The sequence below is a fragment of the Nelumbo nucifera genome, chromosome 3 (genome assembly GCF_055504915.1).
Source record: "Nelumbo nucifera cultivar China Antique chromosome 3, China Antique-T2T, whole genome shotgun sequence".
Taxonomy (NCBI): Eukaryota; Viridiplantae; Streptophyta; class Magnoliopsida; order Proteales; family Nelumbonaceae; genus Nelumbo; species Nelumbo nucifera.
In genome coordinates this window covers 87,233,952-87,306,040 of record NC_142651.1, presented here as the reverse complement: position 1 = coordinate 87,306,040, position 72,089 = coordinate 87,233,952, and the positions used below count along the sequence as shown (strand labels likewise).

The 72,089-nt window shown below is 39.8% G+C and overlaps 1 protein-coding gene and 1 pseudogene across 1 annotated transcript; one reads left to right on the top strand and one right to left on the bottom strand.

The window, feature by feature from the left end:
- Window positions 1-33,540: 33,540 nt before the first annotated feature.
- Window positions 33,541-43,078, bottom strand: LOC148801572 (uncharacterized; annotated as a pseudogene).
- A 15,213-nt stretch (window positions 43,079-58,291) lies between these two features.
- LOC104613490 (E3 ubiquitin-protein ligase DA2L-like) lies at window positions 58,292-69,670 on the top strand. The gene is made up of 8 exons (XM_010281317.3): window positions 58,292-59,393; window positions 59,577-59,628; window positions 59,713-59,758; window positions 59,847-59,928; window positions 60,040-60,199; window positions 60,331-60,433; window positions 67,734-67,800; window positions 68,896-69,670. The coding sequence occupies exons 1-8, from the start codon at window positions 59,202-59,204 to the stop codon at window positions 69,469-69,471; spliced, it is 1,278 nt and encodes a 425-aa protein (XP_010279619.1). The 5' UTR covers window positions 58,292-59,201; the 3' UTR covers window positions 69,472-69,670.
- The last annotated feature ends 2,419 nt before the right edge of the window (window positions 69,671-72,089 follow it).

The window sequence follows — 72,089 nt, the reverse complement described above, 5'->3', positions numbered from 1 at the left end:
TGCCATTAGGCCCATGATTTTTTATTCCAAAAATACCCTTAACACTTTTTTATACAAAACACAAAATTAGCCAAATATAGCTAATAGAGTGGTTGCCCGTGTCTTATTAAGGGCAGAAATGGTATTTTTATTTCTATTTTCTTTTGATTAAATTTATTTAAATGAACATTAGTGTCAACACTGTCATTTTCCACTATCATCTAATGGAATATTGATTAAATCCGTTGTAAATTTAAGTGGTGTTTTAGTAAAATGCAAACTATAGTGTAGATTTTAGTAAATCCATGAAACTATAAGGGTATTTTAGTAAATGTCCCTTTCTATTATTTATCTTTCATTTAATAAATCCCGTGCATCGCACGGGTCCCCGCTAGTACTCTTAAAAACCCAACGGATTCTTATCAGAATCAGATCGATTGGATTTCTTAACGAATTGGTTCGGATATACCCTTTAACGAATTTGATCCAATCTGTTTGCAGCCCTAAATATAGAAGAAAGAGATGAATTTCATTATTTTTGTTTTATATGGTAGCATGAAACTAAATAATTAGATATTTGGTGACAAATAGGGGTGTCAACTGGACTAGATTTAGTCCAATCCGATCCAGTCCAATGTGAGTCCATTACAAATGGATCAGGTCTTATCCAATCCAATGAATATTTTGGACCATTTTGGACCAATCCAATTCAATGTCTAGACCATCCAATTTATTCAAATTTATTTTAATTTAGATTAATTCTAACCTAAACCTAGTCCATTGACACGTATATTCTTATCTTCTATCAATGAACCAAATATTGGCTCAATCCAACCCAATACAATATAAATTCATTATGGATGGACCAGGTCCAATCTAATCCAATAAATACTTTGGATCATTGAGTCTAGACTGTCCAATTTAGTATGTCTTGTTGGTCTGTCCAATTTGTCCAAATTGATTTTTGATTTGGATGGGGTCCAATAAAAAACTGGTCCACTCACACCCTAATCACAAATATGAAAGGGGAATAAGTATAATGATTACTTATATCTTATGTGATAGCGTTTTATAAATTTGTAAGGATAGTTTTGAAAAACAGAAAGTCAATCATGAACAAAAGTCAAAGCGTTAAACTGTTCCTTTATAATATAGGTGTATATATATATATGGACTTTTTGTAAGAAAATTAAAAATGTTTAGTTAATTAATTAACCAAATCAATTTCTTTTTAAAACAAATTGCAAAACAAGTTAGCTGTACAAAAAGTGGATTTTTATCAAATTGCCCTTAAATAAATCATGCTCAAGGCCCCACCCAAGTACCAAACTCCTGTTTCTCTCGCATGCGTCCTCCCCCCTCCCTATTTAAATATAGTTGTTAAATGGCCCTATTTGGCTCAAGAAACTTTTAGGGCCATTTACACAGTGCTTTTTTTTTGGGAAATTGTTCAAAATTCATCATGAGTTTTCAGCATTTCTTTTAAATTCATCACAACTTTTTAAAATGTCTAAAATTCATCATGTTAATAAGACTAACGGGTGTTAATATATTACCATTTTAACCTTAACTATAAAATATATACAAAATAAATTAACAGGTGTTAATATATTATAATTTTAATATTTAGACATAAAAAAAAGAAAAAAATTCAAAAATTATTTTCAAATTATAGAAACTATAGAAATTGAAAAACAAAATCAGAAAATAAAAATTGTAGAAAAAGCACCAAAAATTATAGAAAAACACAGAAATTACAAATAAATAACAAAAAATACAGGAAAATTTATAGATTGTAGAAAATAGAAAATATATAAAAAAAAAACAGAAATTATAAAAAACATTGGAAATTATAAAAAATACTAAAAATGCAAAAAAAAACAAGAAAATTGAAAACTGAAAAAGACCATTTTTTCCTCTAACTCACCATTCAAGGGTAATTTGGTCATGAAAATTGTTATTTATGCTGACATGGACACCTCTGTTAAGAAGAATTAATGGTGCATTAACTGAAGGTGAGTTTTAGAAAATAAAAACTTACTAATATGGTGAGTTTTAGACATTTTGAAAAGTTGTGATAAATTTAAGGGAAATGTTAAAAACTCATGGTGAGTTTTAGACAATTTCCCTTTTTTTTTTTTTTGCTTCCTGGGGCTACACAACGGGGGTAGCCCATCCCCCTCCCTTATGTATCCCTCAACCCTGGTGGAAGGGAGATTTGATCCCCAGTCTCTACTCCAACGAGTTAGAGATCCTAGCAACCGAGCCACCATCAATTGGTTACACATAGTGCATATTAAATTTTAAGGTTAATTACTTATATATACTTTGTACATTTAGGGAACTACTTAAATGTTCCCCAAACTTTCAAAACCTACTTTTATATATACCTTGTTGATCAACCCCACATAACATATACAGGACCACGCCAATTGATCCTTTAGAACTATTATACTTTAAATATTTTCATAATACCAATATTTCCCCATAGGATCAAAACCCAAACATATGATGAATATGATGACCATAGTGAGAGAGACCCAGAAACAAATGTAATTTATGGAACCATACTATCCTTGCTTGGCCTCTTTTCCAAGTGACTTGAACAACCATAACTTTTTAAAAATTCATCTATATCTGTTGATGCTCGGTTTGGCCGAGGGCAACAAAGTAACTTTACTCCCAAGCTTCGAAGGAGGGCCGAAAGTTTTGAGGGTCCAGAGGAGATGACCTGAGGCCGAGGACTGGAAGTCGAGGTGAATCGTTCCTTCGGATGCTGTAGAAGCCGAGGGCTGATACTGAGAAGGGTGTCTGAGGGAGGATGAGACGTTGTTCCCACTATAGTGAATATGCAAGGGAGAAGGTGTCAGAGACCTCGGGTGACTACCCGAGGCGAGGACTTCGATGATCAAGTTAGTATGTGCACTACGTAAGTGATGAGTCTAGAACCGAGGGGTCCAGATGAGGTCTCAGGTAGCGCTAGGTCCTTAGAGAAGAGAGCACTAGAGATCCAAAAGTTTCGAATCCTTTACCTTGTGAGGGGTGCCTTGAATTTATAGCCGGAGCTGCTTAGGGGTAGTTGGGCTCGGATGGTCCAGATGTGAGCCGTTCGAGGGCCTGGCGAGATGTTCTGCCAGTGCTATGTGGCGCCTTGCGACTGGGTCCGCCTAGTCCGTGTCAGGTAACCCTAAGCATCCTCATGGTAAGCCTATGCGGGCGTCCTCCATTTGACACGTGTTAGCCTTGTACAGGCCAGCCAAATGCGCCTACATCACTTGCCCCCCACTCCCGAGGATGAGGTGGGGGTTCGAAAGGGGCCTCAGCTTGGCTGAAGGGAATGTCGATATTGGTAGGTGCCATCGGGCTTGTTCAGCAGAGTGTACCTTGTAGTGGTGTCGCCTTCATCTCGCTTTTTCTTTAGCTTAATTTCAATTCGCGAAAGATGAGTGAAGTTGTGGATGCCTCGGCTTTGACTAGGGAGCCCGAGGTGGAGGGGGCCCGACTGAGCCGAGCTTGTGCCTTGTACTCACGCGATGACAATATAGGGGTCTCGTGCTCAATACGGGATTCACTGGCTGACGCGTCGGGGTCGTGCCCGATACGGGTTTGGCACGAGGAGAGCCTTTCGTAGGGGGGATGGGCGCTTTGGTGAACTGGTCTACATGTCAATCGGGTCTGTGCATCCGAACTGGTGGGTTGCAGTGAACGGGCCTGTCGGTTCTCCCGGCTTTTGTCTTCCCGAGGCTGAGCGCCAATTCACTAGGCATTGTTTCGCTTCCCCGAGGCTAGGCACGCGCTAGTTTACTAGGTGTCGTTTCATTTCCCCGAGGATGGGCGCCAAGTGTCATACCACGGATGGTCAGCGAAGGTGAAGGCTTCACAACCGTTGGATCTAACAGGATCTGAGCCATTGATTTTTCTATAAATAGGGGCCTTAGTGGTGATTTTTCTTCGTCATTTGTCTCTATCCGCCCTTGCTATCAAGTAAACACTGCTCCCAGACCTTCAACTCTTTGACACACCTCGTCTTCACTCTTCTTCCCTTTGTCCTTTTAGGTAACTATTTTTGTTTCCATTCCAGTCATGTCTGTCTCAGATTCTAGCCCTGAACGCTATGAACTTCCGAATGGTTTGGGAGGGAGCCCTCCTCAGACTCCTTCCTCCCTTTCTCCTTAGGTCAGTTGGCCATCATTCCCTTTCAGCGAGAGGTGATGGTGATGAGGGATAGGGTAGCCTTCGGGGGTTCCGAGGGCAGCCGCTGAGGCAATGACCCTCCTTGTGAAAGCGCAACATCCATTACGCTGAGGAAGGCCGAGGGGTCACCCCCAAACTGAGGGGGAGTAGATCTTAGAGCCCATCCTGGGGACGATTGTCAAGAGCGCTACTCGAAGGGTGACGATGGCTGATCTTCCGCGGTTGGAGTTTAACAGTACTCTGGGCGTGGACTAGGTAAAGGCCCTAGCTAGGAGGTTTCACATACCTCAATCTTACCAGCTTAGGGTTCCTAACCTCGGTGATCGGCCGTGGACCCCTAAAGAGGGGGAAATTTGTATATACCAACATTTTTTAGAGTTTGTTCTTAGGTTCCCTCTCCACCCTTTCATTTTCGAGCTATTGGAGTGATATGGCATAACTATTAGTCAGCTCATCCCTAACTCCATTAGGACACTTGTAGCTATGCTGGTGTGGGCTCAGCTTTGGGATGTAGAGTTGAACCTGAAGATGTTTCGTGCCATGTTTGTGCCAAGGAAGCACTCTGAGGCCAGTATGTACTACTTATAGCCACGAAGGGGGAGGCCTGTTGATAACCCCACATCTGTCCACAACTAGAAGGGCAAATTTTTCTTCATCTCCTACCTTGAAGGTTGGTGATGAGACTAAAAAGTACCCTATTTTTATTCCCTAATATTCACTCTTTTACACTTATTTAGCACTTAAATGGACTCATTACTCTTGTATTTCGATTCAGGGCAAGAAAAAAGGCAATTGGGAGAAAACAGGGCAATTCGGATGATTTTGCACAATTTCGGCAACAGTCAGTAATCTAGACATAACTCTCAATTCCGGACTCCAAATTGGACAATTCAAGAGGCATTAGAAAGATGAAAGAAAGGCCCACAACTCTTATGTTTTGGGGTTTGACAGATTCGGTCTGAATCGAATACGAAACCGGGCCCGAAATCAGAGCAAGTTCGTAGCCAGGTCCATTTCACAGCTGAAGCCCAACTCGCAGAAGAGTTTTGTAGCAGCCCAAGTTTTTAAAACAGCCCAACTCGAATTCAAGAGCCAAGATCCCAATTTCGAATGTAATCTCCTAAGAGAGAGTCTTATCAGATCTAAAGTTTTGAATGTAATCCTATAAAGATAAGAAGATTGGATTAGATCACTAGATAAGATATAGGATATGATATCAGGACTTTCTAAGCTAAGGTTAATCTCCTAGAAGGAGTTGGAAAACAACCTTCTCCCTCAGCTATATAAAGGGGGGGACCAGCTCTAGCATCACTCAATCGAAGGATCCAAGAGATCATCAAGCAACTCAAGCTACCAAGAGAGCAGTTCGACCACTGAAAAGCAGAGCATGGAGAGTTTGAAGATCATGAGTAGCTAAGTTTTTTTTTCCTGGTTCAAGGGGGGAGGTTCGATTGTGCCATTGTGAGGTTTTGTATTTAATTTAAGATCTTGCTTTTTAATTCAAGTATTCATTGGTTTTTGTGCATATTTTCATTGGATGTTAATGTTAATTAGTTTGACAAATTAATTAATGTTGATTTTCCTACTGCTATCCATGGTTTGGTGATCCGTAATTGTCACGAATAGTGGTACAAGTAGCAATTAGGTTAATATCTTTCTGGGTCAATTGTTCATGACAGCCTTTGACCAATGTATTGACATGTTTTAACCTAAGGGAAATCGATGGAACAAGATTTGATAATTACAACTATCTCAATTGTTGTTATCTTGGTTTAACTATTTTCACAAAGCTTAATGCTATCACTGGTTAATATGGAACGCTATCGTACCCAGTTAAGTAGTGATAAGTGTTGATCGAATGCTGGGTTTGGTAAGCTGAATTAGGAAAACACAAGGTTTATTATGGCTATCCTAATAAATCTAATGTTAAATGCTTGAATTACAAGACTACCAGAGTCTACCTATGATCGATGGCCAATTGACTAACCCGAACCCTTGAACCAGAATTTGGTAAGACTGATTTCTCTTATTTGTTTAGTTTGCTATTACTCTCTTTTAATTTCAGTTATTTAATTTTCCCACTCAGTGATAATATTCATTCAGCTGAGAAATTACTGTTAGCTCCCTGTGGGATTCGACCTAGTACCACTTTTTACTACAAATATTTTATTGTGGGACTAGTACTAATTTTGAGGGCTTCGACAACCCGTCAGTTGGTCGTTCAGGTCGAGGTGGGGAGAGGCTTGTACGATGGTGGAAAAGTTTTCCCCTCCACTTTGGGACAAGGAGGCCGCTGCTATGGCACACCTGAATGTGTCGGGGATGGTCAAGGCCAAGCCCTTGGTGGAGGAGGAGCTACCCCTGGTATTTGTTGGGCTCAGCCCTGCCCTCCTTGGTAGGAGAGGTTTCTTAGCTTTCTTTACATGTTCTCCTCGTCCTCGTCTAGTGTACTAATTCATATTCTTTCTTTTTTGAGGTATAAATGGATGCCAAGAAGCTCCTGCTCGAAAGTACCCATGCCAAGCAGAGGGCCCAGGCGGAGAAGAAGGCAGGAGGGCAGATGCCGAGGAGGCCTGCCGAGAATGAGCATGCAAGGGGCGAGTGGGCACCAGTCCCCCCCAAGGGGGTTACTCAACAACAAGTCCCCACCTAGGGGGCCACCCAGCAAGTCCCTACCAAAGGGAATAGGCCAGTCAAGGGGGCCAAGAAGCTGGTCGAGGTGAGTAAGAAGAGGCCTACCAAAGAGGCCTTGAGAGAGCAACCGCCCAAGAAGGTGGCCCATGTCAAGAGTTCAGATGGGGACACCATGAAGAAGCCTCCCCCTAAGGGGCACCCAACGGGGCCCTCATCCGCCCCCTCGTTAGCATAGGAGCTCGCCGAAGGAGTTGAGGGGTCTACCAAGGTCTTCCGGCCCCAGTGGTCGATTCACAAGGGGCATTCAATAACTGAGGAAGGGGTCAGCCAGGCCATAGTGAGCGAAGCGATCCTCTCGAGGGATCACTTCCGGATGATGCAGAGCAAGTCGTGGGCCGTCTATGACAAGGGGCTGTACCACTTGGCCGAGGTTTTTGATCTCATGCTTCATCTTGTGGTTATTTCTTTGTTGTAGTCTTTACTGATAACTTCTATTGCAGGCCTGCCTTCACTTCGTTGATCAGGGAGACCGAATGAGCCTTACTTTGTCACACTTGGACAAGCTCGAGAAGGAGAAGGAAAAGCTCTAGGTTGTTGTCACCACTGCCGAGGACAAGTGGGATACCTTTAGGAAGGTCCGCAAGGATGAACAAATGCTCCGAACGAAGATGGAGGCCAACCAAAAGGAAACACCGGCCCACCTCGTCAAAGAGCAAGAGGAGAGGGTTCGCCTCGAGAGCATCGTCATGGAGGCAGAGCGGCGGGCGACCCAGGCCGAGAAGAGGGCAGTCGAGGTGGAGAAGAGGGCTACAGAGGCTATGGTAGGGATAGAGGAGCGGGCAGCAAAGGCGACGGCCGAGGCAATGGAGGCTTTTAAGAAGTCCACCGAGTACCAGTAGGCCCTTGTGGAGTATGCATCCACATCTTACTTGGATGGAATTGAGGACACCAAGAAGACCCTCCTGCAAGTGATGCTCGACTTTGACGCCAAGGGGCTGCGGGTGATTCTCGACTCCCTTGATGAGACTCAGGCTGCTGATGGCGCTGATGGTTCTGCCCTTCTTCCGGTTGGCGGCAAGGCTTGACATGGTTCTTTCTATGTTTTTTCTTTCTTGTTTTTTGAGATGTAAATGGGCTCGGCCTTTGAGGTCATAAAATTTTTTCTGTAAATGCTTTACACTGAAGTGAAATGAAAAGTACAAGCATATTTTGTACAATGTGTTCTCCCCTTTCTCTCTTTTGCTCCCTTTGCTCCTTTTTTTTTTTTTTACCGAGAGGTCTCTGCCCCTCCTAACGAAGAGATCACAGTTCAAAAAATTCCTCGTAATGGCTCACTTTAGGTACATGCTTGCTTTAGATTGTTGAGGGGTCAAGGCCAAGGCAAAGGTATGCGACCAAGGTGTGACTTGCCTGGCTCATTTTTCACCCAAGTGTTCACTTAGGCTGGGCCGAGGTGGTCTGCCGAAGTATGGGAGGGAAGCCGAGGCCGACATGCAACTCACCTAGCTAGTATCTTTCCCAAGTGGTTACTTTGGTGAGGCCAAGGTGGTGCTCCAGGGAGGTCAGGGTCTTGAGCTGAGGCAAACCACTGAGTTGGTCGGGGTTGCCATTCATTTAATTGCGCTAAGTGTGTACAACCAGGAGGCCATCCACTACCGAGGCGGGTAGCAAGGCAAGTGATGCCTCAGCTGTCCTGATGTGTTTTAGTTTGGTGAGGTGTTAAGTTAGGGTGTCCGTCGCTAGCTATGTGCCCTGGTGATGGTCTGGCTCGAGTGCATGGTCCTCGGAAGAGGCTGCGTGCTTCGGCTAGTTGTGAAGCCGAGAGATCCTAGGCACTTAGTGAGGGCATGCACTAAACATTGAGCCAAAGAAGAACTTTGCATTTCATTCATCAAAATTTGCATTTACTGGTAATACATCTAGAGGTTCTCCAAGGTCAACACCCGAGGGCGGGTCTTCTATCTAAATGTTCCAAACAAAAGGTGTCGGGGTGGACGACTTGCTTGATTCTGTAGGGGCCTTCCTGGTTGGGGCCCAACTTTCCTACTCCGGGTTTGGGGACCATGACCATCCTATGGATGAGGTCTCCCTCTCAGTAGTGTCTTTCTTTCACTTTTGAGTTGTAGTAGTAGGCCACTCGTTGCTGGTAGGCAGCTATTCTAATCTGTGCCTATCCCTGGGCTTCTTCCTACAAGTCTAAGTTTGCTCTAAGTGCTAAATTATTCTCGGCTTCATTTGACGCTTTGGTTCGGAGCGTCGACTTGCTGATCTTTGCTGGGATAATTGCTTCTATACCGTAGGTCAAGCCGAATGGGGTATCTCCTATGGTCGTCCAAGGTGTGGTTCAGTATTCCCAAAGGACACTACTTAGCTCATCATTCCATAGGCCTTTGGCTCAGTCTAGTGTGGTCTTCAGTCCATCTAAGATGGTTTTGTTGGTGACCTCAACTAGGCCATTTGTTTGGGGGTAGCCCACCGAGGTGTACTGTTGCTTGATGCCGAGGGAGGCACACCACTCCTAGCATGTGGGGGAGACCGAAGCGGCAGATAATGTTTTTCCAAATGAAGCTTTGAACTACTCAAGTTGTGACGGTAACTAGGGATTTGGCTTCTACCCACTTGGTGAAGTAGTCCATAGCATAAACGAGGTATTTCCTGCCCCCTGTTGCCTAAGGAAAGGGGCCGAGGAGGTCCGCCCCCCATTTGACAAAGGGCCATGGACTGTTGAGAGATGAGATGGTGGTGGCTGGCTGATGGCATAAGTTGGCATGCCTCTGGCATTAGTCACACTTTCGTACCAGCTTGGCTACGTCTTTGTGAAAGGTCGGCCAAAAGTACCCCTGCCTTGGTGTTTTTTGAGCTAGGGCTCGGCCACGGAAGTGGTTACCACAGATGCCTTCGTGAATTTCTCGATGCACATACTCACCCTCCTCCTGAGGAAGGCATCGAGGTAAGGCAAGGTGAAGGATCTTCTATACAACTTTCCCTCCAAAAAGGTGTAGTGGGCTGCCTAACGTCGAAGTCTCCAAGCTTCGTTGCTATCATTGGGTAGTCGTTCTGTCAGTAGGAAGTTGATAATGGGCTCCATCCATGACGGTTCAACCTCTATTGGAAGTACTTGGACTTCCTCTATAGAGGGTTGAGATAGCTTCTCCATGCAGATAGTGCAGCCCTCGGCCGCACTCGGAGGTGCTTGCCAACTTAGAAAGGGCATCGGCTCTTGCGTTCTCGACTCACATGACATGTTGCTAGGAGAAGTGCTGGAAGTGGTGGGCTTATTCTTGAACTTTGGCAAGGTACTTGGATATGCTTTGGTCTCTGGCCTCGTACTCGTTATTGACTTGATTCACCACCAATTGTGAATCGCTGAAGGCTTCGACGTGTAAGGAACCGAGGTCCCTAGCAAGCTGCAAGCTAGCGAGGAGGGCCTCGTACTCGTTTTCGTTATTGGATGTTAGGAAGTCAAACCTTAGTGCATACTCTATGACTGTGTTGTCTAGGGTGAGGAGGATGAGGCCTGCTCCGCTTCCTTTTGCGTTGAACTAACCGTTAATAAAGAGTGTCCACTTGGGGTAAGTCCCCTCAGCCGGTTTCTCCACCTCAGGATATCTGGTTTTGACATCGCAGAGGACCTTGCTGGTGTAGTATATTGGCTTCTATGTTCCATCTTCTTCTATTAGGACTAAGCAGACTGTCTCGTCCCCGACCAGTAAGTATATATATAGGGCCTCTCCTGGGGCTGGCCGAGCGAGGAGGGGAGGTGAGGTGAGGTAGGCGTTGAGCTTGCCAAAGGTGCATTGGCATTCCTCCATCCACTGAAATTCCTTTAACTTTTTGATGGCACGGAAGAAGGAAAGGCAGCAGTCAGCCGACTTCGACAAGAAGCATTTCAGAGCAGCTTTTTGGCCAATGAGACTTTGAGTCTCCTTCACCGACCGAGGGGGTTCCATGTCCAGTTTGGCTTGTATCTTGTCAGGGTTGGCCTCAATACCTCTTTGAGTAACGATGAAGCCTAAGAATTTTCTTGAGGTGACGCCGAAGGGACACTTGTTGGGATTAAGCTTAATGTTAAACTTCTATAAGGTGTCAAAGGTCTCGGCCAGGTCCGAGGTGTGCATCTCATCTTTCAGGCTCTTTACCACTATATCATCCATGTAGGCTTCAATGTTCCTCCCCATCTGATTCTTAAACACCTTGTTGATGAGGCATTGGTAGGTAGCCCCTACATTCTTAAGGCCGAAGGGCATCACTTTGTAGCAGAAAGTGTCATGTTCGGTGATGAATGAGGTCTTCTCCTCGTCCTCTTGGTGCATTTTTATTTGATTGTATCTGAAGAAGGCAACCATAAAGTTGAGTAGCTTGTACCCTGCAGTGGCGTCGACAAGGTGGTCTATCCTCAGCAAAGGAAAACTGTCCTTAGGGTCTGTGAAGTCAATACAGGTCCACCATTTCCAATTAACTTTCTTTACCAAAACCACATTCAACTACCAATTAGGGTAGTATACCTCTCGGATGAAGCCGGCGTCGAGTAGTTTGCCAACCTCCTCTCCTATGAACTTCCAACGCTCTAGTGCAAAGTTCATCTTCTTTTTCCAAGCTAGCCTAGAGCTCGGGTCCACACTTAGCCTTTAAGTAATGACAGAGAGGTCAATTTCGGGCATGTCAATGGCGGACCAAGCAAAGACATCGGCATTAGTTTTGAGGAAACTTACCAGCTCTGATAGGTTCTCTAGGGGAAGGTTGGACCTGACACGGACTGTCTTCCTGGGCTTGGCCTCGTCTAGGGGAACCGAGACGAGGTCCTCGGCTTGTTAGTCTCAGCTTGTTGGTCTTGGCTTGTTGGTTTATCTCTAAGGTCAAAGCCCTCTAGTGGTAGCGTTTCCTTGTTCTTGCCCTTCAATGCTGCCACATAGGACTGCAGGGTTGCTTGTTAGTCCCCACAAACAACTCTAATGCTGTGCTTGATGGGGAAATTGAGGGTGAGGTGATACGAGGAGGTGGCTGCCCTGAGCACAAGAAGGGACGACCTCCCCATGATTGCATTGTAGGCTCGATCCCTACCGTGACAAGTAGGGTAATTTTTTCCTCTGGTCTAACCATGTTACTAGAGAAGCCCACCAGTTGGACGTTAGCTAGTTGGAAGCGCTCTGGCGCTATCTTCATCTTCTGAATAGCTTCGTAGAAGAGAATGTCAGTCGAGGAGCCAGTGTCGACAAGGATCCTCTTGACTACAAAGTTTGCAATGATGGTTGAAATCACCAAAGCATCATCATGGGGGACTGTAACTCTCTTCAAGTCCTCATCCATAAAGGAGAGGGTTTCTTGCTACTTTGCTTTTTTGGGGGCAGGCTTGTGGATATTCAACTACCTGGCATAGGCCTTATGGGCCGAGGCCGAGGCTCCACCTGAGGTCGTGCCCCCAGCGATGATGTCGATGACGCTGGTTATCTGCTGGTGCTGCTATTGTTGATGGGAAGATGAGGCACTGAGCTCACCACCCACGAACTACTTAAGGTGCCCTCATTGAATGAGGAACTCTATTTTGTTCTTCGGATCATAATAGTCCTCTATGTTGTGGCCGGTGTCGCGGTGGTACTTGCAATATTTTTTGGGATTTCCCCTCTGGGGGTTCCTCTTCATCTTCTCGGGCCACTTTATCAACTTCTCCTCTCCGATCTACATCAATAACTGTGTCTGGGTGGAGTTGAGTGGCGTGTATTGGTTGTAACCCAGGGCCGAGGCCGGTGGCTTCTTGTGGTCCTTGTTGTTGTTGTTGTTGTGGTGGTGGTGGTTGTATCCACAATTCCTCTTCTTCTCGGGGGGAATCGTTGTGGCGCTCGGCCTCTCTTTCGTGGTGGTCCCCGGCCGAAGCCTCTTCAACCGTAATGTATTTTTGGGCCTTCTTGAGGAATTCTAGCTTTGTCTTCGACGAAGTCTTGGTGACCGAACACTTCAAGGCCGAACTAGGGTGGAGACTATTGATAGCAGCATGCATGGAGGCCATGGGGTCGAGGTCATAGACCTCGAGCTCTTCCTTTTTCAAGTGGTCGATGTAGGACCACAAACTCTCTCCCTGCTTATGCTTGATAGATATTAGCGAGACGATGCTCTTTTGGCATCGTCTGTTGTTGATGAAGTGAGCGAGGAATAGGTTGGCGAACTGCTCCCATGAGTTGATCACTGAGGCAGGAGGCTGGAGAACCAATGACGGGCGGCTCCCCTGAAGATGGCTTGGAAAGTTCGGCACGTCAAGGCGTCAGAATACTCATAGAGTATCATGAGCGCTTTGAAACTCTCCAGGTGGTCGTTAGAGCCTTGAAGAGTTGACGGGGAGAGGCTTGGAGATGATATTCGGGGTGAAAGCATCCATCCACCCCATCAGATAGCTCTGGTCGACCAAGGCGTTAGCTCGGCTTTCTCAAACTTGATGGAGCTCATCTTTGATGGCCCCAAGCTCAGCTCACAGTTCTGTAATCCGAGGGTCAACGGGGCTTGCTGTCTGTCTATGTCCTCACGGGCACGGTGGGGTCGGCACAAACTCCGAAATGATCTGAGGTGGGACCATGTGCCTCCCGTCTGGCGCGGCAGTCATTCAAGACGTCACGGATGTCTGAGGCCGACACTGTGTTGGCCCTCAGCCCTTGAGAGGGTGTTTTGACAACCAAGGTGCCCGCCCTCATCCTGGGAGTTCTCTCTCCGGGAGGTCTCTTGTTCCTATGTGGTGGGCTGGTGGGTTAGTTGCTGCCAGACGCGACGGGCTCAGCCCGTTGGGGGTCGGCTAGGGCCTTGGTGTACTCTCGCCGGCCCTGGTGACCTAACATCCCGGTGGGGCAGTTGCCTCGGGGGGGACCTCCAAACTGGGGGTAGGTTTGTTCCACACGCTGCGTGAGGTATTCTAGACGGTTGAGGACTGCATAAACTATTCATTCATGACTAGGTTCTAGGGGTTCCTAGCTCTTCGTACCATTGTGTTTGAAGCTTTAGGAGATCCTAAGTTTGTAGTGTTTTGGGGGATCGTCTTAGCAACATATCCCACAGACAGAGCCAATTGTTGATGCTCGGTTTAGCTGAGGGTAACAAAGTAATTTCACTCCCAAGTTTCGAAGGAGGGTCGAAAGCTCTGAGGGTCCGGAGGAGATGAGTCGAAGCCAAGAACAGGAGGCCAAGGCGAATTGTTCCTTCAGATGCTGTAGAAGCCAAGGGATGGTACTGAGAAGGGTGTCCAAGGGAGGATGAGATGTTGTTCCCAATGTACTGAATCTGCGAGGGAGAAGGTGTTAGAGGCCTCAGGTGACTAACCGAGGCAAGGACTCCAATGGTCAAGTCAGTATGTGCACTAGGCAAGTGTGAGTTTCGAACCGAGGTGTCCATACGAGGTTTTAGGTAGTGCTAGGTCCTTAGAGGAGAGAGAACTAGAGATCCAAAAGTTTCGAATCCTTTACCTTGTGGGAGGTGCATTGCATTTATAGCTGGAGCTGTTAAGGGGTAATTGGGCTCGGATGGTCCAGATGTGAGCCGTACAAGGGCCTAGCGAGATGTTCTGTCAGTGCCACGCGGTGCCCTACGACTGGATCTGCCTAGTCCGTGTCAGGTAACCCTAAGCATCCTCATGGTAAGCCTATACGGGCTTCCTCCATTTGACATGTGTCAGCCTTGTATAGGCCAGCCAAATGCGCCTACATCAATATCCAAAGAAAGCTGAATTGAGCCTTGAGTCTTGACTCACTTCAAGTTCTTAGTTTGATGAAACCATTTTTCCAATTTATATGTGTGTTGTTGTTTAAATCGGTAAACAACTTTGGAGTTGGAGACCACATCTCTGCCCCACAATGCACCACAGCATATCCCCGCCATGTGTTGGGAACATCTCCCGATGATGTACCTGAATTGATAATGTCATCATTGGGAGATACTCTTAAAACACGGCGAGAATGTGCTGTGGAGCGTTGTGGGGCGGGAAGTTATGGGGCGGAGATGTTAACTCGTTGGAGTTGGGAGGAGGAAAAATATATCACAAAAAGATTATCCCACACTTTTCAATTATTTCTATTTTTCTCTTTTTTTTTTTGTAAAGGGTTTCGATTCTTCATAAAACTAGAAGACTAAAGAGGTTGCAAAATAGATAAATGGGAATGGGATGGCGGTAGTAAATTTCCACAATCAATGGTTGGTGCCTTTGATGATAATGGTAATATTGACTACACCACCAATGGATGGCACGTGGTATGTCTATGGGTATTCTCATCATCTCCGCCTCATCTAGGGGCATGGGCAACCATAGGGAGTGCCTCGTCGACCAATTTGCTTCCAACCACAACGGGGGTGCGGGATGAGCGTAGGGAGTGCTACAACCCTTCGCAATAGAATGAGTCTGGCCGACGCCTTGTACTGGTGTTTCAAAGTGTTTAATGATGTGCTTTCGGACACACTAAGTTTTTATTGTTATTGTCGGGGAAGCACAAAGAAAAATTTTTATCTTTGTCTGGATCTGTTTCATTATTTTTTTATTTTCATTTTATTACTTGATCCATTATCTCAGTTTAATTCTTATTTCTCTTTGATTCTACAAGACGGAATAGCAAAAGGTGGGGGTACCGAAGCTGTTAAACAGTCTTTGTATGCCCTTAGCTTCAATCAGAATGATGTACTTTTGACGTTTATTGTAAATGAATAAAGTGCATATTTGATTCATGTTCTTGTTGTTTATTTCTGTGTTATACCATTAAACTTGACACTTAATGAGACTTGTGTTAGTTTAGAATGTTCACAGCCGGTGGGTCGGTCTGGGGAGACCTATCCTGATAAGGCTGACACTGATGTGCCACCAAGTCGGTTGGGATGGCCTGTCTCAGCCGCCAAGGTGAGACCCAAGGCACATGCAGTGTAGGATTAATTGAATCTTTGAACCGGACCAAATTTTCAGTATTGCCTTGGACCTTGGAGATTAATGGGCAAAACTGGAAAGTTACATCTGACCCCTAGACTCGATTATGATACTGCACTAGGTGTCGGATTGGGCTATCTTTGATGTACCAATTAGTGAGATCTTTAGCGGGGGTCAAAACCTGGGTATGTTGGGACAGTCTGAGAATTCATCTTAGTGGGTGATCATAGTGACAGGATCAGCCCCTTTGTGAGACAAAGGTAATGATCGGGGATGCACTCTCTCTGATGAAAACTAAGACTGTCGGCAGCCGATTTCAATCGTTGAGATTTGTTTTGCAAAATATATTTTATATGAGATATAAAAGTATATATATTACGGTTTCTAAAATGTTTGCAAAAGGTTTTAATTCCCGGGATCCATATAAGCAGAGAGTGCAACACTATTCCTTGCAGCCGAGGGAGAGGTCTTCTCTTGTCGGGCAGTGTTTGATCATTATGGGCTGAGAGGTTAAGTGTAAGACCACTAAGGGTAATACCTGATGGGCTAATCTTGCATCTACCCATAATCCCTGGGTTTATATAAGATGGCTTGGCCCAGGGACCACTTAATGTAAGTGTTGGGCCCAATAGAAGCCCATGTGATGGGTTTCAGGGGGTGCACTGTCCACAATAGTGTATTCGGCCAGGCCTTGTAACAAAGGTTGGGCCGAACCCATGTGGCTGATGTGTAGATCAATGCTTGGATCCCACGTCTTACAAAGAAGCCCAATTGGGCAACAGTTTGGAAGCAGTTTGAGCACATAGACTTATTGGGCCTAAAGCCCATTTCGAACTAGCCTGTTTTAATTAGTTAAGTAGAGGGGGCGGATCTGGGATTAAATCAGCTGATAGGATAAAGTCATACCCTATCCACTCAGAGAGACCAGATCTGAATTCAGATCTGGAAACCTCCTGATAAGATCAGGAGAAGGCTGATCTAATCTGCAGATAAGATAAGGGTCTTATCCTTATCATTTAAAAAGAGTCCAAATTCAGATAATGATCTGAATTTGGAAACTTCTGATAGGATCAGGAGCTGATCTCTTTAAGCCTACAACAGGAGGGGGCGAACCATCAAGATCATCCCAGAAGTTCCAGAGATACTAGATCTTGAATTACAGAGAGAAGAATACACAGTGTGACTGCACCTTCTACCTGTGATCCCTTCTTGCCGCCGCCATACTGCCAGTTCGTTCTCCAACATTGTAGGAGTGGTCAAGATTGGATCTTGATATCAGTCTTTGTTGAAAGGCTGATAGGAAGTTGTGCTCACTGCCTCCATTGGATTCTTGCTGAAGAATTCGGTTCGTAGGACGGACCCTGCTGATTCTGCTCCTCCATCCACTGTGTCATCTTCAGTGGGAGCAATTTTTGGTGATCTTCTTTGGACGTGAACACCTCCATTGAGAGATACTATTTCTCTGTATCAGGTATATCCCTCTCCTACTGTTTCGTTTCAAATCTAGTTCGGTTCATAGTTCAAGATTGATCCTTGAAAAATATGGTTTTTCTAAAATAGGGAATACGATTCCCAGTTGAAGGGAAAGAAATTTTTTGAAATTCGCCCACCCTATTCCGCACCTTTTGGGCGTCCATGTGATGGATCTCACATCCCTTCAGGAGCATTGCAGGACTATGGGAGAAAATAGAAAAGAAGAGAAATTGGATTGCGTTTAAGGTGTAGTTGTTTCATTTTATTTTTAGTTTTCTTATTTTTTTGAACTCTTTTTTTATAGAATAGTGATTTTTTCTGTCATTTTGTTCCTAGATTTACTTTTCTTTCTTTATTTTAATTTCTTGTTCAGATTTTGTCTTATTAGGTTTGTGTTCTTCTTTTATTTTAGATAAAAAAACAAAAAAAAATGTTTATTTTATTTTATTTTATCTTTTTAATTGCCGCATAATTTTCTTTTGTTTATTTTAGTTTCAGTTTAATTTTTAGAATAGCAATTTTCTTGTTGGAATTTATTTTGTTAGTTGTTAATCTTTTTTTGAATAATTATTTCTTTTATTTTCTATTTGTTTTAATTATTTTTTTCCTTTTTTAGTTTCCTTTTTATTAGTGCTTGAATTGAATTATCAATTGTTAAAAAAGGAAATTGTTCAAATTTTCGAATTTTGAATTTAAATTTAAAATTCAAAACTGAATTTTAATTTGAATTTCAAATTTCAAAATATAAATTTAAAATTTTGAATTTCAAAAAAAGTAAAAAATAAAAAATCGAAAAAACTTTTTTTTAATTTAATTTTTGCATTCCAACACTTAGGGTTTCATATTCTAGAGCATGCATCATATAGGTTTATTTAATTGTTAAATTATCATTGCTAGTTGTGAATGTGTTAGGCTTCCTTTCTTTTTATTATTTTGATTGCTTCTTGTGCTTAGTTTATTTTATTCTTTTATTTTATATTACTGAATTGCATTTTAGAAATAATTGTTCAAGCATTGTAGTTAGTTGCACTCATTTTGTTTGATTGTTTTGTTTCCTTAATCCATTTAAGGGCACCCAACTTAAATAAGATAAGGTAGGGATTTCATCACCCTTCCTGGCCCAAAAATCACCACCCTTTACGTGCGGTTTACCCTAACCCTAATTCAAAATTTGGATAGCAAGATCCTTTAGGGAAGCCTCACATTTGGTTCAATGGTGTGTTGAATTTTAGGAAAGCTTATAATTACTTTCCATAACCAACGGTTGGTGTCTAAGGAAAGAGGTTAAATGGCTACGCCAAAGCGGGTTTTGTGGTTACTTAATTAGGTCCTTGCGAGAGCAAGGGGAGCCTCCCACATCCCCACCTCTTACCTGGCTAACCAAGGGAAGTGGTGTAATTCCAAGTGAACCTAAAAGGATTCACATTGGTTGAACCACTAGTTTAGGAAACCCTAGGTCAGCCCTAGGTCATGTGGTTGATTTGTTGGCATTTTTTTTTTAATTTAAAAATTCAAATTTGAATTTAAATTTTAGGAATTTGAATTTCAAAATCCAAATTGGAATTTAAATTTCAAAAATATAAATTTCAAATTTCAAAAAAAGAGAAAAAAAAAACAAAAACATAAAAAAAAGAAAAAAAATTCAAATTTGAGTTAAATTTCAAAATCCAAATTTGAAATTAAAATTCAAAATTTAAATTTCAAATTTCAAAAAAAAAGAGGGGTTAAAACAAAATGAATTCAATGGCTAGAGTTTGTGGAATGAGAAACTACTTCCAACCTGAGCCACAGATAGATTAAAATCATGTGTCTCGACAACTGGACAGGATTAATGGGATGGCCCACAGAATTGGCCAAGTCCTTGCATATCGTCAATAAAGTGGCCCATACCCAACCTTGTCAGCCTATCCATCATGTCCCATATATGCAAACCTGACCCATCATGTTAGCCAGTGCCATACAGCAGGCCAATGTCAACTAGTTAGTCCAAACCAAGTACATGCGGCAAACAATTTTTTCCAACCCAATGGTAACCCACTATTTAGTCCATATAACCTTGGGTGGGAAAATCAACCCAACTTCACTTACAGGGCCCAAGCCCAAGAAACCTCCCTACCATATGTGCACTCTCAATGGTCTGAAGGACAAACCCATTGGGAGTACAATGATTACCCTAGGACTCAACCATGTCAAACCTACACACAGTCCTAGCAATACCATTCATCTAACTTCATGGCCCAGCGATTTCAGAGGCCACAAGGGCAGACCTAATTCCAACAGATGTATCCTAGGAACCAACTGGCCCAACTATATTAGGCTTACCCTCAACCTCCTTATACCCATACAGTAGATGACCAATTCATGCAACTTCAGCAACTAATCCTAAATCAACAAAAGTCCATCGATAGATTAGAAAGCCAAATAGGATGGCTATCCAAAGCCAAGGCAAGGAGAGAAGTAGGGCAAATACCTAATCAATTGGTTGCGACTCCTAGAAATCATCCACTGGGTTTTCCTCAACAACGAATTCAACCACCTCCTAAGAATCCTTAGCCTGAAAATGCCAAAGTTGTTACAACCTTAAGGAGTGGGAGGATGTTAGAGGACCCGTGTGAGAAAAATAGAGTTAATGAAGAACAAAAGGAGCTGGAAGACCCTAAGTTGGGGGGAGAAGAAGAAGGAAAGGAAAGTTCAGAAGAAGAACCTTTAGTGAACCAACTCGTAGTTCCCTTTCCAACTACACTCATAGTCGGGCCGGTGTGAAAGAAGAAAGAGACTCGCAATGAGGAGAGCAGGGGAGTCCATATTAACTTCTCTCTCCTCAATGCGATCCAATATGTCCCAGCCTTGCCAAGTTTTTAAAAGAGTTGTGTACTCAAATGATGGAGCCACAATTGGCCCCACAAAGAACAATGCTCTTGGTAAATGTTAGTGCAACTCTCCTAAACCACTTTCCCCAAAAAATGAAAGACCTTACTGCTCCTCTCATAAGTTGTGTCATCTTTGGAATCACCTTCGATCGGGCCTTATTGGATTTAGGGGTCAGTATAAATATGCTTCTGTCCATTCATGACAGGTTCAGGATCGGCGAGTTAGAACCTACACCAGTAATTCTACAACTCGCTAATTGGTCAGTCAAGACTCCACAAAGTGTTATTGAGGACGTCATTGTCAGGGTAGAGGGTTGTCACTTCCTAGTGGATTTTATCATTCCAGACTTGACCCCAACTGAGGAACTGAACCACATCCTGATAATCTTAAGATGTCAATTTCTAGCAACGACCAATGCAAACACTAACTGTAAATAGGGCAAAATGGACATTTCATTTGGAGAGCAAAAAGTCTGGTTAAACATTTTTAGTGTCTCTAAGTATCCAAACCTAGGGAAAGATGAGTGCAAGGCGGATATAGTGGATGATCTTTTAGATGCTCTGCCTACCCCCTTGGTTAGCCCAATCTGAACCATGTCTATCGAAAGATGAAAGTGAGTCAGAGAGTTTAGATGAAGAAAGTGCGTGAATGTGTCCGGCTAAAGATGTTAAATTTAGCGCTGGTTGGGAGGCAACCCAACGTAGTTTTTAGTGTTTTTGCTTTTAGGATTTGTTTTTTTTTTCTTGATTCGAGACCAATTCAAAGAATTTAGACAAGAAGTCGAGAAATAGTTATGGAAATAAATTAAGACCATTCGATCAGATCGAAGTGGCGAGTATCTCTCTGACGAATTCAGGGACTACTTAAAGGATAATGGGATAGTATCACAACTAGCTCCTCTTGCTACACCACAATTAAACGGTGTGTCAGAGAGGAGAAATCGAACTATTAGATATGGTCCGTTCACTTCTCGTCCACTCAGAGCTACCCACATCCTTTTGGGGTTTCGCATTAGAGACTGCGATTTATGTGCTAAATAGGGTTCCAACCAAATCCGTTCCTAAGACTCCATATAAGCAATAGACCGGTAAGAAACCAAGCGTGAGACACTTGAAGAGTTGGGATTTTCCTACACATGTTAAAAGAACTAGTGCTGACAAATTGGAATCTAAGACCAGTCATTGCCTATTTGTAGGTTACCCAAAAGGCTCTGTAGGTTACTTGTTCTATGATCTAAAAGAGCAAAAGGTGTTTTGCAGTCAAAATGCCAACTTCCTAGAGGAAGATTACATCCTGGAAAATCTTCATTAGGAAGTTGTTCTTGATGAAGAGAGCCTAGGGGTAGTGGGAGATGTCCCACTAGCTCCACAAATTATCCAACCTAGAAGATCTACCCGGGTTTTCCGACCTCTAGTTCGTTATGGATATGACCAAGAAAGTTACTTGGTGGAAGCCATGACCAATGAGGAGGATCCCGTGACTTACTTGGAAGCTATGTTGGATATAGATTCCTTGAAATGGGTAAATGCAATAAGAGCTGACATGGACTCAATGGAGACCAATGGAGTCTGGACTCTAATAGATCCGCCCCCTGGGGTAAAAGCAATTGGTTGCAAATGGATTTATAAGAGGAAGAAGGGCCCCGATGGTAAAGTTGATACCTACAAGGCTCGACTTGTGGCGAAAGGGTACACTCAAAAAGTGGAAATCGATTATGAGGAAACCCTTTCATCCGTGGCCATGCTTAACTCAATTAGGATCCTACTATCTGTAGCAGCGTACCTTGACTATGAGATTTGGCAAATGGATGTCAAAATCGTGTTCCTGAATGGAGATCTTACTGAAAATATCTATATGCAACAACTGCAAGGTTTTTTAGTTGTAGGTTAGGAACACATGGTATTTAAACTCAATCGATCCATATATGGACTTAAGCAAGCTTTTAGGAGTTGGAACATCCTGTTTGACTCTATCGTCAAACAGTTTGATTTTGAGCAGAATCCGGATGAACCATGTGTTTACAGGAAGACAATGGGAGATAAGGTTACATTCCTGGTTTTGTATATAGATGACATCCTACTCATTGGGAATGATGTAGGGATGTTAACTACGGTGAAAGTATGGCTTTCACAGCAATTCTTCATTAAAGATCTTGGAGAAGCCTCCTACATATTGGGTCTTCGACTCTATAGAGATAGATTGAAGTGGATAATGGGATCATCCCAGTCTGTTTACATTGACAAGATTGTTAAAAGATACAGTATGGAGAACTCCAAGAAAGGAAATGTTCCTTTCAGGCACGGAGTCGCTCTCTCCAAGGGTATGTCTCCCAAGACTCCCGAAGAGATTGAGGGCATAAAAGAAATTCCCTATGCCTCAGCCATAGGGAGTATCCTGTATACCAGGCTGTGCACTCGTCCTGACATTGCTCAGGAAGTGAGTGTAGTAAGCATATACTAGTCTAACCCAGTGTAGTAAGCATATACCAGTCTAATGCCGATTTCTAGTCAGGCCCAGATGATAGAAAGTCTACATTTGGTTATATCTTCACGATAGGATCATGTGTTGTTAGCTGAAAAAGTAGCAAACAGGGTTCCATAGCAGATTCCACAACTGAGGCCAAGTACATTGCCGCAAGTGAAGCTGCCAAGGAAGCCGTATGGATTAAGAAGTTCATTCAGGAGTTAGGAATAGTTCCATCCAGCACATCACCCATTCCACTTTTGTGTGACAGTGCTGGAGCCACTGCTCAGGCTAAGACCCACGAGCCCACTCGAAGTCAAAGCACATTGAGAGGAAGTACCATGTACTACAAGAGACAGTTGGTAGAGAAGACGTCTTGATTCAAAAGGTAGCATCAGCAGAAAATGTAGCAGACCCATTAACTAAGCCACTGACACAGAAATGTTTGAGAAACACGTGGAAAGTATGGGACTCCGGCTTATACCCGATTGGACCTAAGTGCAAGTGGGAGTTGTTAGACAGTGTATTCCCTTAGCTCCAATCAAATTGATGTACTTGATAACATTTATTGTAATTGAATAAAAGTACATAATTGATTCATGTGTTTTGGTGTGTTTTTGTGTAATACCCTTAAACTGGACACTTATGAGACTCGCGTTAGTTTAGAATCTCCACAGCCGTTGGATAGATTTGGGGAGATTTATCCTACCAAGGCTAACACTAATGTGCTGCCATGTTGGTTGGGGTAACTTGTCTCAGCTGCCAAGGTGAGACCTGAGGTACATGCAGTGTGGGTACTCCACTTGTGGTACATCTTATTCCTTAGTTTTATATACAGCAATCTATAGAATTCTCCTCTTGTTCTTGCCATCCCTACCCAGTTCAATCTCCACTTGTGAAACTGATCAAGAAATGTTCTTGACATTGTTTCTTGGCTGAAGAAACAATCTGAAGTCATACTCACCAGCCCTTTACTCCATTCTTGCTGAAGAATTCGGTTCTTGCTAAAGAATCGTCCTACTGATCATGCTTCACTACGCACTGTGTCATCTTCAGTGGAAGCTGGTTTGGTTTTTTCCTTAGGTGTGAACACCTTCATTGGGAGTTATTGCTACTTCGTATAAGGTATATTCCTCCCCTCCCTTTTGGTTTCAGATCTGGTCCAGTTTTGGTTCAAAATTGATCAATGAAAATGTAGTTTTCTAAAATAGGGAATGCGATTCCCAAATGGGAAAGAAAAATTTTTGAAATTTCGCCCAACCTTCCTACACGGTTCGGCTATCCATATGATGGTTCTCTCATCCTTTCAATGGTATCAAAGCCATGGTTCAAATCTTGTACCGAATTAAACCAGATATGGATCTACGCAAATGGGCAGAAGGTGTTCTACCTGATTTGCATAGTTAGCGATTTTTTTTTGGGAAATCGGTTCCCAATTTTGGACGAATGATCTAAAATTAAATCTTTATTAATCTGATTTATATTTAGAATTGTTCTATTTATATTTCTTGGATTTTGGGTTGTTCGTATGGTGGAGATCGAATTCTTTTATTGGCACAAGAAATCTATGCACCTGCTGATTTATTCTATTCATTCTTAGTCTGTAAATAATTTTTTATTTTTTATACGGGATGTATAGGATTTGATTCTAATGTAATATTAATAAAAAAATTAGATTTTTTCAAGGGCACTCTCTTTTGTGATAATTCTGCTTTTTATGCCTCAAGGGCATCATTTTAGGGGTATTTTTGGCCTTAGAATAGTCAAAGTATGCCATTTTCCTAGTTTAATTCATTGTTGTGACCTCTGAGGGTCTCTGTGCAAATTTTGGGGAAAAGTGGGATGTTTTAATGGCTGAAATGTAGATTTTGTGAAGTTGGTGTGAAGTCCAGCTGAGAGAGGGGGTGTTTCGTGAAAAACTGAAAGTAGGAGGGCGCCTCCTAGCTGTTAAACCCAGTTTGACACCCCTCCTACTGTATTAGCATGCTCTCCACGCCTTAGCTAACCCTTGGGCACCTTTTAACCCATTCTTTTCACTCTTAACAAACCCTAGCCACCCCTAACTGCTAAATCCTCACCTTCCATCACTTCTAATCTCCACCATCCATTCTAGGGCACTCTCTTTTTATCATTCTAATCCTAGGAGTCACCTAATTTCTAATCTTCACCATTCAGCCTTTAGCCATTAAATCTCAGCCTTACATAATATTGGGTGCCTTCTCCTTTTCTTCTCAACCTTAGGATCACCCTAGAACCATACTAACCCTTCATTCTAAACCCTAGGGCACCCATAGTTTTGATAAAACCCAGCTGTCGCCCCCCTTTCTCTCTATTCCCAGTTGTGTCCACCCTTCTCTATAAAAAAGACCCCAAGGCCCTGTAGAAAGGGTTGGTCAATTCACCCAGTTAACAAGGCTAAGGTTTCTTGAGGAGTTCAAGGGTTGTCGAAGGGGAGGACACCTAGTTCTTGCCAGGAGGGGTTCCTGCAAGCTGTTCAACCAATCTGCAACTACTGTCACTGGATCTGATCAACCATTCTTTTCTTTTCTTTATTTTCTTTTCTGTTATTTTGATTTCTGCAATCTTTTAGATTTAATTCTTGTTCGTTTCTCTGTTTCGCAGATTTGAATTCATCCAGTTCAAGGCTAAGGTGTCTCGAGGGGTTCAAGGGATGTAGAAAGGACGGATGCCTGGTTCTTGTCAAGAGGGGTTTCTGCAAGCTGTTTGGCCAATCTGCAGCTACTGCCACCAAATCCAAATTCTGAATTTTTTTTTTATTTCTCTTGTTGATTTCCATACTTTATTAAATTTTGATTTTTATTTATTGTCTTGTTTAAATTCAAAACATTTAATTTCAGCAATAATAGATTTTATTTTCATATTTTTTGTCATTCCTGATTGCATTCTCTTATCTGGATCTAAGTATATATTAATTTTTCACTTGCTTCCCTGTGGATATGACCCATTCTCACCCATTTACTACGTTAGTAGTTGTTTGAGAAATTGTAAAAATTATAAATGTTTAAACTGGTATTCCAGAGTGTTTAATGACGTGCTTCCAGACACACCACACCACACTTCCTCCTCCTTTACAAGTTTCTAACCTCCACGAGCTCCTAAATAATTAGCGAGCTCATGGGGGTATGACTTGGCTAATTTAGGATACTCCCAGAACCATCTGGACCTCTCCCAAGGTCCCATTGCTAGAAAATGATTATCGTTTCAACAACATCTATGGGATCTCGACACCATCCGAGCAAATATCAAGCAAGTGAGAGAATGCAAGGCCAACACCTCCATCGGACACCACAACTCAATAAGCTCATAGAAAGTCTTTTCTGACTCCATCTCTACATAGCCACTTCCCCAAAACTTCAAGGCTCCGACTTTGGAGACTTATGACAGAACCACTGACCTAGAGGATCACCTGGAGAGCTTCCATGCCATCATGCTCCTCCACGGGTTCTTTAACCCCCTCATGTTTAAAGCCTTCCAAACAACACTCAAGGGCACTACTAGAAGATGGTTCTCAAGTCTTGTCTTGTGGTCTATCAAATCATGGGACTAGTTTGCAAATCTCTTCCTGTCACACTTCGTGAGAAAACAACGATGCCAAAAGACCTTGACTACCCTCAAGGCCGTGAAGCAGAAGCCTAAGGAGTCACATTGGAGTTATATCCAACACTTTAACACTGAAGCTTTAGATGTCAATGGCCTCAACCAAGTTGTCATGGGGGTAGATCTACAGCGGAAGAAACCCATGTGGCATCCAGACCAAGGGAGGCCAGGACAAGCCTAATGTGTGCTTGGGGCTAGGAGTTGCCCGATGCGATGGCTCCACTAAGTTCAGTAGCACTGGATCATGACCTCAGTTCACATGGTCGGGGCTCTCTGATGGCTCTAGTCGGTCCATGGGAGGCGCCACTTACATGCTAAAGGGGGACAGCCATGATGAGAGGCGACTGAGCGCCGATGAGAGGGACTCTTGTATGCCGATGATGTAGGCACCTGATCTGTCGATGATGATAGGCAACCGTAGGGCCGGAACACACCCATGAACTAAGGGCAATGGGATGGCTCAATCAACTTGGGCAAGGGGCTAGCAAGGTGAAGGGACATGCTTAAGCCAGAACTGCATGCCAAGCCTTCCTTCAATGAGCGGAGGCACAGTGTCGGTCCATGCACTGTCCCCATGAGCATGTGTGCGCCCATGGGGAACCCTAACGGCCATGCTAGCCATTAACCAGGGCTGCCCTGCAAGGGATGATAGTCTAAGAGTGCCAAGGTTAGACACCCAAGGAGGTCAACCACCCCTCCTCAAAGAGTATGTTAAGCTTTTGGTGGTCTGCCTGAAGAAGACATGAGATTTCCCAATAATCATACAGGCAAAAATAACGGTGATGTCCCTTAACGTAGGCCCACCAAGCGTAAGCAAGGCTAAGCCTGTGTCAGACCGAGGTAGGCTCCCCCACTCAATCCATTGTCATCCTTGACAATGGCTCCTTTGTAAATGGGAATCTATGTCCCGCGCAATCCACGTGTGCTCCAGTTCTTGGCTCACTTGGTCAACCCAGGTCTCGCCTATGTTGGTGTCCATTTATGGGGACTGAACCATTTCACCATGCTAGCCTACCTAGACTTCACCCCCTGTGTTGAGGTTACTCAAACCGCGCAATGGCTATGCTTTTGAAAGGTGTGTGAGAAGGGCCCTCGACAAAATTGAATGTGTGTGCTTCGCAGAGGTCCGCCCCATGTATCATCTTTACCTCAAGGCTCGACCGTCTTTGTGGTAGCTTTTCGGTGGTGCTACCGAACACAATGTGATAGGTCTATTCCTGTTGTTGGTGTGTGTCCTGGGTGTATTCTTTCACCATGCTAGCCTGCAGACTTCACTTCATCGTGTTCGGGTTACTCAAACCTAGCCATGGATTATGCTCTTTTGGCCCTCGAAACTACACTTCACCTCGCCGGTTCAAGCTACCTCTTCGCTCCGAGGGGGCCTCAATGTGTTGCTGCCTCAAGGAGATCTGACCGAGTTGTGTGCGAGTGTGGCAACTCTTTCCCATGATGTTGTCGAACATGCATGACGGGTTGTCGAAGCCCTCAAAATTAATGCTAGTCCAACAGTAAATTTTTTTGCAGTAATAATGGTACTAGGTCGAATCCCACAGGGAGCTAGGGAATAATTTCTCAGCCGAATGAGTAATACAATGGAGTGGGAAAATTAAATAATTAAAATTTCTAAAAGAATAAGAAAGCAATAGCAAATTCAACTAACAAGATGTAATCAGTCTTACCGAATTCTGATTCAAGGGTTCAGGTTAGTCAATTGGTTATCGATCATAGGTAGACTTTGGCAATCTTACAATTCAAGCATTTAACATTAGATTTATTAGGATAGCCATAATAAACCTTGTATTTTCCTCAGTCAGCTGACCAAACCTAGCATTCGATCAACACTTATCACTAATCGACTGGGTACGATAGCATTCCATATTAACTAGTGATAGCATTAAGCTTTGTGAAAACAGTTAAACCAAAATAACAATAATTGAGATAGCTGCAATTATCGAATCTTGTTCCATTGATTCCCCTTAGGTTAAAACATGTCAATACATTGGTCAAAAGCTGTCATGAACAATTGACCCAGAAAGATATTAACTTAATTGCTACTTGTACCACTATTCGTGACAATTACGGATCATTAAACCATGGATAGCAGTAGGAAAATCAACATTAATTAATTTGTCAGACTAATTAACATTAACATCCATTGAGAATATGCACTAGAACCAACGAATACTTGAATTAAAAAGCAAGAACTTGAGTTAAATACAAAACCTCACGATGACACAATCGAACCTCCACCCTTGAACCAGAAAAGAAAAGGCTAGCTACTCATGATTTTCGAACCCTCCAGGCTTTGCTTCTCAGTAGGCCGAACTGATCTTCTTGGTAGCTTGAGTTGTTTGATGCTTAATTGATGGATTGTTGTATTGATTGATGCTTAAAGCTGGTCCCCCCCCCCCTTTATATAGCTTTAGGAGGGGCTCTCTCCAACTCCTCTTAGGAGATTATCCTCAAAAATAGAAAGTCCTAATCAGTTTTGATCTAACCCTATCCTCTCTCTTATCTAGTAATCTCAATCCTCTTATCCTTCTACAATTACAATTGAAATTTAAATCTGATGGGACTCTTTTTTTTTAATTCGAGTTGGACTTCTTCAATAAATAGGCTGCTACAAGGCTCTTCTACGAATTGGGCTTCAGCTGTGGATTGGGTTTTACTACGAATTTGTTCCGACTTCGGGCCCAATTTTGACCTCGATGCAAACTGAATCTATCAAAACCTAAAACACGAGAGTTGTGGATTTCTTCTTTATCTTTCTAGTGCATCTTGAAGCATCCCAATCGGAGTCCAGAGTTGAGAGTTATGCCCCAATTACGGAATGGTGCCAAAACTGTGCAAAGTCATCCGATTAGCCTTGTTTTCCTCCATTTGCCTTTTTGCTTGCCCTAAATCAAAATACAAGAGTAATGAGTCTAATTAAGTGCTAATTTAATGCAAGAGAATGAATATTGGGGGATAAAAATATGATACTTTTAATTCCCATCAATGCACTCGCCTTTGTGATTTGTGTTGTTGTTGCAAATGTTCTGCCTTGTGTGTTGAGTTGAGCATGTCCTCTGATGCATTGCCGGTGTAAGGCCGCCATGCTCCAATGGCCAGTGTGCCCACATTCCTATCATTCCAATATTGTGGCTTCAACAGAGAACCCATTTGATGCACTGCCACTTCAGTGATATCCCTTGACAAATCGTCAACACCAACCAATTTCGGGCTACTGTCCTTGCCTTACTAGTGCCTCAGAGAAAGGTACAAAACAATGGTTCATCCATCATGAAACCAAGATGTAGGCGCACCACCCACAACTCACTAAAATGATCAACAATTGATATTTGCAAGGAAGCGTGGCACTCCTCCACTAAAACCACCACAATATGCCTTCCATGAAATGGCCCATGCGTTTGCCCCCGCATGAGCACAGCGCCCAATGTGTTTGCCCCCACAAGGGCGCTACTTTGGGGTCATTGGAATGGGGACACAAATGAATGGCCTCTTGCCAAGCCTAATGCATATGCTTTCTTGCTTGAACCCAAGTGGAAGTGCCTAGGGACCACACCCCATGAAATGTTGCTTGTCCAGATGACCGCTTCAACTGGCTCTGTATGCAAACTGCTCTGATACCAATTGTCACAGGGGTAGATCTACAGTGGAAGAAACCCACGCGGTATCCAGGCCAAGGGAGGTTAGGACAAGCCTGGTGTGTGCTTGGGGCTAGGAGTTGCCCGATGCAATGGATCCACCAAGTTCAGTAGCACTGGATCATGACCTTAGTTCACATGGCCGGGGCTCTCTACTGGCCCTGGCCAACCCAAGGGAGGCGCCTCTTACGTGCTAAAGGGGGACGGCCATGATGAGAGGCGACCGAGCGTCGATGAGAGGGACTCCTGTATAACGATGATCTAGGCACCTGATGTGCCGATAATGATAGGTAACCACTGGGCTGGAACACACCCGTGCGCTAGGGGCAACGGGATGGACCAATCAGCTTGGGAAAGGGGCTAGTGAGGTGTAGGGACATGCTTAAGCCAGACCTACATGCCAAGCCTCCCTTCAATGAGCAGAGGCATAGTGTAGGTTCATGCACTATCCCCATGAGCATGTGTGCACCCATGAGGAACTCTAGTAACCATGATAGCCATTAACTAGGACCGCCCCACAAGGGATGATGGTCTAAGAGTGCCAAGGTCAGGCACCCAAGGAGGTCAACCACCCCTCCTCAAAGAGTACGTTAAGCTTTTGGTGGTCTGCTTGAAGAAGACATGAGATTTCCCAATAATTATACAGGAAAAAATGATGGTGATGTCCCTTAACGAAAGCCCGCCAAGCGTAGCAAGTCTAAGCCTGTGTCAGACTGTGACAAAGTGGTGGCCATTTGTAGCTGCCACAAACAACCTCTTGTCATCTCCCTTTAACTTTTCCCCCACCAAGAAGCCACGTAGCAACATAGTCGAGTTCTTGGCAAGGGCCAAAAAGTACATTAATTCTAAGGTGAACAAAGCCAACAAGCATCCATTGATTCATGAGTCGACTAAAAGGAAAAAAAGGACAGAGATGAGTCAATGCTTGACGGCTCAAATGGGAAGAAAGACAAGAAACCAACCTTACCATCCTATGACAGCTACACTCCACTAAATGCTACCTAAACCCACATTTTCAAGTACCATCACATCATCAACCATGATACAAAAGAATGTTGAAAACTCAAAAATGAGATTGAGTCCATTATTAGACAAGGACATCTAAAGGACTACGTCTCAGGTGAGCCCCCAATAGGGTCGGCCTCGGAGCCAGCCCAACCCTAAGCCAACAAACCCCTTGCAGGGGTCATTAATGTCATTTTTGGAGGAGCGACATCCATCAAAGGAAGTTCCTCTGCCTAAAAGGCATATGCCTGTTAAATGAAGGTTGGACATAAGCCACCAAAGAATTAGAAACCAGAGGAGGTTATCACCTTCTCCAACTACAACTTGAGAGGGGTCGCCACACCCCACGATGATGTGCTAGTGGTTTCCCTAACGATGGTCAACTATGAAGTCAATCCTCGTAGACAACAATTCTTCAGCTGGCATCTTGTTCTATAAAGCTTTTGAGAAAATGGATCAACTTCAGCCAATCAATGTTCCATTGCTCAGTTTCTCTCAAATAGCTATAAAGTCAGAAAGGAAGATCACCCTGCCACTCATAGTGGGGACTGAACCTTGACACACTATTCTGACCACCGAGTTTTTGGTCATCAAGGTTAGTTCGCCATACAATGCCATCCTCAATCGGCCAACCCTACATGCATTCAAGGTAGTGGTATCTTTATACCACCTAATAATGAAGTTTCCTACAAAACATGGCATTGGGTGGTCCAAGGTGATCAATAGATAGAAAGGTAGTGCTATGTAACAACACTAAAAGGAAAGAATTAAGAAGCTCTATTGGTAGAAGGGTTCGACCTCAGGGATGAACTAGCCAACTGAGGACAACCAATGGAAGACCTCACCATTATACCTCTAGATGTGGCCAAGCCTAAAAAATAAAATTTGGGTCTCTCCTCCCTCATGATACCCTTTCCGAACTGGTAAGCATCCTCAAAGCCAACACTGACGTTTTTGCTTGGTCTACCACTAATATGCTAGGAATTGACCCTTTGGTTATTACTCGTAGGTTGAGTGTGGATCCAAGTTGTAAGTTAGTTCGATAAAAGAAGGGGAACTTCGTACTGAAATGATGGAAAGTGATCAGAGAGAAGGTGGATAAACTACTCAAAGTTGACTTCATAAGAGAGGTACACTACCCTAAATAGTTAACTAACATATTTATGGTAAGGAAGGCTAACGAGAAATGGCAAATATGCATTGATTTTACAAGTCTAAGTAAGGCTTGCCCCAAGGACAGCTTTTCGGTCCCTTACTGAGAATAGATCGCCTTGTCGATGCCACCTTAGGGTATGCACTCCTCAACTTCATGAGTGCTTTTTCTAGCTACAATCAGATTAGGATGCACCCCGACAATTAAGAGGAAGCATCCTTCATCACAGAGCACAACACATACTGCTACAAGGTGATGCTGTTCAGACTAAAGAACATTGGTTCAACCTATCAAAGTCTAGTCAACAAAGTGTTCAAGGATCAGATTGGCTGCAACGTTGAAGCTTATGTTGATAGTATGGTGGTGAAAATTCTCAAAGCCAACCAACATGTTTTCAATCTTGACAAGGTATTCAGTGTACTACGAAAATATCAAATGAAGTTGAACCCCACGAGATGTGTCGTTGGGGTGCCCCAAGAATATTCAAGCCATCCTCAACATGAAACCCCCACGGTTGGCCAAAGAAACATAGACGCTCACAAGTCACATAGCAGTACTTAGCAAGTTCATGTCTTAGCCGGTCAACCAATGCCTCCCCTTCTTCCGGGCCATAAGGAAATGAAAGATTTCCAATGGACAAAGGATTATCAAAATGCCTTCAATGAGCTGAAGACATACCTAGCCTCCCAACCACTACTGAGCAGGCCAACCTAAGGAGAAGAGCTCTACTGATACCTATGAATGGTTGATGAAGTAGTTAGTTCAGTACTAGTTTAAGAAGACAATGGGATACAAAAGCCAATGTGCTATATCAGCAAAGTTCTTTACGATATGGAGACTAGATACCCTAATGTAGAGAAAATTGCCTTTGCACTGGTGACCTTGGCTAGGAAACTAAGACCATATTTCCAAGCACATTCCATATTCATCCTGACCAACCATCCCCTAAAGTAGATTCTACAAAAGCTAGAGACCTTGGGTCGGCTAACAAAGTGGGCAATCGAGCTATCAGAATTTGACATCACTCATAAGCTGAAGCCTACAATCAAAGTTGAGACACCAACAGACTTTTTGGTTGAATGTACCTTAAGTAACAATAGCACCCCAGTACCTGAAGAACTCCCATACACTTAGACGGTGAACGTAGATGGATCCTCCAATACTAGGGGAAAGGAGCTGGCCTAATCCTATTAACCCCAGACCATAACACAATGCAGTATGCACTTTAGTTTGGCTTCCTAGTTCAAACAACAAAGCCGAGTATGAAGCCTCACTAACTAATGTGCACTTAGCCAAAGATTTGGGGTCAGAACAAGTTGAGGCTTTCAACGATTCATAGGTATTTATCAGCCAAGCGAATAGAGAGTATGAGCCCAGAGAACCTACCATAGCCAAGTACCTTAGTCAAGTCCAAGAATTGGAGCCAGGAAGTTTCTCTTGGGGGGGGGGGCGAGTTGAATATTTATTTTGGCATGTGATAATAAAAAAGTTACAACAAGTCAAACTTTTAAAAAATAACATAATGAACAATCTTCTAATGTTTTGGTTCATAATCTATTTAAACTACAAAAAAATATATAGGAATTTGAAAGGAAAAAAATAAGGGAACTAAAGATTTTTTAACTAAGTTGAACTCGATAGCATTTCATAGACTCAAATTCATCTATTATCATGTTTGTAATAAAATTTTCTGCAATTTCCTTTTCAATGTAGACAACCAAATTATCTATAAGAAACTTATCAACCATTTTGTTATGAAGCCTTGTTTTCACAATTTTCATGGATGAAAATGATCATTCTGTAGTTGCAGTTGGAATTGGAAGAGTGAGTACAAGGCGAATCAATTTATAAATCAAATTGTAAACTTCTACTTTTCTTATTACTACCATTCTTTAACATTACTCAGAAATAGTCAACATATTTTGGAAATCTGGATCAGAATATAATGCTAAGATTGAAATCTCAATTGGATTCTTTCTTGCTTAGTAAAATCTTTAGTATAGAACTTCTTAGCTAAATTGTATGTATTATCAACTTTAAATGATCTAAAATCATCTTTAGGATTAAGGACTAAGCTAAGGATAAGAAGTTCTACCCAAGGTTCAAAGTATCGGAAACGTGAAGTGTATTGGAAAGCCAATTTTAAGAGACATATCGGGAAACGCCTTGGATACGCATGTATATCAAAAAAATTAAGATACTCATGGAAATGGTGTGTTTGGAAGCATGTTGTTAACAACTTCGGAACACCAATTTCAATATTTATAAATTTTTCAATTCTTAGAATAACGACAAAATGGAGTTAGTGGTGAGAAAGGGGTCGTATCCACAGGGAAGCGAGGGAAAAATTGTTGCATACTTTAATTCGGACAAAATAACAAGACTTAAGATTGCAGAAACACAAAATTTAATTAACTGAATTGGAATCCATTAAAATAAAATTCTAACAATGATGAAAATAAAAATTACAAATAAATAACAGAAATAAAAAAACTAAATAAAAAATTTGCAACTCGGTCAGAGGTAGTAGTCTTTGGATCTATCCTTTGATCTTCAAACTCCTCGAGATGCGCCTTATGTCTTACCTGGCCGAATTTCAGAGCAGAAAGGAAGACAAAAATTAAATTTGATAAAAATAAATTGCGGAAATAAAATAAAAACTAAAAATTAAATAACAGAAAATAAAAACACGCATAAAAAGTAAATCTAAAACTATGGGAAACTAGTTGGGATCTGGATCTAGAGGTGGTAGTAGTGGCTAGGCGAACTGCAAGCAGGAACCCCTCCTCTTGCCTGGGCGTTCTCCTCTTCCCCTACCCTTGAACTTCTCAAGAACACTCTTCCGTCTTACCTGGGGACAGAATCCAAACCCTTCTCAGGACCCCTTAGGTCCTTTTTATAGAGAATGAATGATAGGTTTGGGATTAGAGAGAAAGAGAGGGGTAGTAGCTGGGTTTTTGCAGAAATATGGGTACCCTAGGGTTGAGAATGGAGGGTTAGGATTGTTCTAAAGTGATCCTAAGGCTGAGAAGAAAAGGAGAGGGTGCCCAATATTATGTAGGGCTGAGATTTGGGCACCTAGAATTGAGTGAGCACATTTGGGTGCCTAGAGCTGGAGAAATGTGATCGGTTTGTGTGATGTGGTGCCCTAAGGTGATTGGTTGAGGTTTAAGGAGTGAAGTATAAGGCTAGGATGTTGTCTAAGGAGATAACTAAGGGTATGAGAGGTTGCTAAGGCTTGGATGGTTGAGATTAGAAGTTAGGGAGGAGTGGAAGGTGAAGATATAGTAGTTAGGAGCGGCTAGGGTTTGTCAAAGGTGAAAAGAATGAGTGGAAAAGCACCCTAGGGTTTGCTAAGGAGAGGGGAGTATGCTAAAATAGTAGGAGGGGTGCCTTTCTGGGTTTAGCAGATAGGAGGCGCCCTCCTATGCTCAGTTTTTCATAAAAACACCCCCTCTCTCAGCTGGAATTCGCACCAGCTTTCTAAAATCTATAGGAAACTTTGTAATTTTCCCAATTTTTACCCAAAATTTGCATAGGGACCCTCAGAGGTCACAATATTGAACTTAACTATAAAAAGGGTACCGATTAGCTAGTCTAAGGCCTAAAATACCCCTAAAATGATTCCCTTAAGGCATCAAAATACAAAGTTATCACACCCCCCCCCCCCAACTTGATCATTGCAAGATCATCCTTGATAAAATTAGCCAAGTATCCTGATTCTAGAATTCTCAAACTTTGTATAGATCCATATTAGGTTTAAGGGGTAAAACCATCTTAATTTGAACATTACAGAAACTTGGCTTTAAAATCTTATATACCCTTCCATTTGCAGACTATCTCAATAAGCTAAGATTGATTTTTAAAATCAGGAGGGTATTCTTCTTATCATTTCTAACAGTGGATTTCTACCCCTGAACTTGATAGGCACACACATTTTCATTACTACCTTCCACCGTTTGACGCAAACCTTGACACTTGACTTGGGTGAAGAGACTTGGTTACAAAATGTTAGGTAAGTATCTTTGGCATTCCCTCTCCCGTTTGACGCGAATCTCGACACTTAACTTAGGTGAAGAGACCCGGTTACTAAGTCTAAGGTGTCCATTGACCTTTTATTCTCTCTTTTTTTTTCTTCTCTTCTTTTTTTTTGTTGTGTGTAAAATTCAAAACTGTTCGGGGTAGTTCACTATCTTTTTTAATTTGAAGAATTTTTCGTCTGATTTCTCAATCTTTCTCTTCTTATCTTTATAGGGGCAAATTTGTGAGTATTTTCAATTTCTAAATGGTTTCGACAACATTCAAACAAGACCAATTTAACTTTTATCACTTTCTACCAATCTCTATAAAATTCAATATTCTTTTATCAATTTCCTCAACTTTTTCTGTTTAGGAATCTCTTTTAATGGAAAAAAATTTAAAATTTTCAATGAAATTTTAATTATACATATTTAAAGACTTAGCTTCTCAAATTTTCTTTTAAATTTTTCTCTCAAATTTTCAAAATTTTTTCTCTTTCCTCACCCCCAACTTAAATGCCATTGTCCCTAATGGCATGACTAGAATGATGCAAAAGGGACTTGGGCCAAAGGGAACAATCAAGAGATAAGGATTCAATAGGGGTTCAAGATTTGCCAACTGAATTTTGAAACTTATTCAAAAGAAAAGACAAACTCTAACAAGACAAGTAAAATAAAACTTCTTGGGTTGCCTCCCAACCAGCGCTAAGTTTAACATCTTCAGCTAGACGCATTCACTCACTTCTCACATTTCCACTTCCAGACTCGCTTTCTTCTTTACACAGACAGGGCTTAGATTGGGCTAACCAAAGGGTAGATAGGGCATCTACAAGGTCATCCACTACATCTACCTTGAACTCATCTTCCCCTAGGTTTAGATACTTAGTGGCACTAAATACATTTAATCGGATTGTCTGCTCCCTAAATGAAATGTCCATTTCTCCCAATTTATATTTGATGTTTGCATTGGCAATTTTTAGAAACGGACGTCCTAAGATTATCGGGTTATGGTTCAGTTCCTCGGTTGGGGTCATGTCTAGGATGATAAAATCCATTGGAAAGAAACAATTCTCTACTTTGACAATGGTTTCCTCAATAACAAATTGAGGAGTCTTGACTAACCGATCAGCGAGTTGCAATAGGGCCTGATCGAAATCCATTTGTAGTGCAGAATTACCGGGGTAGATTTTAACTTGTCGATCCTGAACATTTCATAAATAATAGAGGGGAGCAGATTTACACTGGCCCCAAGATCCAATAGGGCCCGATCGAAAGTGATTCCATAGATGGAACAACTTATTAGAGGAACACCAAGGTCTTTCATTTTCCGAGGGAGTTGATTTAGAGGAACCGCACTAACATCTGCCGAGAGCATCACTTTTTGTGGGGCCGATTGTGGTTCCCTCTTTTGAGTACACAACTCTTTCAAGAACTTGGTGTAAGCTGGGACATGTTGTATTGCAGCGAGGAGAGGGATGTTAATATGGACTTGCTTGAATAACTCCCTAATCTCCTCGTTGCGAGTCTCTTTCGTCTTTCACAATGACCCGACTATGAGTGTGGTTGGAAAGGGAACTACATGTCAGTTCACTATAGGTTCTTGTTCTAATTTTTCCATTCCTTTTTCTTCCCCCCCCCCCCCCCCCTCTCAACTTATGGTTTTCTTGCTCATTTTCTTCTTCACTGATGTTTTCAAATTTCTTTTTCTTATATGGGTCCTCTAAAATCCTTCCACTCCTTAAGGTCATAATAGCCTTGGCATTTTCAAACTAAGAGTTCTTAGGAGGTGGTTGAATCTGTTGTAGAGGAAACCTTAGTGGCTGATTTCTAGGATTCACAACCGGTTGACTTGGTAGTTGTCCTACTTCTCTCCTTGTATTGGCTTCAGCTAGTTGTCCTATTTGGCTCTCTAATCTAGCGATGGATTACTGCTGAGTTAGAATCAGTTGCTGAAGCTACATGAATTTGTCATCAACTGTACTGGTCTGAGGATGTTGTGGGTAAACCTGATAAGGTTGGACCGACTAGTTCCTAGGGTAAGTTTGCTGGAATTAACTCTGCACTTGTGGCCTCTGAAATTGTTGGGCCATGGAGTTAGATGGATGGTACTGCTGGGACTGTGTATTAGGTTGATGTGTCCTCCAAGAAAAGTTAGGGTGATTTCTCCACCCAAGGTTGTAAGTATTTGAAAATTGGTCATTATTAGGCCTCGAGAAACTCTAGTTTGCTTGAACCTGTCCTAAGATAAACGGTGGAAACTAGGCCGCCATTGGACAATCATCAACTTGGTGGGCCGGGCTGGCACAAATGGAACAAACTTCAGGATAAGGTGTAGATGGGCCAATTTGTTGACGAAATGCAAGGACTTGATCAAGTCTTTGGACCATCCCATTAATCTTATCCAGTTGTTGAGACGCATGGTTCCAATCCATCCGTGGCTTAGGTTGGAAGTAGTTTCTCATTCCACAAACTCCATCCATTGAATTCATTTTATTTTGTTTTATTTCTTTTTAAATTAAGCACAAACAAGTAAAACACACGACCTAGGGGCTAAACTAAGGTTTCCTAAACTAGTCGTTCAACCAATGTGAATCCTCTTTGGTTCACTTGAAATTACGCCACTTCCTTTGGTTAGCCAGGTAAGAGGTGGGGATGTGGAAGGCTCCCCTTGCTCTTGCAAAGACCTAATTAAGTAACCACAAAACCTCCTTGGTCTTAGCTAGTTAGCCTCTTTCCTTAGACACAAACCGCCGGTTATAGAAAGTAATCATAAGCTTCCCTAAATTTCAACACACTTTTGAACCAAATGTGTGGGCCCCCCTAAAGGATCATGCTATCCAATTTTTAAATTAAGGTTTAGGGTGAACCGCACGTCAAAGGGTGGTGGTTTTTGAGCCAAGGAAGGGTGACAAAATCCCCACCATATCTTATTTAAATTGGATTGCCCTTAAATGGATTAACGGAAAAACACAATAAACAAAATAAATGCAACTAATTATAATGCATGAATAGTTATATCTAATATGCAATTCAGCAATAAAATAATAAAACAAATTAATTCAGCAAAGAGAGCAATTAAAAAAAATGAAAAACCATAACACATTAACAACTAACAAGATGATTTCAGGAATTAAATAATCCTATATGATGCATGCTCTAGAACATATCAAACCCTAAATGAAGGAATGCAAATGCAAAAAAAAATTAAAATATTAATTTTTCTTGAAATTCGAAATTTAAATTCAAATTCAAATTCAGATTCAAATTCAAATTCAAATTTTGAAATTTAAACTCAAATTCGAAATTTTGAATAATTTCCTAATTAACAACCAATTGTTCAATTAAACCACTAATTAAGGGGGCAATTAATTACAACAACAATTAATCACAGAAAACAAAAAAAATAAAGGAACTAATTTTCCAAAAAAATAATACTACATAAATGAAAATTAAGAAGGGAGTTCGCTACTTTAAAGATTAAACAAAATATAAAAAAATAAGAGTATGCAGCAATAAAAATCCAAGAAATGAAATGAGTTTGTAATATGAAAATAAAAACAAAAAAAATAGGATTAAATTGGGACGACTACACCTGAATCGCAATCCCAATTTCTCTTCTCTTTTCTTCAATAGTCCGACAACGCTACAGTACCCCACCTTTTGCTATTACATCCTACAAAATCAAAGAGAAAAAAGAATTAAAATAAGACTACAGATCAAGTAATCAAACAAAAATAATGAAAGAGATCCGAACAAAGCAAATAAAAATTATTTCTCCGTTGCTTCTCCATCAACGGTGCCAAAAACTTGGTCTGTCCGAAAGCGTGTCGTTAACCACTTCGGAACACCAGTTTCAATATTTATAAATTTTTCGATTCTTAGAATAATTACAAAATGCAGTTAGTGGTGAGAAAGGGATTGTATCCATAGGGAAGCGAGGGAAAAATTGTTACGTACTTCAATTTGGATAAAATAACAAGACATGAGATTGTAGAAACACAAAATTTAATTAACTGAACTGGAATCCATTAAAATAAAATTCTAACAATGATAAAAGTAAAAATTGTAAAAATAAATAAATAAATAAATAACAAAAATAAAAAAAAAACTAAATAAAAAAACTGCATCTTGACCAGAGGTAGTAGTCTCCGAATCTATCCTTTGACCTTCGAACTCCTCGAGCTGGGCCTTCCGTCTTACCTGGCCGAATTTCAGGTATGCAGAAAGGAAGACAAAAATTAAATTTGATAAAAAATAAATTGCAGAAGTAAAATAAAAACTAGAAATTAAAGAACAGAAAATAAAAACACGCATAAAATGTAAATCTAAAATTATGGGAAACTGGTTGGGATCCGGATCCAAAGGTAGTAGTAGTGGTTAGGCTAACTGCAAGCAGGAACCCCTCCACTTGCCTGGGCGTTCACCTCTTCCTCTACCCTTGAACTTCTCAAGAACAGCCTTCAGTCTTAACTGATGGTAGAATCCAACCCCTTCTTAGGACCCCTTGGGTCTTTTTTATAGAGAATGAAGGATAGATTTGGGATTAAAGAGAAAGATAAGGGCAGCAGGTGGGCTTTTACAAAATTATGGGCGCCCTAGGGTTGAGAATGGAGGGTTAGGATTGTTCTAAGATGATCCTAAGGATGAAAAGAGAAGGAGAGGGCGCCCAATATTATGTAGGGCTGAGATTTGGGCGCCCAGAATGGAGGAAGCAGATTTGGGCACCTAGAGCTGGAGAAATGTGATTGGTTTGTGTGATGTGGTGCCCTAAGGTGATTGGTTGAAGTTTAAGGAGTAAAGTGTAAGGCTAGGATATTGTCTAGGGAGAGATCTAAGGGTATGAGGGGTTACTAAGGCTTGGATTGTTGAGATTAGATGTTAGGGAGGAGTGGAAAGTGAAGATTTAGCAATTAGGGGTGGCTAGGGTTTGTTAGAGGTGAAAAGAATGAGTGGGGAAGAATATATTCAATCATTGTGATCACATGATTAAATATAATTAATTATTATTTATTTTTTAATTCTAAAAATATAAAAAATCAAAAAATAAAGAATAAATTTCAATTGATCTATGGATATGATAGATAAATCCATAGATCTAAAACATATTAAGTCTTTATAGATAGAGAAAAAATTACATCTTCAAATTTTTTTGTTAATTTATATTTTTCCCAAATATCTTCATGAAATTTCCATAGATCTAATCATAACAAAAAAAAGTGTGATTTTGAATGTAATAGATGTAGATCAACATAGATTTAAACCTTCGAGAAAATAAAAGAAATCACAAGATACTATAAAAAATTGAAAAAAAAAACTTACCTACTTTTGCCATTCTTTTCAAAATTTAAAACATCTTCAAAAAAAAATTAACAATTCACGTTTGTTTCTTGCAAATTTTTGCATATTTATCACTGTAGGAATGAAGTTTGGAGTTTTAGAGACATTGGGGGGTGAAAGAACGCTTATTTCAGGGGAAAGAAGCTTGCTTTCCCCCTTTATTTTTTTTTTTTCAGTTTTGACCGTATCTTTTTCAGTGTATCGATCGATACGCCCAATACACCTCTGATACACCCCCGGTACACCCCAATACGGCCTGATATGATATGATACGAGTCCAATACGGTGGAGAAAATGATACCACTGATTTTTCACTGTACCTTGTATCAGACCTTTAAAGATACGATACAATATGCCCTGTATCGGGCGTATCATATCGAAATTTAAAACTTATGTTCTACCACTTGCTCATTAAATCTATAATTTAGCTCTTATAACTGAGAACATATCATGGTTGTAAATACATCATTCCGATAATGATGCTCAATTATAATGAATTCTTGTTAACGATGACCTCGAGTACGACCCCCTATATAACGAGCATTCATATCAGGAATATCATTCTCATGCTTCACACAGAATTCCTTTATTTCCTCAAACAATTTACACCATCCATCTTCCCTTAACTTTTGAATAAGAGATTTTGTAGTTGAAACTAAGTTCATAGCATTTACAATATCTCGAGAGTGTTGTTGTAAAGCTTGGCAAAGCATATCAGTAATATCCATAATTGCTTCCACCAAGTGAAGGATAAAAACAAAATCAAAAGATGTTATAGTATCATAAGCTGCACCAGCATCGCCACGTTGGGAGTAAGTGGCTCCTTGATGATATTTTTAAGAACTAAACAAGTTGCATCAAACAATGATATCAAGTTGCAAATAGAATGAAAATGGGATCCCCATCGAGTATCTCCAGGCCGTTGCAAAGTACAAATTTGGTTAGCTCCTTTGCCAGTCTCAAATCCATCAACAATGATTAAATGTTCAAGTAGAGCTAACTGAGCATATTGTAATTCATCTTTATGTTTAGGAAAAGCACAAATAATATTGTCAGTTGTAGTCAATTTTGAAAAAAAAAAATCTGATGAATAGGAGTTAATTTCCTTGATGCAGTAATTAAAGCTAATTGTAATTTTTGAGCCATGCAATGCACATAATAGGTATAAGGACATTCATTAAGAAACAAAGCTTGAAGTCCACTCACCCCTTATATTGCTTGCACCATCATATCCTTGATCCCGAAAATTCTCAATATTAAGATTGTGACAAGAGTGGATGACATTGATATCATTTTGTAAAGTGATTGTTGTAGTATCCTTGACATGCACAAGATCAAAAAAACGCTCTCCAATGAAACCATCTTTATCAACAAATCTTAGAACAAGAGTCATTTATTTCTTTTATAGATTCATCTTAAGCTTCATCAACAATAATGCAGAATCTTGCATTTCCAATTTCTTCGTGAATTGTTTTTCGCACTTTGCTTGAAAACACATGTAAGGTCTCATTTTGAATGTCATGAGATATGTATTTAGCATTCCTTGAAGAATTTTCCAAGACAACCTCTGCAACTTTGTCATTATAAGATGCCAACAAGAAAATTGCTTCTATTTTTGAATCTGGGTGTTCATCATGACCTCTAAAAGCACATCCCTGAAATGTTAACCATCTAATGCAATCTATTGAAGCCTTAAGTCTCAACTGATTGTCCTCAATCTCCTTTAGTGTCTACTTCTCAATTACTTCTTCAATATGTTCAGACTTATTCATCAAGTTCTCACAACTCTTACCGTTGCCATCCCTACCAATTTTCTTATAATATTCATGTTCGGGCCTTATCTTGCCCCCTTCCTAACTCTTACCGACTGAAGCCCTAAAGTGTGATATAGCCCTCATTCCCCAGTTGAAAATTCAAAACGTGCAAGCATCCATGGTCAAAGGCCCAAGTCCATATCCATATCCATTGAAAAAATTTTAAACAGAAAATTTATATGAACCTACATGATCATTCATTTATGTTATATTTGGCAACTGAATTTGTAAATAATTCCTATCAAATCTTTGGCCGGCTGTGATGGGCCCCACTACAGGGAATAGCTTATCAACATGATTGCAAAAGGAAAAGCAGTGGAATTTTTTGTTGACCAAATGCTTCTCTTACCTCATCCTGCCCTTGAGTAGGTCCCACTTTGGGCAGATCAATTTTAGCCAACACTCACCAGTAGTTGCTCATATGATTCTAATGGACTAAATAGAGCCCAAATAGGGCAAAATTCACAGTTTGTTTGCACTGCAAATTTCATTTACACTGGTGTAAATATATAAGAATGCAAATATGTTAAGTGTAAAATTTCTTGCTATGTTTGATTTGAAGGAAAGAGTAGGGAAAGAAAGGGAAATGCAAGGAAATTTATACAAAATTTGTAAAAGTTTTCCTTTCTTTCCCTTCCTTTCCCTACTTTTTCCTTTAAACCAAACATAGCCTAAGGCTGTGTTTGATTACAGTGTGAATAAATTTGCACTAGTGCAAAATTATGGTAGTACAAATGATTTGGATGTAAATTCTGATTTATTTTTATTTCAAATTTTACCTTATTTTATTTTATTGCAGTATAAATGAAGTAAAATAAGATGTAAAATAAAACGGAATAAAATCCAAAACAAAATTAAACCAGAAACTGTATTCTTTTCATTTGCACTCCCATGCATTCGTGCTAGTACAAATAAGATTGAACTGCAACCAAACGCAGCCTAAAGGAATTTGTACTCCTTCCAAATATGTACAATACAAGTATATACAAAATACACAGTTTAATTTGCATTATACATATTTGTATTTGTATTCCTTCCAAATTGAGTCTTATTTTCACTTCAACTTTGGCTTCGCCTTACTAGTCAATTGTTTTTGAGGAGTAAAATGAAGTGGTCCCTGTTTTATATGAAAACGAATGGATTATTTGTTTGGGAGTGAGGTGGGAAATAAAATGATACAATCTCCACTTTAGGAGAAAAAATTGAGGCAAGGGGAATATAGTACAATTTTTGCATCAATTTTTGGATATAAAATTTGCACTACCATTGATTACAAATAAGCCAGATCAGAGTACACAAATTACAATTACAAATAAATGAATACAAAACTAAAGCAAGTGGAAAATTTGTAATTGGCTCTCAAGTTTGCACTACAAACAAAAAGAGCCTAACTATTTTATATTATTATTAGCGGGGACCATGCAATGAACAGAAAATTCTAAAAGATTTAATAATTTTATTTACTATTAATTAATATTAAATTAATAATCAAATTTTTTGTTGATTAACTAAAAGTATTCAAAGTTATTGTTAATATCTAAAATTTTAATAATTGTATTTTTCATTTAATGTTGATTTACAGAAAATAATTATTATTAATTTAATATGAACAAATATTTTTTAATAAATTTAGTTTTATTAATAATTTGTAGTAATTTTAATAATTGTTATTATTTTTATTATTTTTAAATGAAATTTTGATTAACTTTAAATAAATAAAAATAATTACAAAATCTAACATTTTTATTAATTTCACTAATAATTAACAATTATATAGGAATTACAACGGGGTGAGTTCAGGGTGGGGCACCCCATCCTTGTCCTTGCCCCATAGTCAAGACACTTTACCCCATCCCTGCCCTAGGTAAGGCAAGCACTCCTCAATGTCGAGAGAGTTCAGGGACAAGGCACCCCACTCCTCATCAAGGATGGGGAATCCTCGAATTTCCCTGCCTCGTCCCCAATATTGGGTGGGTTCAAATAAAAGTGTAAATCGGGTTGTGCTGGGCCAACACGGCATGACCCGGATGCAGCCTGCACTTTCAAGTAGAGGTGTAAATCGAGTCGTGTTGGACCGACACAACACGACCCACATGTAGCTCGCACAAAGTACGAGCCGTGTTGTGCTAGCCCACGGGGCATCCCAAGTCTTTGCCTCCCTCCCCTCGGATAATTTGTGGGGTCGGTTCGGCACGACCCACGACCTGAGCCTACATGGCATGTGCCATGCCATGGGTCGGGCTGATCCATGGACCGAGCCTTGGGCTAAGCCAGGCTAGGCCACGGACTAGGCCAAGCTATGAGAGGTCCATTTTTTTAAATAATAGAAAAAGATGTTTAAATTTTTATTTCATATGATTTTTAATGTATAAAATTGTTTATATATATAATTAGGCCTATTCATGGGTCGGGTAGCCCAATGGCCCGAACCGACTTGATTCGTTATTTTTCAGGCTTAGACAAAATTTCAAGCCTGTGGACTCGAGCTCAGCCTTTCTCAAATAAGCCTGGCTCGATACTATTACATATATAAAAGAGTACTTAAGTTATGTAGAATTATATATATATATATATATATATATATATATGCTTCTTAAATTGTTAATAAATATCAATTTACTATTAGGAAATATAAATTAGTTTATTAATTTATTAAATTAATACTAAATTAATATAATATTAGTTTATAAAAGTATATTGAAAATAAAACATTTTGTGTACAGATTGGGCTTCGGGTCGGGCTTGAGGTTCAGGCATTAAATAATGGTTGGTCTTGGGTTCAAGATCTAGGCTTGATGGTCGGGCCGGACTCGGGCTCGGGCTTGCACATTTTCTGTTAATAAAGAGGCTCGTGTTAATTATAAAACCATGATTCTTTATAAATTAAAATTTTTATTTAATTCTAATCTAGTATAAAAAATATATAACATTTCTATATATATTAATATAAATTTTTTTATTTAAATATTATATAATAATATTTACCATACATGCATATAACTTTCAAGTTGAGCTTATTAGGGGCTGTTTAGCTTGGGCCATATCCGCTAAAGCCATCATTGGACTCCAAAAGTTTGATACCTAATTAAACTTCAAATCTGATTATCCCTGATAATGTGTGGGCTGTTAGACAGTTTTTGTATGCCCTTAGCTTCAATCAGAATGATATACATTATGAGTTTATTGTAAATGAATAAAGATACATATTTGATTCATGTTCCCTTGGTATGTTTCTGTGTAATACCCTTAAACTGGACACTTAATGAGACTCGTGTTAGTTTAGAATGTTCACAGCCAGTGGGTCGGTCTGGGGAGACCTATCCTGACAAGGCTGACACTGTAGTGCCACCAAGTCGGTTGGGGTGGCCTCTCTCAGCTGCCAGGGTGAGACCCTAGGCACATACAGTGTAGGATTAATTGAATCTTTGAACTGGACCAGATTTCCAGTATTGCCCTGGACCTTGGAGATTGATGGGCAAAACTGGAAAGTTACACCCGACCCGTAGACTCGATTATGATACTGCACTAGGTGTCGGATTGGGCTATCTTTGATGTACCAATCAGTGAGATCCTTAGCGGGGGTCAAAACCTGGGTATGTTGGGACAGTCCGAGAATTCATCTGAGTGGGTAATCATAGTGACAGGATCAGCCCCTTTGTCGGACAAAGGTAATGATCGGGGATGCACTCTCACTGATGGAAACCAAGACTGCCGGCAGCCGATTTCAACCGTTGAGATTTGTTTTGCAAAATATATTTTATATAAGATATAAAGGTATATATATATGGTTTCTAAATTGTTTGCAAGAAGGTTTTAATTCCCGGGATCCGTATGAGTGGAGAGTGCAACACTGTTCCTTGCAGCCGAGGGAGAGGTCCTCTCTTGTCGGGCAGTGTATGATCATTATGGGCTGAGAGGTTAAGTGTAAGACCATTGAGGATAATGCCTGGTGGGCTAATCTTGCATCTGCCCACAGTCCCTGGGTGTTACAAGGTGGCTTGGCCCAGGGACCACTTAGTGTAAGTGTTGGGCCCATAGAGCTCATTTGATGGGTTTCAGGGGGTACACTGTCTTCAGCAGTGCATTCGGCCAGGCCTTGTAACAAAGACTGGGCTGAACCCATGTGGCTGATGTGTAGATCAATGCTTGGGTCCCACGCCATACAAGGAAGCCCAACTGGGCAGCAATTTGGAAGGTTTTTGAGTATATAACCTTAAATGGGCCTTAAGCCCATTTCGAACTGGGCTGATTTGATCAGTCATCTAAAGGGGGCGAATTCTGAAGTGGGTCAGCTAAAAGGATTGGGCTTAGACCCTATCCACTCAGAGAGTCCAAGATCTAAATAAGATTTAGATCTGGAAACCTCCTAATTAGATTAGGAGATAGCTGATCTGATCTGCAGTTAAGATAAGGATTATCCCTTATCACTAAGGGACTTCTAACCCAAATATGATTTGGATTAGCAACTCCTAATCTGATTAGGAGCTGAACCCTTTAAGATTATAAAAGGGGAAGGGGGCGGCAGCCTTGAAGGACACAACAACATCAATAGCCTTCTTCTCTTTGAAAAAGAGAGATTGAGAGATTTCCTGCATACTGCGAATTCTCTTCTGCCGCCACCTTCCTACCATTGCTATTCCTTCAGTTCGATCTCCAGTTCTTGGGAGCAATCAAGATTGGATCTTGATTTCAATCTTTTGGGAAAAGATTGATTGGAGCTGTACTCACAAGTCGTCCAGTTGATTCTTGCGAAGGGTCAAGTTCTTTTGAAGAACATTGCTGATTCTGCTCCATCCTTCACTGCGCCATCTTCAGTGGGAGCAGATTTTGGATCCTTCCTTGGGCGTGAACACCTCCATTGGGAGATAGTATTTCTCCGTATCAGGTATTATCCTCTCCCACTCCTTTTTGGTTCAGATCTGGTTCAGTTTATGGTTCAAGATTGATCCTTGAAAATATAATTTTCTAAATAGGGAATACGATTCCCAGTTGAAGGGAGAGATAAAATTTTTTGAAATTCGCCCCTTATTCCGCAATCTTTGGGCGTCCATAGGATGGATCTCTCATCCCTTCAGTGGTATCAGAGCCATGGTTCAAATCTTGAACCAGTTTGTTTCAGATCTGAACCTGCGCAATTGGGCATAAGGTGTTCTACCCAATTTGCGCAGATATGGGTTTTGGGAAATTTGTTCCCAAAATTAATGGGCGAATAATATGAAATTAATTTTATATAAATCTGATTATTATTTAGAATTGTTCTTTATGATTTTCTTGATTTATGGGTTGTTCGTACAAGAGGAGATCGAAATCTTGGTTTGCGCAGGGAACCTGCAAGATTTGCAGTTTCTTGATTTATTTATTACATTTGGTCTGTAAATAATTTTTTTTATTTTCTAGACTCAATGTATAGGTATTCAATCTGATGTAATTATTAATAGAAATAGGATTTCTATTTTTTTTAATATTGGATCGAAGATGGCGGCGCAGAAAGGGAGATTTCGCAGATGGGAGAATCGCTATCTGCGATTTGCAGTTTGTGAAACTACATTCTGTGATCTAACCTCTGTTTTGCAGGATGGATTGTGCGAACAGCCCTGATTTACTGATTGTTGTTTTTCTTTTATCAGTAATTAATTTCAGATTATTTTCTTGAATTAAAGATTTAATTAAAGATCAAACCCTAGACCCATTCGAACCAAGATTGGTTCAAACTGTTTGGACCGAATCTAGGGTTTAATCAAGGCTGAAAGTCAGCCCTAATTTTCCCACTGATGGGCCTAAGGATTGATATTTAATTAAATGGTTAATTCGGCCCAACCTGTAAAAGCCCAGTTTTAAATAGTTAAAACTGCTAAAAGCCCACTTAACACATAAAGCTATATGGGTTGAACCGTTCGGCCCATATACCTAGATAATATTAATGGTTAATATTATGGATTTAAAATGGGCTTCAAATGGGCTTTACAGATAATTAATTGATTGGATCAATTTATCCCTGCATGTGATGTATGGATGTGTGATGTGCTGCGTACATGGGCCATAAGTACTTGGCCCATGCTCAATCGACAGTGGCTCTTTCGCACACCATGGCTGAATGCACATCATTGTCATGGTGTCCCTTTTGGTCATTGGATGACCTCCCTCAATGGTGGGCCCCCACACCTCATCATGAGGTCTCGTGCGGAACCCTAGCTGATTCAGGCCCACCAAAATCTGGCTTTATGAAAGTCAGTGGGAGCCACTTTGGTTTGACCTAAAGATACAACTAGGGCGTAATTATCTGTTCCCTCCAGATAATATGAGTGCATGCGATAGGGAGATTCATATGATGAACTCTCTAAAGGCCTTCCATCATTAGCACGAAGATGGGTCCTTCAGTAATGAGGAAACGCACCAGAAAATGGGCTATCCATTTGCGGTTGGGCTTGTCTAAGTGTTTCATAAGATGATAGGGGTGTCATAGACCGATGTGGGAGGGGCTTCACCAGAAAATGGGAACTCTCTCACGGTACCTTGGCGTTCACGAATATGATGGGTAAGCACTCACTGGATAGAAAGGTTTACTTGAAAACGGCTCTGAACCTTGTCTGACAGAGGCCAAAGGGAAAACTCATATGATGAGTGGATATGATCCTTCACAGAAAGGTGGTGGGGTTATGCAGCTGAAACAGTTGGCTTCATGCACCCTATGTGATTTCCCACATTTCCAGAGACAACCCGTAGTCTCCGTCACTGAGAAAGGAGGGAAATCTCAGAGACGAATAAATGGAAATGGATCGTAGATTAAAATCCATATCTATGAAATGAACATGAATCAAATTAGGTCGTGGACTGATGTTTGCTCTTTTATCAAAAAATGGCAAACGGATCATTTGCAAAGCTACTTGATGACAACAAGTTGAAGGGCCCAAACTATGCTGACTGGTATAAGAACCTTATGTTGGTCTTAACCTCTGAGAAATTGGACAAGGTAGCAAAGAATCCTACCCCGGATCGTCCGGGAGATAGGGCTTCTGAGGCTCGAAGAAGAGAATACCAAGAATGGGAGGAGAAAAACTCCCTTGCCCGCTGCTATATCATTGCCTCCTTAGACAATCCAATTCAGAGGCAGTTCGATCAGATCGAACTTGCTAAGGACGTATTGGACAGTCTTAGGACAATGTACGAAGAGCAGAATCGTTCTACTCGGCAGAAGGTCTTGAAACAGTTCATGACCGCGCAGATGTCCAAGGGCCAACAAGTTCACGACCATTGTCTCCGGATGATGGGCTATATCAACGAACTAGAGGCTCTTGGATCCGGGCTGGATCTGGTAACTCAGATCGATGCTATTCTCAACTCTCTGCCTCCATCCTTTAATCCATTCATCATGAACTACAACATGAACAAGCTGAACGTCAGTTTGCAGGAACTCAGCAATATGTTGCAGAGGGCCGAAGAATTGATTAAAAAGGATGAGCCCATTGCCATGTTTGTTGAAACTGGCAAATCGGGCAAGAAAAGGAAGGCGAAGAGAAAGCCCCAGAAAAAGGCTGCCAAACCCAAGAAACAGAGGAAGGACAAGGCATCAGATGCCTGTCATTTTTGCAAGAAGACCGGCCACTGGAAAAGGAATTGTCCTGCCTACCTGGAATCCAAGAAAGGTAATTTCGAAACTTGTGTTATAGAAACCAATTTGTTGGTAGCTTCTGCGTCCTGGTGTATTGACTTCGGGGCTTCAACTCATGCATGTAACTCACTGCAGGGGTTCAAGGTAAGCAGAAGGCTGAGTGAAGGAGAAGTCACACTCTACTTGGGGACTACTGCAACTGTTGCACTCGCGGCCATAGGAACCGTGGAATTATATTTTAGAGAAGGAATAATTGTACTGAAAGATTGTCTTTATGTACAAAATTTAAGAAGAAATTTGATTTCTGTCTCAAAACGGTGTGCAGATGGTTATTCTGTCTTCTTTAGTAATACGATTACTATTAAAAGAAACAACAGATTCATCGCATACGGGGAACTGGAGAACGGTCTCTATGTTCTACATCCTTCTCTAGAAACTAACATAACCGAAACTACGTCGGTTGAAAACCCCAAGAAGAGAGCCCGTGATACAGTTAATCCCACGTGTCTGTGGCATTACTGACTTGGCCACATCGGTGTTGACCGAATCAAAAGGTTGGTAAAGGATGGTCCTTTGGATTTTCTAGCTGTAGAAGATCTTCCCACCTGTGAGCCTTGCCTACAAGGCAAGATGACGAAACGGCCGTTTAGTGGTAAGCCTGAAAGATGTACAAGCACACTTGACCTAATACATATTGATGTATGTGGTCCCCTGAGTGTTAGGACACGAAATCAACACGTGTATTTCATCACCTTCACAGATGATTTTTCACGATATGGTTACGTGTACCTAATGAGACACAAGTCTGAATCCTTTGAAAAGTTCAAAGAGTTTAGACAAGAGGTCGGGAAACAGTTAGGGAGAGAAATTAAAGCCCTTCGATCCGATCGAGGTGGCGAATATCTCTCTGACGAATTCAGGGACTACTTAAAGGACAATGGGATAGTATCACAATTAGCTCCTCCTGCTACACCACAACTTAACGGTGTTTCAGAGAGGAGGAATAGGACCTTATTAGATATGGTCCGGTCGCTTCTCATACACTCAGAGTTACCCACATCCTTTTGGGGTTACGCATTAGAGACTGCGACTTACGTGATGAATCGGGTTCCAACCAAATCGGTTCCGAATACTCCATATGAACTTTGGACCGGAAAGAAACCAAGTGTCAGACACTTGAAGATTTGGGGTTGTCCAGCACACGTTAAAAGAACGAGTGCAGACAAGTTGGAATCTAAGACCAGCCGTTGCCTATTTGTAAGCTACCCAAAAGGCTCTGTAGGTTACCTTTTCTATGACCCAAGTGAGCAGAAAGTGTTCTGCAGTCGAAATGCACAATTCTTGGAAACCGACTATATCCTGGACACCCATCGTCAGGAAGTTGTTCTTGATGAGGAGAGCTCAGGAGCAGTGGGAGATGTCCCACAAGTTCCAGGTAGTGACCAACTTAGAAGATCCACTCGGGCATCCAGGCCACCAGTCCGTTATGGTTATGATCAGGATAGTTACTTGGTGGAAACCTTGACTAGTGAGGAGGATCCCGTGACTTACGCGGAAGCTATGTTGGACATAGATTCCCAGAAGTGGGTGGAGGCCATGAGAGCAGAGATGGACTCAATGGAGGCCAATGGAGTCTGGACTCTAGTAGATCCACCCTCCGGGGTAAAAGCAATCGGTTGCAAATGGATTTACAAGAGGAAGAAGGGCCCCGATGGCAGGATTGAGACCTTCAAGGCTCGTCTGGTGGCGAAAGGGTACACTCAGAAAGAAGGCATCGATTATGAGGAAACCTATTCGCCTGTGGCCATGCTTAAATCCATTAGGATCCTGCTAGCTGTAGCAGCATACCATGATTATGAGATTTGGCAGATGGATGTCAAAACTGCATTCCTGAATGGAGATCTTACTAAAGATATCTATATGCAGCAGCTGCAAGGCTTCATTGCTGCAGGTCAGGAAAACATGGTATGTAAACTTAACAAATCCATTTATGGGCTTAAGCAAGCTTCTAGAAGTTGGAACATCCGTTTTAACTCTGCTGTCAAATCGTTTGACTTCGAGCAGAATCCGGATGAACCCTGTGTCTACAGGAAGTACAGTGGGGATAAGGTTACCTTCTTGGTTCTATATGTAGATGACATTCTACTCATTGGGAATGATGTAGGAATGTTAACTACAGTGAAAGTATGGCTTTCGCAGCAATTCTCCATGAAAGATCTTGGAGAAGCCTCCTATATACTGGGTCTTCGACTCTATAGAGATAGATCGAAGCGGATAATTGGATTATCCCAATCTGCTTATATTGACAAAATAGTCAAAAGATACAGCATGGAAAACTACAAGAAAGGAAATGTTCCTTTCAAGCACGGAGTCACTTTCTCCAAGAAGATGTCTCCCAAGACTTCTGAGGAGATTGATGGCATGAAAGACATTCCTTATGCCTCAGCCGTAGGGAGCATCATGTATGCCATGCTGTGCACTCGTCCTGACATTGCTCAGGCAGTGAGTGTAGTAAGCAGATTTCATGCCAACCCAGGGCAGGAGCATTGGACTGCTGTGAAAAACATACTTAAGTACCTTCGAAGGACAAAAAAGTTTTGTCTGGTGATCGACGGTAGCTCACTACAGATCCAAGGGTTTACGGATGCCGATTTCCAGTCAAACCCAGATGATAGAAAGTCTACATCTGGATATGTTTTCACAATAGGATCGTGTGCTGTTTGCTGAATGTCAGCAAACAGGGGTCCTAAGTAGCAAATTAATAGTCCACAACCCAAGCCGAAAGCATTGCCATAAGTGAGGCTGCCTTATGAATGAAGGTGTTCATTCCTGAATTTGGAATTCAGCACATCACCCATTCCACTGTTGTATGACAACGCTGGACCTACGGGAGGATAGTGTAAAGAGGTAGCATCAGCGGAGAATGTGGTAGACCCATTGACAAAGCCACTATCACAGAAAGTGTTTGAGAAACACGTGGAAAGCATGGGACTCCGGCTAGTACCTGATTGGACCTAAGTGCAAGTGGGAGCTGTTAGACAGTTTTTGTATGCCCTTAGCTTCAATCAGAATGATGTACTTTATGAGTTTATTGTAAATGAATAAAGATACATATTTGATTCATGTTCCCTTGGTATGTTTCTGTGTAATACCCTTAAACTGGACACTTAATGAGACTCGTGTTAGTTTAGAATGTTCACAGCCAGTGGGTCGGTCTGGGGAGACCTATCCTGACAAGGCTGACACTATAGTGCCACCAAGTCGGTTGGGGTGGCTTCTCTCAGCTGCCAGGGTGAGACCCTAGGCACATACAGTGTAGGATTAATTGAATCTTTGAACTGGACCAGATTTCCAGTATTGCCCTGGACCTTGGAGATTGATGGGCAAAACTGGAAAGTTACACCCGACCCGTAGACTCGATTATGATACTGCACTAGGTGTCGGATTGGGCTATCTTTGATGTACCAATCAGTGAGATCCTTAGCGGGGGTCAAAACCTGGGTATGTTGGGACAGTTCGAGAATTCATCTGAGTGGGTGATCATAGTGACAGGATCAGCCCCTTTGTCGGACAAAGGTAATGATCGGGGATGCACTCTCACTGATGGAAACCAAGACTGCCGGCAGCCGATTTTAACCGTTGAGATTTGTTTTGCAAAATATATTTTATATAAGATATAAAGGTATATATATATGGTTTCTAAATTGTTTGCAAGAAGGTTTTAATTCCCGGGATCCATATGAGTGGAGAGTGCAACACTGTTCCTTGCAGCCGAGGGAGAGGTCCTCTCTTGTCGGGCAGTGTATGATCATTATGGGCTGAGAGGTTAAGTGTAAGACCATTGAGGATAATGCCTGATGGGCTAATCTTGCATCTGCCCACAGTCCCTGGGTGTTACAAGGTGGCTTGGCCCAGGGACCACTTAGTGTAAGTGTTGGGCCCATAGAGCTCATTTGATGGGTTTCAGGGGGTACATTGTCTTCAGCAGTGCATTCGGCCAGGCCTTGTAACAAAGACTGGGCTGAACCCATGTGGCTGATGTGTAGATCAATGCTTGGGTCCCACGCCATACAAGGAAGCCCAACTGGGCAGCAATTTGGAAGGTTTTTGAGTATATAACCTTAAATGGGCCTTAAGCCCATTTCGAACTGGGCTGATTTGATCAGTCATCTAAAGGGGGCGAATTCTGAAGTGGGTCAGCTAAAAGGATTGGGCTTAGACCCTATCCACTCAGAGAGTCCAAGATCTAAATAAGATTTAGATCTGGAAACCTCCTAATTAGATTAGGAGATAGCTGATCTGATCTGCAGATAAGATAAGGATTATCCCTTATCACTAAGGGACTTCTAACCCAAATATGATTTGGATTAGCAACTCCTAATCTGATTAGGAGCTGAACCCTTTAAGATTATAAAAGGGGAAGGGGGCGGCAGCCTTGAAGGACACAACAACATCAATAGCCTTCTTCTCTTTGAAAAAGAGAGATTGAGAGATTTCCTGCATACTGCGAATTCTCTTCTGCCGCCACCTTCCTGCCATTGCTATTCCTTCAGTTCGATCTCCAGTTCTTGGGAGCAATCAAGATTGGATCTTGATTTCAATCTTTTGGGAAAAGATTGATTGGAGTTGTACTCACAAGCCGTCCAGTTGATTCTTGCGAAGGGTCAAGTTCTTTTGAAGAACATTGCTGATTCTGCTCCATCCTTCACTGCGCCATCTTCAGTGGGAGCAGATTTTGGATCCTTCCTTGGGCGTGAACACCTCCATTGGGAGATAGTATTTCTCCGTATCAGGTATTATCCTCTCCCACTCCTTTTTGGTTCAGATCTGGTTCAGTTTATGGTTCAAGATTGATCCTTGAAAATATGATTTTCTAAATAGGGAATACGATTCCCAGTTGAAGGGAGAGATAAAATTTTTTGAAATTCGCCCCTTATTCCGCAATCTTTGGGCGTCCATAAGATGGATCTCTCATCCCTTCAGGCGTGGTGCATAACTTAGCTAGACCAAACTCAAAAGAAAATGGTTGTTTGAGTCTACAAATTTATAAATCTAATTGGGTTAGGTTAAGTTATAAACAAATTTATTACTTTTTATTATTAATTATTAAACTACTGTATTATTTAAAATACAGTAATTTCTAGAAATTATCATATTTTTAGAAATATTGCTAATTTCTTGGCTAAAACTAATTAAATGTATTTTTTTTTGGTAATTAGATATAACTTTTTGGTAATTAAATGTAATTTTCTACTATTTATAGCTTAAATTATAATTACTGTTAATTACAGTTTAAAAATAATTATTGTTAATTATATTACTATTAATAATTAAAATACATTATTTTTTCATTATTATTCAGTGTTTTTTGCAATAGACTACAATTAATTTAATTTTTAAATTATTTCTAGTATTTTAATTAAGCTTTAGGTTTTTCAGAATTTTAGGATTTTAATTAATTTTTGGTGTTTTTTCATTATTATTTAGTAATTTTTGCATGTGAGTATTTTTCAATAATTTTCAGTAGTTTCAGCATTATTTTTGCATATTAGTCACTACAAAATTAATTTGCATTTGCTTTCAGTAAAAATAAGTTAAATAACTAAATAAATACCATAGTTAATAAAAATACAGCTAATTTTCAATAATTTTTGGCTTGGATATTTTTTAATAATTTTTGGTGTTTTTAATAATAAAATACTATTAATTATACATTTTAATTATTTTCAATAAATACCCTTATTAATATAGAATATTTTTAATTTTAATATATTTTTTAATTATTTTAATTATATTCATTATTATTTAGTGATTTTTGTAATAAAGTTCATTATTCACAAGAAAGGTCTCAACTCATAAAAATTATTAATTAATTAAAAATGCATTAATACAAAGTTATCTAATAATATTATTAAAACTATAAATTAATATTATTCTATTTAAATTTCTTATTTTTAATTATTTATTAGTATTTTTTCATTATTATTCAGTAATTTTTACAATAAAATACTGTTTATAAAATGGGTTCTACATTTTAATTTTTCATTAATTTTTATCATTTTTAATGAGTTCTAACTTATAAGTTATCTAATAATATTATTAAAACTATCAATTAATATTTTTATATTTAAATTTCTTATTTTTAATTAATTGTTGGTATTTTTTCATTATTATTCAATATTGTTTGCAATAAAATACTGTTAATAAAATGGGTTCTGTGTTTTAAATTTTTATTAATTTTTATAATTTTTAATGAATTCATTATGCACAATAAAGGTCTCAACTCATAAGTTATCTAATAATATTATTAAAACTATCAATTAATATTTTTATATTTAAAATTTTTATTTTATTATCATTTATTAAATTTGATATTTAAGTGGAATTAAAATACTTTTTTAATATTTACTAAGTTTTGCTAATATTTATTTTTAGTGAAATTTTAGTGAATTTTAAAATTAATAATTTTTTAATTATTTAACCTAAACCTATTTATATTATTTGAATTATATTATTATAAATCTCTCTCTTTTTAAATGTAATAATAAATGCATTAAGAAGCATTAGAAAACCCAAAGGTCTCTTTTTCTATGTTAAATGTAGTTTTTTAAATGTAATAATAACATACATTAAAATAAGAGACATTAGAAATCCTAAAAATCTCTCTCTAATGATGTACAACTAAATAAGCTAATCAAGATAAATAATAATAATTATTTTATATTTTAAAAATAAAATAAAATAAGAAAAAATGAAAAAAAAAGATAAATAATTTTTCTAAAAAAGAGGCATGCTGACATAAACTGTTTAATTTTATAATATATAAATATATAGATATATAGATATTTTATATTCTATAAATACTGAAAAACAACTATTTATCTCTATCTATATCTACATCAATCAGATCATTTAATAAAGGCAGCTAAATGACAAAACCCCTTTTTTTGACAAGTTTAATATTAAAATATAAGGTTGGGTGATTGTGTCAAGCTTTGCCAATGCAATGGTCCCCACTTGATGAATTGTTCCAATTGGCCAATGATGCAACTCCACATGGCAAAAAAAACATTCTATATAATAACTCTCTACCGGACCCACTAATAAACCCTTATATATATATATAATTCAACCAAAAAGTAGAGTATTTTACCTTGAATTCCTCAAAATTTATCGAAAATACAGAAAAAAATTAACACATGTTTTTCAATATATACATATTTTCCCGGAAATTCCAAAAATTTTGTAAAATTCCATTTGAGATCAAGGGTCAGAAAAATGACAAAAAATTTAGAAATTTAAAACCCCTTTTGCTTTTGCTTCGGCGTTGCTGTTAAAAGAGGTTGGATACCGGATAATCAGTTCCAGCTTAAATCTACACCAACCAACTCGCAACCAATTGCCAAACATCCATTTTACCCTATTATTCTATTGTATTGTACCGTGTCCCATCAGGAACCTTGGTCGGTCTACAACCCCAACGTCTCGTCTTTCCACGTGGGTAGTTTAAGTGCACACACGTCACGATGTCTACAGGATAAAGAAATAGGCTATTATGGTAATTAAATTGTTTCTTAGACCCCAACCCGGTATTCTTTACCGGGTCTACCAGACTACCACTCCACCACCATTGTGTGTGTGTACGTACTGATATCTCAGGAGTCCTCTCTCTCTCTCTCCTTTTTCGAAAGTCTCTCTCTCCGTCGAGGCGAGTGCAGCAACCGAAAGAAACAAAAGAAAATCGTAAAAAAAGATGAAAGAAGAAGGGAAAAAGTCTGGAAGAGAAGGAGACCATCTCGTATATCTGAGAAAGTTCTGATCTTGCTTCTGTACTTGATGTTGGAAATCACCTCCATCACCAATCATTTCTGAATTCTGCTCTGGTTGGCTTCATTGGAATCACCGCCTCTTCGATTCTCTCAGCGGAGGAGGCTAGGCTTGGTTCCTGGTTACAGGTCAAGATCCTCTGGTGGGGCTCCGGGGGGTTTTATGATCTTTCGTTCTTTGGTTGGTGCTAGTGTTTGATTCGTGTTTCGTGACTGGTTTGAAGCTCATAAGGTAGTTTTTATTGGGTGGGGTGGTTTGGTTGTTTCTTTTCTTGTTCTAGTGCGAGTTTTTTGGGAGGGAAAGGGGGGAATTGGAGCTGTATGACTTGAGTTGATTCAGTATTGGTTTTGGTTATGTTCAGGTTTCGATGTAGTGGTTTGTAATCCTTTTTTGGTGGAAGTGGAATTTTCGATGGTGTGTTTTATCGGGGTGTAATAACTAAGAACTAGGGTTTATGGTGATGGATATTTTGTTCGCGGATATGCTTTATTTGGATTTGGTTTGAGCTGTTTCAATTGTGTTTCCTGTTTCAATGGAGTGCGCTGAGTGATTGAGTAAAGAATTAGGATTTCAAGTGATAGTGGTCTTTATTTGGTGTTGAAATTCAGAGTAAGAGTAACGAAAGGAAGATTTGAGGGATTTATTGTTTTTGGTTATTCATTATTTTTTATTTGATGGGGAATAAGTTGGGGAGGAGGCGGCAGGTGGTGGACGAGAAGTACACGAGGCCTCAGGGGTTGTATCAGCACAAGGACGTGGATCACAAGAAGCTGAGGAAGCTCATTCTTGACTCTAAGCTTGCTCCATGTTATCCTGGGGACGAAGAATACTCCTTCGATCTAGAAGAATGTCCAATCTGCTTTTTGGTTAGTAATTTCAGCTGTCATTTCATTTTATTCCTGTTTGTCACTTTAATTCTTTGAATGGAAACAGTAGAATGGTGTGCATAACTTAGATGTGAATTTTCTTTTATTGGGAAAGTTGTTTGGGTTCTGGTTATAGTGCAGTGACACTAATAATAAAATTTTGAATACATTTTCTTCTTTTAGTATTACCCTAGTCTCAACCGCTCAAGATGTTGTATGAAAGGCATTTGTACAGGTATTTTTTCAGCACTTAGGCTTCTATGTGATTTATAATATTAACTAATATGTCAATGCTTTCTGATGGTGTGCCCTCTGCCAGAATGTTTCTTGCAGATGAAGCCACCTCATTCTACTCGTCCTACACAGTATCCTTTGTATATGGAATTTTGGATCATTTCATTAATTGATGAGGATTCATACTGTGTTTTGTATGTTTTGCTTAACATTACCAAGGTGTCCCTTTTGCAAAACCTCCAACTATGCTGTGGAGTATCGAGGAATGAGGTCAAAAGAGGAAAAGGGAATGGAGCAAGTGGTAAAACCTTACCGTGGCTCCTTTTATTCATTTATTTTTTGGAATTGCAGTTCTATTTCATTCTGAATTTAGACCATGGATCTTGCATTAACTTTCCATCTTTGGTTACAGGAAGAGCAGCGGGTTATAGAAGCAAAAATAAGAATGCGACAGCAAGAAATTCAGGATGAAGAAGCAAGAATGCAAAAAAGACAAGAGATGATTTCTTGTAGCAGGGTTATGACATCAGGAGAGCTTGAACATCAGGATCCACCAGATATCTCGGTAGCAGGTCTGATAGGAATGGAACTCCACCTTATCATTGATGATTCATTTCCTTTAAAAACAAACAATGATTCTTCTCTACTTACTTTTCTTTTTCTCTTCCTGGGTATAATAAACATCTCATCATTGTTTCCACAGTTCCATCATTTCACCTTCCTGTAGAAGGTGATAATATCATGCCTTCTCAGAGCTCATGTGCTGGGCTTTCAAATATGCAATCCTCACGGTCTAGGCAGAACAGGTATATGATGCTCCCACTCCCTTGACATCTATTTCCATCAGCTAAGGTTGTTTCAGTTATGCTAGTTAAATTTCCACTGCTTCCTTTGTGGGCATTGATTTGGGAAACAAAGCTCTTTGTTCACGAGTGTTAATGACTTAATAACAAATCTCTTTGTTACTGAACTTATTTGAACATTGTTTCTTGGAATTCCCCGCAAATAATTGTCTGCTACTACTGATGAAAAAGGAATAATTTCCTGCTACCATTTTGAATGTATGAAAGAGGGTGTTAGAGGCCACATATGGAGAACCTTTGTATGGTTGGATGTCTAGAAGTGTGAACTGTTAATGGATCAGGATTCATTTTTGAGAAGATGATTGGGGTGGTGCTAGTAACCTTTGAGAGTTGTATTCATCTTTATAGTCTTCTTACAAATGGATCGGACATCAACATGTTCTTCCAATGCAAGTGCGGTAGGGTTGACTGGAACTACATCTTTAGAGGTCCCCTGCTTACCCTCTTCCAGAAATCGTAAATCTCATTTTTCCAGACTGAAGTGCTGAGATGATTTGGAAGTTGGATGTCTAAGGCTAGTTCTTCATGGAGTTGTTCTATTCAGTTCAGTATTTTCTACTTTCTTTATTTCGGGGGGGGGGGGGGGGGGGGGGGGATGCCAAGAGGGGGGTTGGAGATGGTTGACCCAAATTACATCAGAGCTTGCAAGATTCCTCCTGGAGTTCGGGCTTTCATGTCGCTTGTCTTTTTGGACATGGTGTCAAAAGCGAATTACCTTAATCATTGAGGGTTGCACATCCCTAAAAGATGTATAATGTTCAAAGAGGAAGAAGAGACAATTGTTCACTTTTCTTTGTGTCCCTCAACAGCAGAACCGTGGTATTTTTTTTTTTTTATTTCCTCTTTGACATGTCTTGGTCATGTTCTCAACAATATTCATAGAAATGTGTAGATGAGAAGTTTTGTGGAAACAAATGGAAAAGGAACAATTAAGTGCAAATGTACATTTAGCACAAAAATGACTCTAAAGCCAATCTCTTAGAATTTCTTTGCTTCTCCCAAAACCTCTAAATTACAAGGTTGTGTTGTGGAATACCCTTAACATAAACCATGCAACCCCCATACAAATGTTCTGAGCAGATTGCTAAGAGTTTTGCAAACTACTCCTGTTATGCTTTTACTTGAGACCCTAATAAATAGAAAATGGATTTTATTGAGGGTTTTCCCTCTGAAGCTAAATAAAAATTCTAAAGATTTACATAGTTTCTTTATTCCTAATTTCCTCTTCTTTCAAGTTCATCCATCTGTGTATCTTTTCTTGTTTTCTTTGTCAAGTTTAATACTTGAGCAGGTTGGGTACAAGGACTCAACTAGTAATACAATACTTTAATGAAGTCAGTAGCAACTCCTATAGTTCTACTTTCCAACCATCCTTGGTGATATTTTTTAATTTTTTTCAGTGAATAACTAGTTATTATTGATTTATTTCTCATTTGCAAGAATTGGTATAAGTTGGACCTATTTAAGAGTTAAAAATGGGACAATAATGTATTTGAGTGATTTGTTTAGGGATTTTATTCATAAGAAAGGATATTTCTTTTTTTATAAATTATTGGATATATTCAAATGGTTGTTATGTATTAGGTTATTTATACCACCTAAGTTTGAAGTTCAAACTTCTTATCAGATGGGGAATCACTCTCTCTCTCTGTCACACACACACACACACACACACACACATACACACACCCATTGTTATCTTGAGTGGATGGCATATCAATACTTGCATCAACTTTCATGGACTATAAGTGGAAAGCATCTATAGAATTTATAGATTGAAAACCCTATGAAGTAGTTTGAACATGTCACTGGCAGTCATGATGCAGCTGCTTGGGCTTGAGAGACAAATGGATGATCAGCTAAAAGTTAAATGGATAAATCAAGAACAAGAAGTGGGGAGTTCCTAGAACATCCCATTTATTTGGACAGCAATCATATGACAGAGAACTGTTAGCTTTAATTCAAGGTTTAAAAAACTGATGCAGCAGCAGGGGTTGAGGGATGTGATAGTAGAGGGAAACTGTTTGTTTGATGAAAACACATGATCATATTATTAATAAAATAACACACAAACACACACAAGATCATCTAGTATGGGAGTTTAAGTAGTTGGTGGGGGTGGCAGTTGCAATTGGGACAACATTGAATGCCTTTTTCAATTTGGTTCCTAGAAGTGCAAATATGATGGCAAACTCAATAGCAAGAGCAGGGGTGGGGAAAGAGGTGGTGTTGGGATTGCCCAGGACCAGGATGTAATTTGTAAAGTTTTTATTATTGGTTGTTTTTGTAGCCTTTGATTTTCCTTACAATGTACTTTGCAGGCCTGCTCTTTTCTGTGTTAGCAGTTAGGCATTATTTAATGAAATGATTTCTGTTATCTATCAAACAAAAAAATTATATAACAGAGATGTGTTTCTAAAGGTGGTTTCATAAGAACTCCAAAGAGAATAGTAGTAAGAAGTGAGAGAAAAATTTACTTTGTAGTAGGGGTGCAAGCTGGCAGGCTGGGCCGGGTTTTAGCTCAACCCAGGCCCAACTCTAAGAATTGGGCCTAAAGCCCAAGCCTGGCAAGGGTCCAAGGTTAAGCCTGAAATTGATATACATATATGTGCATATGTATGTATGTATGCATGCATGCATATATGTATGGTTTATTAAAAAATTATGAATATATGCATGCATAAGGTGTCTATTATGCATATATACATGTAACCATGCTGGGCTTGGGTTGGGATAAGGTTTGGCCGGGTTTGGGCTACCTAAGGGCTAGACCTGAGCCCAGCCTGAAAAATTAAAAAGCCTGAACTTTTGGCCCCAGGTCCAACCTGAAGACCGAAAATCCAAGCGCAGCCCATGTAAAATTGCAGCCTGGGTCAGTCTGGGCTTGGGTTGGGCCTGCCCAAGTTGCACCCTACTTTGTAGGAATCAAAGCAATGATTTTGACACAGCATATAGAGATTTTTTTTTCTTTGAAATGGTGATTGGGGTGATTGTTTTTAATTCAGTAAATGCTAACTTCATAGAAGTCAAGAATCTACAATTTTTTGGACTTACTGATACTGAAGTAGTTCTTCACATATTAGAATCATGGTGTAAGGTATCTTTATGAGTGGACATTTGGTTGATAATAGCTGAAGTTGCTGAACTAAATGACTTACAGCTTTGCTCTTTAGTGAATAAGTTATTAAGGAGGTTGTGAGCTCTTTCATGGCTGAAGCTGAAGTTCTGCTGATTATGATACTCTTGGATGTTTTATTATTTAATTATTTTATCCACTAAAAGACAAGGGAATAAGTCATCCGGTTTAGCCACTTCAACCATTATCAAATGGGCCCTGAATAATATTTTCTGAAAAATGAAAAGCTTTGCCAAGAGTGGAGGTTTGGAATATTATGCCAATTGAGCATTGTACACCATTTAAGTAGGTCTTAAATTGACCTTGGGAGACAAGTTTGTTCCATTCAGAGGGAAACACATAATTTGATGCCATAGTTTTTTTTATTGAAGTCAAGAACTGAATAATGATCAAATTCTGTGGGGTTTTCAGCCCTTGCATAATGTTTTTGGGAGCTTATTATTTTTAGTCTTAATTCCCAGTGAACAGGTCATTGGTGTACATGGGTCACCTGTATTTCCTTTCTTCCCTTTAAAACAAATATATGTTTTATCCTTTTCAGAAAAAAAAAAACCCTTTTTAGTCTTAATGATGTACTCAGAAGGAAAGAAGCCATTCACTTCCTAGTTTTTTTAAGCCTCTGGAGCACATGGTTTGGAAGTCCAAATTTTTTCTCCTAACATGGCCTTATTCTTACTTATCGAAAAAAAACCGCATGGTCTTCTTATATGATTTAGTTTTGAAGCAAGGTCTTTTGTTATGTTCCTAAATGATTTGTCTGACACACTATGATCTTAAGCAACTATAAAAATGTCCATTCTCCAATATTGTTCAGCATTTTTTTTGGGTGCTCCTATCTTTTTTAATTTTTTTGGTACTGTATCTCATAAGGAGAAAGGAACATTCTGAAAAACGCTGAGTGAACAGGTCATTGGTGTACACTGTTACCTGGGGTTTTTATTAGACTCAGGGAGCTTTTGTTCCACTTTGGAGTTGTAATGAAATCATTTTTGGGGTGGGCCCAGATCATAATAACTGCAAATGTTGGTGGATACTGGTGCAGACTCTGGTGTTGTATGGGTATCTGACAATCACTTGTCACCAATGTTGGTTTATTAGGTATATTGGCAACTTAAGGTAGTGTTCCAAAGATTTGGGATGAAGATTACTTTCTATTTTTTCTCTCTTAAGGCGGTAAAATAAGTCTATTGAAAAAATTCATTCGTCTTTATATTTGCTATTTGTCTGCTCTGTCCCAAATTCATTAACAGAGAAGACGATTCAAGACAAACATTCATTCTTCTTGAAGGTAATTCAAGAAACGCAATGAAATGTTTTTCGTGGATAAGTTATGCTCAACTTGGAGACTTTTTTTTTTATCCATAACTTGGAGACTGGTTTCTCTATATGCAACTGTGAGAAGAATGATAGAGAGTTTTTTCCTTTTTTTCCGAGAAGTAAAGGGGGAGGGGAGTCAGCTGCTTGTTGTACTTTATCCACCAAAACAATGAAACAAGAAAAGAGTCAACACTTGCTCTCTTGTCCTGCTCATGTCCTTGGTACCTGAATCAGTCTATAAGGTGGAATTCATTACTCACTTGCTCTGCTGATCTGGTAGCTCCCCTTTCCCTAATTTTGGCTTCTTCTTCAAGCATCAGGGGAGGGGGGGGGGTATATTAGTATTGCATGGTGCAAATATGGGAACCACTGAACCAGAATCTGATGCATGTTGGACTCAGCAAGACAAGTAAAGAAGATTCATTGACACACCTACAGAAAAGTATATACATTTGAAATAAACCTCTTTTTTTGTGAAATCCAATGTTATCTATTACTGTGTACAGCAGATATCCCACTTACAGGAGAGTGCACACAGGAAATCCACATAAAGTAAATCTCCTTTTTTTTTCTCCCCCCAACAGTGATTTAAAAGGTGTTCCTAGGTGCACAGGCGAGGTGCATCCCCTATTTGGTGATGTTCATGCATTCATTCTACTAAAATATCTTCTTAAAAAGCAATTAAAATTATAAAATCATTATTTTTTGTGTGAGAACTAAGAATTTAAGACCCTAACATGGACTTGTTTGGGCTTGCCTCGAGGGGTGTGGCACAAAGGCGGCTTGTGGAATCAAGAATGTAATATGTTTTACATCACATTAGCTACTTGAAGTAATGCAATTGAGAAAAAAAGAGATTGTGGACTGGGTTTTACATGCTTGAAAATGTTTATATGTTTGATTTTATTTTTAAATTATCATTTGAATATGCTTTACATGCTACGTTTATGTATTTTAATTTTAGATAATAAGTTTTTTAAATCATTTATTTTAAAATTTAAGTTTATATTTTTATTAATATTATGTTTAATATTTTTTTGAATTTTTGGCATTTTTTATTTTTTCTAACATTTTTTGATTTTTTAGCTTTTTTTATTTTATTTTTGTGCCTTGCTTCAAAAAGGCGCACACCTTGTCTTGCACCTTGCGCCTCAGGCACAAATTGACCCCTGCGCCTTTTTTGTGCCTTGTGCTTTTAAAACATTGGCCTACAATTAATACCACATGCAAAAGCACGTGCCTTCCTGCTTTTATTCCTATGAAGAAGGTGTAAAAGTTAATCTTTGTAACTATAGATACCTTCTCAAAAAGGGTTTATCTAAAAGTTTATCTTTGTCGCTTAATGTTTTATAGGAAAAAATGGCATTCATTGTGTACATTAGCTTTCGTTTGTTATATAAGCAAGGAAAGAAGGAAAATGTTATAATTGGTGTTCCTGAAGAATTCATGGAATATAAGAATCTGAAGCATGTACAACATAGACACTTCATTTATACACTGATGTATACATCCCTAACATTTGGGCTTAAATAAGTGTATTTCAAAGTATATGCAAGGATTCAAATTTGTGAACCTTCATCACCCCGGGTTTTCTAAATTGTATTTTCTGCTAAATATTTTGATTTTTTTGTGTACCCTTAATAATAAGCATGTAATTTTGTCAATTTTAGTTCTATATATAAATGGCATTTTTCTTTACTCAAGGTTGCATTTGATGTTCAAGCTTGAGTTTTAACAAAATTTTCCTCACTGCTTTACTGTGGTTCTTTTCGGCTGTTCCCTTGTTGTCATGATGCATGCCCTTTCAGAAATGTTGTGGTCATCATTTGTTTATTTGTTTCTTCTGAGAAAAAAGTTTACTTGTATTGATTGTATTGTATATCAAGAAGATTCTGTGCTTAAGGTGATGCACAGGAGCTATGGACAGATAGCTCCACCTAAATAAAAGGCCACTTAGGCATAGAACTACTGCTATACAAAAATGTCCTGTCAATTGCAGATTTTGCAAGGCGCCAAGTAATAGTGTCTAAATTACTAGGGATGCAATTAATCTGCATGCTCATCTTTGCCAAAGTTTCCTTTATATCATTGAGATGGTGAGCTAACTGCCATGGAATACTTTCCATTCTCCATCTAAGAAAACCTACCAAGTCACTTTCAATGGTAAAGGGGGAGATATGGGCCTGTCTTCCAATATCCCTATCTCCACATATAAAGAATCGGTACATCCAATGAATAATGAAAAAGGAGATTAGTCCCATAAGATCAAGTCTCCAGAGGCATTTTAACCCTTTCCATCTTTTGCATGTGGAGCCCAGCTATTGGGTTACATTTTATTCCTCAAATATTTGTTTTCACATCAGTTTAATTCTTTAATTAAGTTAGTAGGCTGTTAACAATTTATTCTGTGGTAAGTTTTGAATGAGAACCCTTGGGATTCACTAGCCAAATTGTGAATTGTATAATAAATCAACATACGAGGAACTATATATACTTGTTACTTGATGATGGGATCTTTTTTTTTGGGATCAAGATCTAAATTTACTATCAGTGAATGCAGTCTATTAGATTATTGCTGCTGCAAGCATGGTTTTGTGATTTGGTTGTTCAGTGTTCTCTGATGTGGATTTTCAGAATGTATTTTGATTATTTGCACATAATTTTGGTGCCTCTCGATCTGCATCTCTTTTGGCACTGTATGATTTGTGTCCTGGTTTCATATGATCAATTTCATATTCAAAATACTTTTACAAATAAGAAACATGTATTGAAAATGTCAATAAATTGCAGGGAAGATGAATTTGACATGGATCTTGAGGACTTAATGGTCATGGAAGCTATCTGGCTTTCCATTCAGGTGATCTCCTGAACAGTCTAGTCAATTATATTTGATTTGGCTTATAGTTCATGCTTAAACTATCTAATAATGTTCATCTACAAACACAGGCTTTTGTTTTTTCTTTTGGTTGCTCCCTTTTTTTATCTGAGGAGATGTGTAAGAGTTCCACCATTTGTAGGTAGTAGTCTTGCACTGCTGGTCCCAAGCCTAGATAGGAGGGTTATGTCAAGTAGGCTGCCAACATAAAAACCTTTCACCAATCCAATATGTATACAAATCCTGAATTGTTTTGTGCAATGCTTGGGTGTTAGAAAGCATGACTCTATAGGGCACTGGTGGAACAGGATTAAAGTACCAAATAGTCATGACTCATGAGCAGGATTCATGACTCTTGATATGGCAAAAGGATGAGAGGATGTACAAACATGCATACAAAATGGACAAGCAGCATTTCCCTAGTGAAAGAACCATTTGAACAAGGATCTATTACTGTACAAAAAGACTTGAAGCCCTAGATTTGGCTAGCCCATCTATTTACTTAATTCCCTTGGAATTGAATGTGCTGAACTGATCTAGCAATTGTTGTTTCTCTTTATTTCATTCAAAATGTGAGCCAGTCTTGAAGGTCAACATCCCAAACTAAAGCTCCATGTGATTGCATTTTCCATATAACCGAGTTGGATATCTGAAGCTGTGCTTTAATTTATTTGTTCTGGTGAGGAGGGTTGCTTCTATGGAATTTGTATCACTATCACCTATTGGGTCTGCTATAGGCTTAGCAGATGCTTGCATTTGTTCTCAAGACAACTCCACCAGTCCCAGCTGCTCGAAACAATGTTATCTTACTTGGAACAAAATGTTTATTAAAAATTTGCTTAGGATTATTTTTCTTGTCCTGGCTGATAGAGCTACTCAGCAAGATTTTGTAAACTGACTAGGAACAGAGGGGATACCTGATACAAGTTCTGCCAAGGTTGGCAGATTGTATCTTTTTCTCAGAAGTTGATGTTATTTACTACAGAAACTATATATAAATATGGTATTTTATGACGCTACTTTTTTGTTGATTTTCCTGATTAGTTCTATTATGGCTACCTAAAAAAAAATCAACAGGAGAACGATGCTCAGAGAAATCCAGCTCATGGTGATTCTGCACACATGGAACCATTTATGACAGAAGATCGTTATGCTGTAGTTCCACCAGCTGAATCCTCATCCCCTTCAGGTGGTCTTGCTTGTGCTATTGCTGCACTTGCTGAACGACAACATATGAATGGAGAATCTCACCCTTCCAGGAGAAATAATTTAGGTGTTGCCATGCTTCCAGACACTGGTAGGCTGTCCTCCAGGGAGGATAGAGTGGTAGTAAATTGCCCTACACAAAACTGGATTGATGTCTCAGCAGACAGTGGAAGGGCAGTGTTGAGAGAGGATGGAGAATGGGGGATAGATCATGGTTCAGAGGTAGCTGATGCGGGGACAAGCTATGCTAGCTCTGATGCCACAGCCGAGGCAGGTGGAAGTGCTTTGCCTATTCAGGATGGTATTAGTGATCGGTTCCATCCTAACATCACGGGCCCCATTCTGCCCGAGACTTTTGAGGAGCAGGTGATGCTGGCAATGGCAGTTTCAATAGCAGAGGCTCGAACAAGAACAGCACAAGAAGTTCCATGGTGGCAGTTAAACTAGCTGGAAGTGCACTCTTCATATTCTTTCTTTATTCCTTTTCTTCTGTCATGTTTGGTGATCCATAATTTCTCCTTGGCTATTCTTATGCTTTTTTTTGGGCCTTCTTGTGTTGAATACAGATGTAGAGAGACGAGGAAAAGGAAAAAGAAAAAAAAAGAAAAAGAAAAAGAAAAAGAAAAAGGGTGATGTTTCCACTTTCCGGTGGATGAGTTGAAACTAGATAGTAGATGCATGCACAAAGCCCAATTATGATAATAATAATAATACTTAAGACGCTCATGGATATGATAAGAACTAAGAAGGCATAAATAAATGATAAATCTTACAAAGACATCATTCAGATATAAATGTACAAGAAGAAACATTTGCTGCAATAGGTTTCGGGTTGACTGTGAAGTAAAACTGTAACATATTGGACATGAATCAATTACAGATTACATTTATATGCAAAATGTAAAATACAAATGAACCCATTAATTATAATTTCTCAACTTCTAATATATTAATCCACATATTATAATGTATTCGAAATTAAAGAATATATTATGTATGTATTAATTAATATATTATAAATTCAATCTACAATGAGAACTGAAAACCCAGAAATCAAGTCCGCTCCAACTTTTAGATACCTCAAGAAGAAGCCGAATCTTTTACTCCAAAAAAAAAAGAAGCCGGATCTGCTAACAAGGTGAAACAAATAATGCTTCCAACATGATCTGTATGATTCCAGTATCTACCCATGGTAGACAAGATGGGTATATCATCACATTTTGAGTTGGCAACCATTTCAGAGTTGAAGATGTTGACGATTGGTTCTTCTCTTCTGATGGTCAATGCACTTAAAATTGATTGATCTTTGCTACGATTCATTAGTCCCACAACGGTAGTATGGGATGCCGTTGTGGGGTGTATATGTGTCTAGGTTCCCTCCCTCTAAAAGCTACCTTTCAGGGGTGAGTTCTCCTAAGGCACATAACAGATGGTATCAGAGCCTACACTATGCCTCTCAGTTGGTGACATCGGTATTGCAGTGTTTGGTCGGGACTAAGTGGACTAATGCAAAGTCAGTCTGCATGAGCGCCAGGACTGCGGAATGTGGTGGAATGTTACAATTCATTAATCCCACATCGATAGTATGGGATGCCATTGTGGGGTGTATATATGTTTGGGTTCCCTCCCAGCTAGCTTTTAGGGGCGAGTTCTTCCAAGGCACATAACAATCTTCATGATTTCTTGGTGAATATGACTGTGACATGCTTCTCTTAGATGATGCAAAATTCAATGGAGACGGTGAAAGTGCTGGATTTCGTTATGGTTTTAGTTGATCTTAATCAGTTTGAAAGGCTGGCATCAATTGCGGTTCCTTATTTGGGTGGCTTAGGATGATCCAAAAGTTATACTTGGTTTGAGGAGTGATGAATGTCGGTTCTAATTTCCAAACTAAACTAAAGGGTATATGTGGATCATCGTCAAAATCTGGAATCTCCATCTGGTGGTTTCATGTAGGTTTTTCTTTCCTTGACAGCTTTCCACTATGTGAGATTTTCAACTGGATTCAACCACTGGAGCATTTTTGGTTTGAAAGTGTCTAGAGCTCCCAGTTAGGCAAACCATATGTTGGTATTGGGACAGAAGTGATGTTGGAATATAATTGATAAATCTTAATCTTTTGTAAATTGTCAATTTCAGTTATCTTTTTGAAAATAATGGTGAAATCTATGACCACAACCATTCGCCATGAAAAATGGAAGGCGCATTGTGTGAAACAGTTGCAAAGTAGAAGGGGTGTCTATAAGATAAGTCCATTCCATTTCCATCTACCTTGACCTTTCAAGACCTGAACTGCTCCGATGTTCACTATTAAATCCAAGCTTTCTTCTCTTATTCAAATTTGACAGACATCTTTTTTTCCCCTGATTATGGCTGCTGTTAACCAAAGTTTTAGTCAAGTCAGTGTTGTATATCTATATCTATACTTTTATAAAAAGTACAAATGAGGGTGTGAAATTTTTCTTGACTAAAATGATCATATTTGTTATCTAGTCCATTTCTAATTACGAAGGATTGAAAATGTAATTTCAATTAATACTTTTCATCTCCTTTAATCTCCTCTCATTAACTCTTGTATTTAAGGTATTAACTCCTATTCTCTCTTATTTAATCTCATATTTAAGTTAATTTTTCACTAATAAATGCTACTAATTAGATCTATGTCCAATACTTTTAAAAATATAAACCCATATATTTTAAAACTTACTCAAAAACAAAATCATTCTTTATCCAAGTGATGACTAAGCAATTCAACTATCCAAATCAAATTGGCTAACTCATGAAGTCATAGTTAGATAATAAAATTTTTAAATAGAAATAAATATATAAAATTACAAAAATGTAAAAAAAATACACATTTATGATATTTTTTACTAATCAAATTAAAAAACAAGTGTAATAAACAAGAATTATTTTTATTGATGATGAAAATGGAATACATAATCTAAAACTAACAAAAAATGAAATTATTTTCCTATTTAGCATATATCAATAGTTCAACTTTTGGGTCAAATCTATCAACCTTGAATATCATAATTAAATAATAAAAATTAATAAAACATAAA

Bases quoted from the DNA above. Each gene is read 5' to 3' on its own strand.
- LOC104613490 (XM_010281317.3), top strand. From the start codon at position 59,202: ATGGGGAATAAGTTGGGGAGGAGGCGGCAGGTGGTGGACGAGAAGTAC. The intron at 60,200-60,330 runs GTCTGATAGGAA...TTGTTTCCACAG, and splicing joins ACCAGATATCTCGGTAGCAG to TTCCATCATTTCACCTTCCT. The intron at 60,434-67,733 runs GTATATGATGCT...AATAAATTGCAG, and splicing joins TCACGGTCTAGGCAGAACAG to GGAAGATGAATTTGACATGG.